The 72,089-nt window shown below is 35.4% G+C and overlaps 6 protein-coding genes across 6 annotated transcripts in view; 3 read left to right on the forward strand and 3 right to left on the reverse strand.

The window, feature by feature from the left end:
• Nucleotides 1-2,675: 2,675 nt before the first annotated feature.
• Nucleotides 2,676-3,611, reverse strand: LOC132553042 (forkhead box protein B1-like). The gene has a single exon (XM_060217247.1). The coding sequence runs from the start codon at nt 3,609-3,611 to the stop codon at nt 2,676-2,678; it is 936 nt and encodes a 311-aa protein (XP_060073230.1).
• A 16,700-nt stretch (nt 3,612-20,311) lies between these two features.
• LOC132552994 (cytochrome c oxidase subunit 5A, mitochondrial-like) lies at nt 20,312-26,306 on the reverse strand. Its single transcript, XM_060217199.1, has 5 exons — nt 26,166-26,306; nt 24,229-24,410; nt 22,660-22,764; nt 20,918-21,066; nt 20,312-20,479 (listed from the first exon to the last, which is right to left on the reverse strand). The coding sequence occupies exons 1-5, from the start codon at nt 26,251-26,253 to the stop codon at nt 20,464-20,466; spliced, it is 540 nt and encodes a 179-aa protein (XP_060073182.1). The 5' UTR covers nt 26,254-26,306; the 3' UTR covers nt 20,312-20,463.
• Nucleotides 26,307-28,380: 2,074 nt separating this feature from the next.
• On the reverse strand, nt 28,381-37,536 carry LOC132552989 (arrestin domain-containing protein 17-like). The gene is made up of 7 exons (XM_060217195.1): nt 37,428-37,536; nt 36,694-36,807; nt 36,174-36,385; nt 35,674-35,856; nt 34,408-34,590; nt 33,395-33,590; nt 28,381-31,953 (listed from the first exon to the last, which is right to left on the reverse strand). Exons 1-7 carry the CDS (start codon nt 37,534-37,536, stop codon nt 31,832-31,834), a joined length of 1,119 nt encoding a protein of 372 aa, XP_060073178.1. The 3' UTR covers nt 28,381-31,831.
• A 1,215-nt stretch (nt 37,537-38,751) lies between these two features.
• Nucleotides 38,752-42,424, forward strand: LOC132553000 (protein C1orf43 homolog). The gene is made up of 7 exons (XM_060217204.1): nt 38,752-38,823; nt 39,662-39,763; nt 40,453-40,552; nt 40,805-40,858; nt 41,122-41,285; nt 41,504-41,562; nt 41,854-42,424. The coding sequence occupies exons 1-7, from the start codon at nt 38,758-38,760 to the stop codon at nt 42,188-42,190; spliced, it is 882 nt and encodes a 293-aa protein (XP_060073187.1). The 5' UTR covers nt 38,752-38,757; the 3' UTR covers nt 42,191-42,424.
• Nucleotides 42,425-49,051: 6,627 nt separating this feature from the next.
• LOC132552997 (ankyrin repeat, PH and SEC7 domain containing protein secG-like) lies at nt 49,052-51,934 on the forward strand. Its single transcript, XM_060217203.1, has one exon. The coding sequence runs from the start codon at nt 49,052-49,054 to the stop codon at nt 51,932-51,934; it is 2,883 nt and encodes a 960-aa protein (XP_060073186.1).
• Nucleotides 51,935-65,334: 13,400 nt separating this feature from the next.
• Nucleotides 65,335-72,089, forward strand: part of LOC132553028 (uncharacterized) — an 8,933-nt gene continuing 2,178 nt past the window's right edge. The window contains exons 1-8 of the mRNA XM_060217231.1: nt 65,335-65,465; nt 67,214-67,265; nt 68,235-68,293; nt 68,617-68,699; nt 68,885-68,955; nt 69,119-69,189; nt 69,743-69,849; nt 70,604-70,668. Coding sequence (XP_060073214.1) covers nt 65,375-65,465; nt 67,214-67,265; nt 68,235-68,293; nt 68,617-68,699; nt 68,885-68,955; nt 69,119-69,189; nt 69,743-69,849; nt 70,604-70,668 — 599 coding nt within the window. The 5' untranslated portion in view covers nt 65,335-65,374. The remainder of the gene's footprint in view (nt 65,466-67,213; nt 67,266-68,234; nt 68,294-68,616; nt 68,700-68,884; nt 68,956-69,118; nt 69,190-69,742; nt 69,850-70,603; nt 70,669-72,089) is intronic.

The raw sequence follows: 72,089 nt of genomic DNA on the forward strand, positions 1-72,089 counted from the left end.
TAATGTATGTATGATTCTTATTCAATATTGATATGTTAAACAGTAACAATTATGAATCAACGAGTAACAGGATCCATCAATACTCTTTACTGAACGTGCATGCATTCATATCAACACCGGCCGCAAGTAATATCGCTTGGAATGTCACTTTAAAGTAGCGAAAGGATATCATAAAAAATCTTGGAGAACCTTCAACACGAAAGGTTACAATGCCGTATTATATTAAAGGCTGCCATCAATGGTATAATATTTAAGTTTTCTCCATTTTGTTATTTAGAGTGTATAATTCATGTAAAGAAGACTTAGTACAAAAAAGTTTGCATAAATTACACTGATGTAGATATAATGATGATAAAAAAATCTGCAGGGCTAGAATGTAGACTGAAAATATATCGTTTTATTACGGAAAACAATAATAGGTTATGTTTTCTTAAGTTCTTTTAGTCAAATATGCGTATATATCCCGCAAATTCTGAAGTAATCATCAAACTGAAAGCGTGTGTAAGCACTTGTAAAACATTAAACAGGCACAAACATTTTTACAGACGGAAGAGCAGAGGTTGTTCACGTTGTAGTATATTAGAATAGACAAATGTCCACGAGGAATCCTTTTTTTTTGTAATATTTCTAAAATGATTTTACTACAGAATCTTCTTAACATACAACAGTCTCTTGAAAAGATTTTTTTCTTTTCTGCATGCAAATGTATTTAATAGAAGAATTAAATCTATAACGTTTCATAGCATATGCTTCATAAATTTGTTTGAATGGCGCTTAATTACAATGAAAAATAAATGATGTTGAGAACAATAAAACGGAATTTACTTAATATTCAGTAGAAGTTAGGTACATTCGCATTTCGATAGCTGTACGTTTGAACTTCACGTAAGGAATTCCTATCATGTTCTCAACACAGACGTATTAATCTGTATCTACGAAAGTTTACTAAGTAAATTGACGCTTATATTTGTATTTCCATTGTCGAGGAACGATGTGTTCGTAACGTGAGTAGTTTATTTAATAAGAATGTTTATCCATTCTGGTCTTTATTTAAATATCTGTCCCAGATTATCACTGAAACTTCATCTGTGCATGTAAAATATTGACACTTTCAATTAACGCAACATTGGATCAAATTATTTGAATGAGAATAGGGTCTATAGCGACACTATGACACGATGTATTCAGAGAGGCAGATACTTTTATGTGACAAGCAATTTAATTCAACTGGGACAAAACACTTAAGAAAAAGTAGAAATAATTCAACAAAACTGGACGACAATCCTAGGCTTTAAAACTCAAATCTGTATGCCGTTCGCCTACTGAGTTGATGCGCTACAGGATTAACCTGATTGAGTTTCGCATTTTTAAATGCAGTTATTCTATTTAAGCTGCACCATGCTATTTCCGAATACCATTAAACAGAACTAATCGTTCATAGAGTAACTGTACACATCAATGTACCGGGAAGAAAATCCTTTAACATCACAAGAAATATAACTCAATAAATATTAAAAACGAGACATATTTTCTGTGATGTTAAAGGATTATCCTTTTACAATATTATACACTTTGTCACGTAAACTATCTTTATTTTGCTATTTTTGCTATCTTTTTTATCTGATCTAACTTATTCTTAATTGATATCAATAACGTATTTCATATCGATTAATTATTATAAATCATTATATTTTCGATTTGCTTAGCCAATATTATTAAAAGCACATTTCATAATTTCAATTTCTGTAAAATTATTCGGATATTGGAATCACCTTGTAGTAATTTTGATTATTCATTTTATTTATATTTTTATTTTATTTTAACTTTATTTAACAAGGTCTTTGCCTTACAATGTTTGATTCGTTACATTTATTACACAATTATAGTTTTGTTTTCGATCGCTAATTGATCTGTAAAATGTTTTTTACGTCAATTTAAATTAACAAATACATTCAGGATTTGTCAAAGCAAAGACAACAATTATATATGTGTCCGTGTTTTCATTAAAAGAACAAGATTTATTAAATGCAATATAATGATTAATTTCTGTTTAGTTCAATTGCTTTGTGTGCGTCTCATTTTTTCTGTATCTTTAAGAAACGATGTCTGTAATATTTCAATTTTCTTCTACCTGTATCAATTTTATAGTTATATTAAATGATATATATGACTTTTTGGAAAAATCAAATTAATAACGGAACGTATATTCAATAGAAATACCAAATTCTGACATTTTATGTTATTATGTTTCATTTAACACGTTAACCATTGTCGGCATCATACACATTGTACATCCTAATATATAGTATATATCCTATTGACAACGTTACATGAGTGTAGGCCAAATTACATATCATGGTACAAACTTCCATGTTCCATACAATTTGCTGACATTTTTAACAACACAAATTACTAACACAATATTGTATAAAGTAAAGTTACTGTTAAAAAGTAATAAAAATCACAAAGCAGAAATACATTGTCTTGGATTTATTCACGTGAAATTATTAAGTGAATGGACATGTGTGTCTTACCTGTATTTAAACACTTTCCAAAGAAGTATATCAACTGAAAAAATTGAATATCACTTATTTATTAACATGTGCAGCGTTCAGGATGTAAAAAATGTCAGACTTCCCACAGTTCGAATACCTTAAAAGAGATAACAATAATCATCAAGACGTCTGTTCCACTGACAGGACAAGTCCTTGTTCTCTTTTCGATTGTGCCATTTTGATGGAGCGCTCAATGTCTAGTCCTGTTGTTGAAAGATTAAGAGCTGAACGAGAATTAGCTATGACACTATGTTCGCTTTGGTATGAAAGAGCAGAGAATGGCGACGGTTTGATGGGTAGAGGTACAGCGGGTATTCGGTGGTGAGATAATGCGTGGTTTGATTTCAGAATATTTTGATACTCCGTTGCCAGTCCGTACGACGAGGCAAGCGATGATAACATTTCTCCAGTTGAGTAAGGAGTCACAAAGTTTGAACATGACAATGCACCAGCAAACTGAGTAGCAAATGCCGGCAGTGGTGTGGGAAGAATAGGTTGAGGAAGGATACTATTCGTCTTGTTTTCGGGGGCAATAATGTTTTCTATCGTGAAAGGTTGCTTGAAAGAGCTGGAATTACCGTGACCTGTCAGATGGCCATACGCTTGGAATCTCGGAGACTGCTGAGGTGTATGATTCACAGGTGACATTCGTGTTCTGTCTGCGAAATATGGTGACTCCAAACACTGTCTCAGAGGGTCTAGAAACGCTCTCTGTATGCTGTTTAATTTGAATCGCTTCCTCCTTCTAAGAAAACTTCCGTTTTCAAACATTTCACCGCACATCGGATGCAAAGCCCAATAACTACCCTTTCCTGGACGATCCGGTCGCCGTGGAATTTTGATAAAACAGTCGTTAAAGGATAGATTGTGTCGGAGAGAATTTTGCCATCGTTGAGTATTTTGTCTATAAAACGGAAATCTATCCATGATAAATTTATATATGTCATTCAGGGGCAACATTTTCTCCTGTGAAGACTGGATAGCCATAGCGGTTAGTGCTATGTAGGAATATGGTGGCTTCTGTTCATTGTAAGTGTTTCGTCCTGGTCTAGGCATGATGGAGAAAATTAATAGTCCAAAAACATTCACAAACACAACAAAAAGTCACAAAAGTACACCAAACTGAGGCAAACGTCAGTAGTATTTTAGTGCCAAAGTTACTGAAATCATTCGATGTTTACACTCCGCGGTCACGTTCACAACAAAACATTCTTGGTAAGATCATTGTCAACAGACGACGTGGAAAACCTTGCTTCTTGTCGTGTAACATCACCTGTACCTTCCAGTCATTTGTCAAACGCAAAACAAATTTCATTCCATTTACAAACAGTTGATATAGGGCTGAAAAACATCCATTCGCGTGTGTCCTATTATATATCGGTTTTAGCATTAGACGTGTCAATCTTTGCCAGGGGCGGGCTGCATCCCATTTGTATACAAATGATGCTAAACATTCCGCGAATGACATTTGGTAAGGGGCTGTCCTTCAACGAGGGTCATGACATGGTGGATTCATCCGAGCAAGCCAAGAACATCCCATACTCAGCTACAATGGCGAATGAATTTGAAATTACGGCGACATTAATCTCGGTTTCTCGTGAGGTATTAAAGTATTAGACAGTCGTCCTGCTTGAAAAGACACACGTATGTCTGTCAAAGAAATCGCTTGAAAATGAGAGAGGTCCAAATTTGTCAATACAAGCAATAAAGTTAGTGCCTTGATCGATTGAGCGATGTCCTGACAAAGAAAGCGTGAAGTGCCACTGCTCTAATTAAGAAGTTGTAATTTAATGGACTGTCTGCAAGCCTTAGGTACCAGTGTTGGCGCTAATATGCTGTAACCCCGATATCCGTTAGAAAATCGCTTCCGTGATTAGACAATAATTTCTATAATAAGCTAACGATTAATTAGCAACTGACAATTAAAAATAGAATAGTCATGTCAGACTTTTTCCCTTTCATTTCTCTCCAATTTATCCATAACTTGCTTTCATCTGAAATTTATGGACACTTCAAACATTATACCTTTCCGATAATAAACTGAAAGAAAAAAAATAGGATAGGATATGTAATAAAAAATGTTTGCTACGGTTTATATATTAAATAAGCACACACACATATATGTCTATCATATTTGTATGTTCCATATAAACTGCGTGCACAAAAGCTAGGTTAGTTTGAATTTAAATAGAAAAAAATCGTCATTCTTAAACGATTCTATAAAATTCAGTTCCGACTTTAAATACATTAATCTGGATTACTGCGGCATGAAATTTTGAAATAGATATTATGAGTAAGACTTATAAACTGCCAGACTATTTAAAAAATGGATGGTTCTAAGGTTTCAAAGTTATAAGGAGTATTTCTTCAAAAACATACTGAACCAGTTTGTATCATTAAATAATTCAAATGATTTTGTAGTTTGAAGATCAAGGGATAAACACGTTGTTTATGGGATATAAAACTGCAGGTATATTGCCAATTGAGATATTAAAATGATTTAGTAATAGTTACGCGCTGCGGGATCCGTAAAGGAAGAGTATTATGTCATAAAATAATCGAGCTAAGAACTCTTTTCCGATAACGTAATATCGTGTTGACGAAAAGGAGCGTAGTACTTGCATACGCGACTATAGAAATATTTATATTTTTAAATACATTTCAATGGGCATTACCATATCACAAAGGATAATGCTACACGAATCTAACATTAAAGTGTACCATTTGTTACCATAGATTGTGTGCGCGAACATTTAAATGTGAAAATGTATATAAGATTGTATAATAAAAAGGGCATTTCAATTTTTAATTCTAAACAATAGAATTTCTGGTATTAAGTTTAATCTTACAAATTTTGAGAAGCATTGCCCTAAACCTATTTCCTATAGCGTAGTAGCTGATAATACTGCCTTTCGCGATAAAAGACTGAACAAAAATGGCAAATATATTATGATTTTTTTTTACATGAAATCTACCTGACATCCAAATTCAGTAATAAAAATGCATTCGTTTTCTGTTTTGTTTATTTCCTTTTTCATTCAATCTTTTTATCTTGTCACTTGTTCAGTGTTTCTGTGCGAGCAACCATATAATTGGTTTTAAAGAAACAATCTGACAGGTAAATGAATTTAAAAATCCTTATCTATCAGTCGATATAACAAGGGAAGACAATTGGTAGAAAACAAATTTTGTTTTTCGTTAGTCTATTGAATTCCAATTCAGCCTTCAACAGCAACAATTTAATTTAGAACATTTACTACCTGTTATCTAATTAGCTAACAAAATATTTATTTTTTAAAATAACGACCATTATATCAACTCATGTGTATACTTGCTTATTTACAATTGTATGCAATGCCATAGTATCGATAATAAAAAATGTATTAAGGTATGGTAATGAATTGGTAAAGCTCAATATAGATTCCTGTTGTTATCTAAGTCAAGATAAGCTCACTAATTGGTAAAGCTTAATATAGATTCCTGTTGTTTGCTAAGTCACTACATGATATAGTTTTATATTAAGTCTTGACTTTATAAATGCTGGTGTATCTATTTATTCTATCTTTCAAACCTTTAAATATATACAATAAAGTGACATGAACACACGCGATGTACCCACCGTAACGTAAATATATTGACCAATCTGTGTGTTAATACAATGACTCTAAGGCCATGATAAACTTTACCTATTCTGGATATTCTATGATATAACCCAGACACAATAAAGATCTGTTTTATCATTCATTTACATTTCAGTTCTATGTATATCAAACAATGACATAGCAAGTAGGTCAAATATATATCTTTATAACTTACCACTTAGCTATCTTTACTATTAATTGATGCTTCCATAGATTTTATTAAAAACAAAGTCAAATGATTTTGAATTAATGACTGGATAGTAATATAATTTTTTTTTTAAAAAAATCCAGTCTCGTTTTTGTTTTTTTCTTACGCAAACAGACAATGACGGATAAGGCTGATATCAAAATGTTATGTTATGTTCACTGTACGTTTATGGGAATCTTTGTTTTGCTGTTATTGTTTGCGGAATTTACAGCTCTTTAATAGAACACTTTCAGGTTAGTACTTGATTTCTCACCAATTAGACGTAAAGCTAAACTGAATAGGATCAGAACATTGTCGTCTTGTGTGCAGTGTATATAGGCGAGCTACTGAATTATTTATATGGAATCATTATTGGGTCTGAATAAACGGGCATGCACCACCATCGTTAAAACTCTATTTTCTTGACATTATGAATTCCTGGTTGCCGATCATTTAAATTTCCTTTTTGCTTGTATGGATATCAACTATAGGTATAATCGTATCCCCGCCAAGTTTTTATCCATGGCCTTAGCGCTGACTGGGCACCGTATTTAAAAGTCATTAGTCACCAACTAAATGGTGTGTTAAACTCTGGTAAGCGATTTGGTAGCGCCGTTTGGATTTGGCCAATGATGCTACAAGAAAACGTCTGGATTGCAAAACATTCATTTCTGATAAATTGCATGGTAAATTTCCTAGTAGAAAAAAGAAACACTGTATTTGAAAGAGATTTGTGCAGTGAGCCTTAAATATATTTCAAACAGACAGGAAAATGAAAGATTACCATCCAGCGTTTTGTCAATAACGCGATCATGGAGATTGATTTGTCCGAAGCAGTCGAATTTTTATCATTTACATTGCTATTCACACCTTACTGAAGTTACAATATTGTATATAATATTTCCATAGTTGAAAATAAATAGTATCAAGGAAAGAAAACAGGAATCTTTTTTCGTTTATAATGAGCGATACATGTTAAATATATCCTCAATATCATTTGATAAGAGCAAATTCATGATAATATTATACGTGTGTTAATATGTATGTACACTTTTTGTTGTTTTCGTTTTTTTGTTTTTTATTTATTTTTTTTTCTACTTTTTGAATTTTTTGTTTGTTTGTTTTGATTTTCTTAATAATGATTTTACAAGCGGTAAAACAATACAATATTATTATATTATTACATGATATTACTAAATTGGTTATTTCCAAATATGTTGTATATTTCCATAATCGTGACAAACATATTTTTAAAAATGAAATTATTTCTGAATTGTGACACAATATTCTGCAGGTAATCAAACAGTGTTTTGTTTTTATAAGTACATTTTATAAATCACTTCTTGTTACATTATTCAAATCCTGTTATACGCCGAAATAGGGACATGTTACATTGGTGATAACGACACGTTATTACAAGAAACTGTTCCTTACAAAACAAGGTATAGATATATAGTGTATTGATAAGTATATATCAGATAGTTGAGTAAACACTGATAGAAATATCTTAAAACCCGACACTTCATAATACACAATTATATGAAAAGTGGGGTATGTTTGGACTGATGTGGCGTTGTGTGTCATCTGAGGAGCGAAAATGCCACAACACACCATGTAACAGTAGAAGATGAGAACATTTACCTATAGATTAATCATTTACTTATACCTGGGTCGTCTATAACAAGAACCCAACATATATTTATCGCATAATCAGGCTGTTATCTAGTGAATTCTACCAGATAACATTTTTGCGTAGGTCACAAATCTAATATTCTGTAGGGGGCGTTTTGCATTGGTGTAGACAATGACATTTTCATTAATTAACAAATGACATAACCAAATTGCTACGTTAACTGAATTGTGCCTTTCACGGTTTTTTAATGTAAACCCTGTCAAAATGTGACTATTTTCCAATTCTGTGCTATATTTTGTAACATTGTTTAATACTGGAAATTGCGAAGAAGAAGTACATAAACTTATTTATTTCTTAATTTTTGTGTGGGTGATTAGGATAGGCCCTTAGAATTACTAACGAAACAGCGTCTAATTCCAAAAATTATTGAAATGTGTTATTTCTTGTGTGTTTTGATTGCAGAAGAGAAAATGTCTGCTAGTCTGCGTAAGTCCGCGAGGTTTGCTGTAACCCTGCAGACTACGTTTCAGAAAAAAACACTGTATTTAACCTTTTTGTTTTAAATAATTGAATATTGAAAATTATCATTTTTTTTCTTACCATAGAGTTGATTTCTATCCCCATCGAAATTTTAGCATTTGTACATTGAAGCAGAAGACACTTATACTTCCGGAACACCTGGTCTTATTCTTATGCTTTTCCATGATACTCTGTAAATATCTTTCTTTTGTTCACGTTTTGCCCTAGTTTATGGAATTTGAGTTTTGATGATGATTATGTTGACATGTACTTTCTTGGATTTTTAAACCAATTTTTATTCCCATTGCCTGCTAGATTTCAATTCTGTAGACCTAAGAATCATTATGAGTTCAATAAGGACTAAACAACTGTACTATTTATGTTGAAAGATGCTATTCACTTCCACTACGTTTTTGCGCAATACATTACTTTTGAAAGTAATATCTATGAAATAATATTTTGAAAGCCATACAGGTGTCGTATATTAAATAGGTACTCTGTTACTACACAACTAGATACCAGTGAAACTAGTATTAAATAAGGCTGATCCTTAAAGTGTTAAATAGTGGTAGTGGCTTTAATGTTTAACGTCTTAGGTGCAATACTAAAAAGCATATGAATGTGGACAAAATGATTGGATATTCTAGGTTGTAGCTCGTGTAGTCAAACCTCAGTCGATGTGTACGTCGTAAATAGGTAGTGCAGGATATCACAATATGTCGTCCATTAGAAATGCGTTTGTGCTGTTTTATGTGTTTATTTCAAAATAAATTAAAGTAAAAAGAAATGAGAATTAATCAGAATCATTTTAGGAGATTTATTTTTTCGACTACAGTTGCTGTAAGAATTTTTTTTTTCTTTTTTTTTTTTAAATTTTAAATTGATGTTCCATCCTCATGGTTAGATAATCTGGACTATGTCATGATTCTCTCTCCTATTCGTCCAAAGAAATCCCCGGAAGTTAGAGCTTTAGGATCGGAATATTACATGCATTTGGGTGTAGGCTAGCCATGTGGTAGAGGGTTATCCTGTTGAAATATCTGTTGAGTTTATTGTAAAAAGGAATATAACGCAGTGTTATATAGCACGTCAGCATGAAATTACCCTAAGAAAAGACTTCAAAATATTTGCAATCCTTCACCATAATGTGATCATTCCACCGGAAAAATATCGAAACTTATTGGTGAAGCAAAATCATCAAGAAAATATTAACATGGTATAAAAATCACAATTCAAACTCAAATATTATAAAACTAAGTCAAAATATGAACAAAAGAAAGATTTACCCGCAGACTCCTGAAAATGTACAAGTAGAATAAGATCAGGTGTTCCAGAATAGTAAGCGTCTTCTGCTTCACCGACAACACCCGTAATGTAAACCTTCATCAAACCAAGTAAGTAATGTCACGTTCTCTCAAATGAGAACAAGGTAAACAACAACGGAACCAACACGCAAACTCACGAGCATCAAATACGTCCAGCTTCATGTCGCTCACAGAAATAGAATATTTCTCAATGAGATCACTATGGCGACCATAAAACTTAATTTTCATCAACCTGTATCTTTTGAACCCTTGTGTTACGAAGTTAGATACCTAAGTTCATCCAAGAGCAATAATGTTGCGCTCAAAGTCGCCTAATGGAATGAGTGTGTAGCCTTTGAGTCTACCGTCGTCCTGTTAGCCATTAGCTTACATACTGCAGTCGTAGACTGCATACACGCTGTCAATTACGCCCTCGAATACTTTTACTTTATGATTTTCCTTACCGTTTTCGTGACAGATTTCATATAAGTTTGAAAGTTCCATTGCCCGATTCTGTCGACGCGTTGTCATATATTGACGTCGCTTCACTGACGGCTTGAAACCTTCCAAGTAGCATGGAGCATTCCATGACTAACACCTGGTCTTTTTGTCTTGTGTATGTTTTCGGGAGTCTCCGTTAAAATCTGTCTTCTGTCCATATTTTGCCCTACCCTAATTAAATTTGAGTTTGTATTATGACTATGTTGCGAAGTAGGTATTTTCTTGGGTTTTTTTAAAACATTTTTTTTAAGGAATTAAAATTCAACGTTCTGAATATTCATTACACTCATCTTTCGATATTATGGTTTAAACTATTTACAATTAAAAGGGTATAATTATGCTTCCTTAGATTTGGAACTTTATTAAAAGTGAAGTGGCTAGGTCGGTATTAATGGTAGTTTTCAGTCTAATTCAAATTAATAATGATCAACCTTGTTACGGATATATCGAGCAAGAGACAAAACATCCACTATTTAAAGAAGAATTTTCTTATTTTGCCTGTCGCTGATTAAAAAGCTAACTCATGCATCGTCGTTATACATTCGAGATCACTTGTGTAATCAAGACATTGTAATTTACATCAATACAACTGAAGCGCTCATTGGCAAAGTTAATATTTGTTTGCATCCGAATTCCATTGTAATCTTACAGGATCTAATTCAAATAAGCATGTGACACCTCTATCATGTATTAATCCCCGAGACGAGCGTCAACAAAAATCGCTTTCCTCGTGTAAACACCATCACAACATTAAGACGGAATGCCATGTACAGAAGAAGCTGACGTGATCCCTGGCTAAATCTAGAGTAATCCGAATAATGGTGCACTCCATCACAAACAAAGGACTCATTCATTGTCAGATTCATCACTAGTTTTCATTCTAACGCCTGTGGAGCTGTAAACACCATATTGAAGCAACGTTAAAACAGCATTTTGGACAATTCTTGTAATAAAGTTATCGATTTTCAAGATATTTCCTTTCAGTTCTGTTCGATTTAAAACTTATTGTTTTCTTATATATCATACTGTATCACTATACTGAAACTCTCTTGTCTGTTAAAAAATTCCTTTCTGGTGATGACTTTCTGACACTTGACACATGCAATCACAGGCTCATTACCAACCGTTTTCATTGATAATGAAACTTGTTTCACGATAACTCCAAACTTGGTTGTTTAGTTGTAGAAATATGGGAAAGTAATTTTTTATAAACTCGTTAAACGTTTGATATTGTCTCTCGATTGATTCAGACATTTAGCTTTGTGCCGTCGATTTCATCTAAATATTAAAAAAAACATTTTATCATTACAGGGCTTCGTCACTTTACTTAATGATCCAATGTCACACTGCTAGTAAATAAGGAAGTTTTACCTAGACATGAATCAATGGCACAAAAACATCAACAAGGAGAATAAGCGTATGTGGTGTGAAAGGGTAGGCTCCCTCTGCTTATTTGACACCCTTCCCTTCCAAGAAAAAGACTAGAAGCATGAATACCGCAACGACGACGTTATATAGTATTATAATTACATATCTAATTGGACATGAAATAAGTACTGAAACCAAGAAAATTGAAGAAAAGGTACCAAAACAAGGAACCTCTAGTCCCAACCTGTATCGATTCCTCGACCGCATGTGGACTCTTTTCCATCGGAAAGTCCCAGGTGAATTATTGGACAAAAGACACACAAGTAATTCAGGTATAGAGTCAGATACAGTAGAGCCAAACAATGACTAAAACTGCATCATACATCTGTTTTGTCTTTTAAGGTCTCGTAACTGACGCTAAGGGCTTAAATTTTGAAGCCTAAAAGGCGACCGAGGAAAATGATCGAAAGAAAAGTCAACATTTATATTGGAAGGTGTACGTTGTATATTTTAGTTATACTATAAATAATTCTATATTTTTATATTCAAGGGTATTATTCACCTGTGTTACTCATAAATCATTGATTCCCTGCAGTCGTAGATTGGCTGATTGATATGTTGGGAGCCGTGAATCGAAGAAATTAATCAGAGATATTCTTTTCAGCTCTGCTATTTCCTGACAATTAAAGGTTGTGTACACGAAGACTGGTGTCATTTGATCAGTTTATATCGAAGAGGTAACACTCTAAACGTAAACAAGGCAAGTGTAAAATGGACAAAATCGCTGAAAGAGCAGTGATTCAATATTTGCATAAGAAAGGTATAGTACCTAAGGATATCCATACTAATATAGCAGCAACACTAGGGAATGATGCCCCTTCATATGTTACCGTGAAGAAGCGGAATTTAAGCGTGGCGTGGCCTTCGGGATGACGCTTGTCCTGGAAGGCCTGTCACTGGTGAAACCCCAAAAATGGTCAATAAAGTCCAGGATATTGTTTTTGCTGGCAGTGAGTTACAGATAAACATATAGACGGTACAGAATGGATTTCACAGGAAAGAGTACATTCAATTCTTACGAACGATCTCGCAATCAGAAGATGATGGTACTCAGGATGGTAGATTATCTGCAAAGGGGACAACCAATCAATGGTACATATCATACATCAATTCTTAGGCAGTTAAGAGAAAGTAAACTCGGTAAAGGTATGTTCTTCCACCAGGACAATTTCCCTGTATTTCATGTTCGTCATTGCCATGGCTGCATTAGCAATTTTGATTTTGAATTGATTGAACATCCGCCTTATTCACCACATTTTCGTCTATTTCCATAATTGAAAAAAGGCCATTTCCTGTACCAATTTTCGGTCAGATGATGACCTCATACATGCGGTGAGGGACTTTCTGAACGTTCGAGAAAATGACTTCTTTAAAAGTGGCATTCAGGACCTCAAACATGGCTGGTAAATGTGTATCGATACTGAAGGGGATTATGTTGAAAAATAATGCGATATGTCCGCCAAAAGTCAAGCCTTTAAACAAGAGGTTCACAACTTATCAATTTTTTTAACATTGTAAATATATGGAGGTTAATATATCAATACCCACAGAGAAAAGGAAAGTGGACTGTTTAACAAATAACGTTACCTCTATCTCAGAGTCTGGTTATAATGCATTTAGTGTTGTTTTGTAATTTTATATAGTATGTAGATAAGGTAAACTTAGATTTCAATGATATTCAATAGTATTCTCTTCTTATCAACAGCTGAAATACAAGTATGTATGATATGATAATCACCACGACCAAAATGACAGATGTTCTTTACAAACATTGGTAATTGAGAGGTCATATAGCCTTGTGTGGGAGTGATAGGGAGCTTAAAATAGTGTATCTTTTATATAATTTTTAATGTGTGGGTCTGGGGGCGATGTAAATATCTAAAATTGATTGTCTGTGAGTGGGTGGTTTGTTTTTCTCAAGTCTTAAATTGAGTCATAAGCTGTCCTTATTTAGTTTCCACTCGTCTATAGTATATATTTTATTGTTATGTAAATGATAGCCGTAGTTACATTGTAACAATCCGGATTTGCCAATTAAGGAATAAAGCTTACGTGTAAAAGAATTCTTCAAATCAACATTCATAAAATCAAATGGGAAATTTTCTAAATTGATAATACATAAGTGATGTTCTATATGTATATGCAGATTAATATAAAGGAACTTAAAAAACAGAACATCAAAATCACTGCTAGTGTTACGATAAAAAAGAAATATCCTATTATTACGCCAGTAATAAAAACAGGTTGTAGCGCAGAAATATTTACACGTACACCCAAATCAATGCTTTCACCATATAACACAGCGTACCCGCTCTCCGTCCTGGTAGTGAAAGTTACAGTTAATAGGAGCGACGGAATTAAGATCAATTGTAATAATATTGGGATTATAGTAACTGTTAATGGAAGTTGGATGTTGCTTCAGGGTATGGTTTCCGTCCTCTATAAAAGCAATCAAAATTTGTCTCAAAAGACATACGATCAATTTGTTATATATAAATACATGGCGGGCTCGGCAAGCTATCGTTTCTCAATTTCTGTCAATATTTGGCTTGTTCGGAAATATTTTATTATGCATTTTTACCCCGCTGGATCCATCGATTTGCTATAAGATCGGATACATTTATTGCAATTTTATTCAGATTATCCAATCCGGTGTATTCGAAGTCCATCAGAAAATAGATTGTAATTAATGGATTGGAAGTGAACTCTAAACCAATACGTTGATATGGAAGGACAGAACACGTCGGATTAAGCGGAGGAATTATCACCCAACAATTGTCCGGGAGAGTATCACCCTGGTTGTGTTGTATGTTATTGCATGGAGTCCGGAACACAGCCTATGTGAGTTCCGCGTGTTGTTTACCTAGCGTTGTGGGCCAGTCTGAAAACATCGATGTCAGGTCATGCTGAGGATGTAGCGACAACGTTGTGGGTAGCTTTGTGTCGACAAGGTCTTCATCGCATCTTGTTAAAGGAAAAATCACAGGAAGGAAACAGCGAGGGAAGTTATTGACAAAATTCAGATTAATTTAGATCCCCATTCAAATAGATTATAACGAGTAGAAGTTTACGTCATCATTTCAATTACCGCTTTTCATTACTGTGCCATAAAGAATACTTTTATGTCAAATGTGCAAATATCTATCGTGGTATTAAAATAGTTTTATTGATATTGCTTAAAAAGCGGAGACATTCAGCCTGTGAACAGTTATTGATGTTTACAGTACACTGCGTTCAATAAGATAGAATTTTAATTCCTGCAATGCTTGATCATACGATAAATAACAGGTAGATAAAATGCATGGAACCCCGTCATCAACTCCCATTTGATGATGATACTTAGATAAAAAAAATAGTCTTAAAAGAGAATTTATTGATATGATGATAAGGTATGCAAAGGAAAACCAAAAATCAACGAAAGAAAGTTTTATTAAAATATATTCTCATATTTTAACCGGTAAATGTCATTGCAACAAAGGTGAAAGGTATTTTCGTATTAAAACCAGTACTGGGGGAGTGATCGAGAGGCAAGTATTAAATAGGGTTGAACTAAACTTCCGATTGACATCGTGAGCACATTGAGATAAAAGTCGGCATTATGTTCATACGTTTATCTGAATTCCTATCTGGGTTCTTACTTTGACAACACGACATCATTTTTTATTTGACTTAACTTATTTACCATGCTGACGTCGTCGATGAAACAAAAAATTCTAACCTTTCTAGACCATCTGGACTTATAACTGCTTTACATAACAGAGGGTTAAAAGGTATATCTTTCTTTTGTTTCACCGTCTTTCTAATTAATTGTTTCAATTTTTAAACGTAACAGTGCAAAAGCGAATACAATTTGACAATGCATTTATATATTTTATTATTATCATTTTTATTAATATTTATCTTGTATATTCATTTACTCATTTATTTTGAATAACATATACTTTATATTCATTCACTCCGCTTATGGTAAAGGTATACTGTGTATTATAGTGAAAATTATGTTGTTCTACATACATGTACGTTTTTGTTCTTTCTATCCTCCCATACCTCCTATTTAGTCAAACTATTTGATTAAATGTACATTTTTACTAGACAATTTATTTCAGAAATTAAAGAAATATTAAGCGTAGATGTATGCCAATTGTACAAATTAAAAACAATTACAATTATTGTAGGCGTGGTGGTATATCTACCAGCTGTGCCACATTTTTCATTCATTTTTCATATACTCAACTAATGTTCAGTTTCATGATAATTTATAATCACAAGTGTTTTCTGCATTTGTTAGTAAACCGGTGTGTGTTATGGAGATACTGTGATACAGAGTGTATGTGATGGTATGTAAGGATGAGCGTGTGTGTCCTTACACTGATTTGTAAGTAGCTTCTAGTTATATGACTAGCTATGGCTCTTTCAAATTGTATTTTTCTTCATTTTCTGTTGTAATTTTTCTACTGCTATAGCCACTCACGGAAAGAATCATATTGGCTCTGTCTGCTGTTCAATACATCTCTGCCAATAAGATTTGATGACATGAAACAAGAAATTAACTGACAATGACAACCACAAATGGAAATCAAGGACACGACGATTTTTCATATATGTATTATGAAACAAACGGGCATTTCTCCGCCAAGCTGTGTTGATTTCAACTTGCATTTAGTGAATTTTCCATTTCTGGATAGCAATAACTCTTCTTAATCAACCTATGCTACTTACATGTCGCAGTTGATTCGATATTCAATGGCTTGTTCTTAATCACGGTTTTCGTGGAGGATATCGATAACCGAGAGATAAATTCGCAACACAGTGTTTTGGGAGATGCAAGTTAATGAATATTATAGTGAAATCTTATAGCAGACATAACAGTCGATCTCATTTATTCTATTTCCTTGTGCGCAGTGAAGTTTGACTTGTCTTATACTCATTAGTATGCCTGATGGTTCCGTTGATGCTAACCTTATTCTCATATTGACCAAGATCTTCGCTGAAGTGGAAGACACTTACCCGTTTGGAACGTCTAGTCTTTTTTCTTCAGTGCTTCTTCAGCTGTATCCATGCAAATCTTGCTGTTGTTAATGTGTGCCCTACTTTCATCGAATTTCAGTTTGAATTGACCGTTGAGATATATGTTTTGTTTTGTCATACCATTGTCTGTAACCTTTAACCATTACTTTTATCCTGGTACTGCTGTGTAAACGATATTTGTGTGATCAGTTTGAGCATTGGTAACGCACCCTCCTTCTAGACGATCAGGGTTAGATCACCTGATCAGAAATGAAAAGTATTGTGGTTCACGTGCTCAATCGCGTGAGTTTTCTCCGGATACTCGTGTATCTTTCCACAGTAAGACATGCAATATAGTTATAGCTATAAGCTTGTTTCGAAATCGTTGTAACATAAAACAGCGGATATTGCACTAGTTTCAATGTAAGATTGTAAAATGGAATTTATTAAACAATTTACGAGTTTAACAAATTCAATATTACATCGGCAAGAACGTAAGATTATATTTATCAAACATATTTCGTAATTGTGAAAACTTTAAATCAATTTAATTATCAGAAAGACGCTGTTTTTTCACTAGAGACAATCATGTGACGTCATTTCATTTCAGATTCACCTAAAAATATGTTACTAGTCTTATAAGTACGTGGAGCACATTACCAGGTCAATGAAGGCATGAATTGTTTTCGTCGGAAATAGTTTAAAAAATCAAGAATTGATGTTTAAACCTGTGATTAAGAATAACAATTTATCATAATTATATCAACAGGTTTGAAGCATTTCAAAAAAATATTCCAAAAATTGTAAAGTGAGCTTTGATGTAAATAAAGCAAGACCACGTACATGCCGAATAGGAAGGTTGTGTGATGCGCACTTGTTATAATTAGTAGACTCCCAGCATCTCTGGTTGTAAGACGCAGGGGAACGGTACTAGCTTACGGCTATTCATAACCAATGATCAAGAAAATGTCTTGATAATTTCTTTTTGAACCAAGTATATCGACTTTTACTACTTCATTCATGTAATAATTAAACATTATACTAGAACAAACATTGTAAGTCTATCAAGTATGTACACGGGACATGAAACTTTCTGGACCGCGTGATAATACAAGAGAGGCAACTCGTGGTATAACACGCAGAATCAACACAACCAACAGGTTTCAGTGATATTTTTTATGACTACAATGTCATCTTAATCAGACAAATGACCTATACGAAGCATACTTGCACTGACAGTTGACCGGCTTTTTCAGCTGAACTATAATCATGTGTATCTCAAGGTAGAAAATAGTGCTTCATAGTGCTACTTGGTGCATGGTAGGACCATTATAAAAGAGTACACAAAATGGTACATGTCACCATGTATTGTCGTCGAATCGGCTGTGCTTTGTTTGAAAGTCTGTAAAAGTAAACAGGGATTTGAGCCAATGTCGTGGTGGTGCTAGGTGTAGATCAGGGTGTTCCAGATATCCCTTGCTTGGATACCACCCGGTATGCAGGGCGATTGAGGAATAGGGACTAGCAACGCAAGTATCAATGGCAACAAGCTCAGGATAAGTAGGTAGTAGGTTTACCAATCTTGTCGACCAGTTTCACCCGAACTGTGTGGGCTTCATCAGGACAACAAATGTATGCAATTTCCCGCTAAAGTACTAAAATGTGGGCACGTTACATTATGACATACACAATAAGGTAACGTATGTAACCTTCCATTACATTCAATAGTTTTCATAACGGTTGATACACTGTAAAAGATATGCGACAGTGGCTCCCCCCGTCCCTGTTTAGTAACGGCCCGCTGCAATGTACTAAAATGGCCTCCTTGACCAGCTGCCTGAAAATGCTGTTTACACTGTCGACTATTTTCTTCCTCAGTGTACCAACAGGTACGTGCAAAAATGTGTTCGTCTTGGCCGCGAATGGTAGTCAGAATTGCTCTCTTTAAATATATATATATATATAAAACCACGAGTTGTTGAGGAAATTAAATGGAAATACTTCATTTACAACATTTAATTGCTTCGACAGATATATACAAGTTAGAAAAATTATTTGTTCTTTCCGTCGATGTATGATTTATAACTATCGCCTCGTTGTAAACTATATAAAACATTGCCTGAATACCAACCCTTGCAGGAGTCGCGAGAATTTGGGCATTTTTACATAGGGGTGAATTCTGACTATCGTCTGATTGGTATATAATCACAACCTTTAGCTTCGGACTAGTGCAATAAAGTATTCAATCAAAAAGGTGTCATGTTTCAGTTGGAAATGGAAGTACAAAGAATTCAACAACATCAAATTTCCATTCAAATTTCTTTCAAAATAAAGATACTATCGTCAGTACTTCTGGTTTGTTCACATGTCAAATGTGTTTGTGGATAGAGCTCTTGATGTAAGCAGGCAAGGTCCTTGTACCAATACTCTGAATTTCCATTCTTAAATCATCTCCTAAATTTATAGTTTTACTGAGTGACTAAAATTTTCTTTTAATGAGTAACCATGATTTTTTTTTAATATTTAGCCTGGGAACTAAGCAGGCCACCTTTAACTGTTAGTATGGTTTCTGGTCTCATATTCTGGAGTTGACCCAACTCCATCAATGGCCGTATTAAAATCCTGAAAGAAATGTATATGTCTTGTAAGAACGGGCCACAAGTTATCCTCTGTAATGTCTTGGTACTAAACAGCATTGATGTTTCCTTCTTACTGGCATCATACTTCCTACACCCTCCCAGCAGATGCAACTCCATATCATGGCTACATCTAGGCTTGAGAAGTCCTCTGCTTGACGAGTTGGAGTATCCAGCCTAACTCCCCTTTCTTCAAATTTGAACTCTTTTATCGTATCCATTTATGATTTTACTCCCTTATGAGTAAATTACAGGCTTGCAGTCCTACTGCCCACATCTCCCTTTCTTTTCTCATTAATATTTGCCATAATACCAGAAAGTGAACATGTTTCATATTCCTTTCCAATTCATCAACCAAGCTTTTATTTAAACAATATGATGATGATGTTTTTCCTTTTCCACATTAATTCATATTTATATATTTACATTTAAGTGTGCTTTTGACTGGCTTCTACAGTGTAGGATTTATTCCAGTAAAATATTTACTGCACATATCACTAAGTTTGACAAACAGTTACCACAGAAAAAAAAGCAGATTGATTCAAAAAGTATATTATTCATAGTCTAATTTGATCCTAAACCATGAATCCTCGGAATTTCAGTACATTTTTCTGGAATAAGCCTGAATATTAACAATAACCTGCAAACATCATTTCTGAAGTATAATTGAAAGGTCCAGTTTTCATTTTGTTCAATTTATTTCCAAACAGTCAAACTCCAAACAACTGTAATTAATACATCACAAGACATCTATATAATGGAATACAACTATTGAAAATTGTTGGATGTTGTATTTATATTTGTGCTGGTAATTTAATTTAAGTTCTTGCAACTGTTTCATTTCCTTCTAAGTGTTATGGTTCATTCAATAATTTTTAATCAGAAAGAAAAACAAAACACTTTGAAATCTTAACTTATAATCATATCTTGTTAACACAGTCACAAACTTTTACAAACTTCTGATTCTGTACTTGGTAAGTCCTATTCTGTGCAGTGACTTTCTCTATACATCAAATGTCACATTAACAGATAAACTCCTATCTTCTTTTGCATCACCACTGGAATTTCCTAAAACAAAAGAGGAAACAAGCTCAAACATCTGTGTTAGAAGAAACCTATAAAGTGCCTTTTGTAAGAATGAACCAATGAGAAGCATTTAGATATTTAGAGGAGTGAATGATATTTTCCTAAGGTTCCATGTAGTTTTTGCTTTCATGAAATACTACAAAGTTATTGTGTGAAACTTTCTTCTGTCTCATATTTTTGTCAATGAGTGAAAACACTTGCGCTAAAGAAAGATACTAAAATTGATACACATTTTAATGCATCTAATGGGTGAAAATGAACTCTTTTTTTATCAGAGGTCGAAAAGACCTTGGATGATTATTTTTCTGTATCCAGTAATAGCTCATCAGTAGAGATATATTTAGTGATATCTATAACAAGCAAGATGATATGTGAAAAGTTGGGTATAATTTTCTAACTAAATATCCTGAACACACTTACCTAGCCCACATGTAGTCAGGATTCTCTGACACAAGCTCGGGCTCAGTGTATCCCATCTCCTCCAAGGTACTGATACTCAGCTTTGTCAATGTTGGCTGAATCTCTTGAGAAATGTAATCCCACAGTATAGGGTTTGCTTTAGACTTGTACTGAAATCAGACAGAAAAATGCTAAATTTCCTGTTACTGCGCTGAGAAAACAGTTGATGAAGCAACATAAGCTCTTAGTTTGTATACATAAGATACTGATTCTTCTATTATTTTCTGGTGACTAAACCATAATGGCAGGCAGCAATCTTGTTAAGGAACAACAATACTAATGGACAGAACAATATACACCTGTTCTATGGCGGAAGAGAAATGTATTATTACATCAAAATCAATACAAATATTGAAATAAAATATCAAAATTATCTGATCAAATTGCCACTGAGAAAACACAATTTCATGTTATAGTGATTTCAAAACAATGTCTAACAAGTTAAAAAAAATTAAAGAGCAATGGGCAATAACTATTCCAAAACTTGTCGGAGAGTCAAAAGGGAAAGGTAGAAAAGAGTGTTATGTGTTTTGATAAAACATATAAAGTCTTAAAGACATTGGTTGAAAACAAGAAGAAATTCATAGATAATACTGAAATGCTAAATGTTAAAAATGGTTTTAAAAAAAACACAAAAAAAACACACCCAAATACAGAAAAGAAACAAAAATACAAAGGGCAAAAATATTGAATACATGGTAGATAAAATATAGGGCAATAACTCGTCCTTAAAATCTTGAAATTTCAACCTGCAGTAAAACAATTAGTCATAATGATTAAGATTAAGGATACCAAATCTGAAATATCACTTGAAAAATGAAAGTTTACCATGTGGACAGACCATACTACACTATTAATAAGTTTGTTTTGGGTATAAAAAAAATCCCTTGTAAATTCTGATATAAGTGATAATTTCCACTGTCAAAAATAGTAATTACAGTACCAATTATAAAACAGGATAATATCACACTTGTGTCACAATGTTTTGATGAAGATCTTGTGTATTGCAATACAGATAACAGCACTTTCTTTTTTCTCTGTATCACTTTTTGGCAACTTTGACAGAAATGACTTTTTCATCAACTGCTAATATTCAAAGTTAAGATAGGAATTATTTGGGATTTACATTCTTTAAAACCAAGAAAACTGGAACAGTTTACATAAAAAAGACCCAAGAAAATATGACAAGTTCAAATCTTATGATAATTTGACATTGCAATGAAAATTTGCAGTGCATTTCACCAGTTTAGCAGAATAATATATTGTATGTTACATTGTGATCAATGTATCACAACATCTATCAGTATCAAGTGATTAAACAGTTTTAGATTACATACCAGATATTACCAGAATACAGGATTATAATAAACTAGGTGTTTCTCATTTTTAGGTATACAAGATTATAATAAACTAGGTGTTTCTCATTTTTAGGTATACAAGATTATAATAAACTAGGTGTTTCTCATTTTTAGGTATACAAGATTATAATAAACTAGGTGTTTCTCATTTTTAGGTATACAAGATTATAATAAACTAGGTGTTTCCCATTTTTAGGTATACAAGATTATAATAAGCTAGATATTTCCTGATACAGGAATGAGATTATAATAAATATGTTGTTCTATTACTTCACTTCAGAAACGGTATGTAGATGTAATATTTGACATTAAGAATGATCACAAATTCAAAATTTTTGTACAAACCCTGACTGATTCCATAAACCTAATAGCTAAACTGTGGTCATTGACTCGTCGACAAGCTTCCAGTCCGGCAATAACTGTTGAGGGCAATGGAACCCTGTCTTGTGTCTACAAACATAAAAAAAATGCAAGTTATATAATGTTTAATCCTTTATATGCATGTAGGGGGTAAGGGAGGTAAATAAACAAGAGGTCGGTGGGCCTAGACAATCATCGGACTAAAACCACCCATAAAAGATACACACACGTTCCAACAAAAATTCAACTCAACGGCAGAAGTAGAACTGGAGAAGAAGCTTAAATTTGGTTTTCCCAAGATGGCAGACATGACAGTCATATTGGATTTCAAACTAGCTTAAAAAATATTAAAACACTTGGACAGGATCATCGAAGAATCATTTCAGCCAAGTTTTGAGCTGTAGCTGGGAAGAAGTTTAAAATTAGACCTGTTGTAAACTCCATGATAATGCAATCATATTACAAAATGCATGCCATGTCATGTTGTAAGTTTTGACAAAGTCGAAAAATAACAACACTCTGTTTGCTTTCTTTCATAAATATATCTCCACCAATTTTCAGTTCAAGTTTAAAATGGGTTTTTTAATGCCATTAGCCATATTAGATTTCAGACAGACAAAGATAACGAGTGGCCCAAGAGGCCTGCATCAGTCAACCAGTATTTCATATTCATGAAAAAAGATTCTGTGTTAATATCAAATGTACTGACATATACAACTTTGGCATTCAAAATTGGCATATCCAATTGATTTAAACTGATTTCCGCTACAAATAACTTTAACTAAACAGTGTAGTAATGACATCGATTAAAGTAAATGCCATTTGTTTGACCTTAATTCACTTGTCCACCAAATGTCAAGCTTCTAGGACTTTTGATATTCCAGAAGAAATCTTTTATTGTATGTTTTGTTGACTTTCAATATGGGTCAACATCAACTCTTTTTGAAGCCTTTGTCTGGTTCCATCCCAGGAACCCATTAGCCAAATCCCACGCTTCTGCATCATTTGGTAAGTCAGAAGGAGTTGTTGAAAGTTTTTGATACATTTTTAATATATGTGACCCAAGTGACCTTGAATAAGCGTCAAGGTCATTTTTTTTTGAGACATTATTGGGCTTTCTTCTAGGAATCTGTGCTTTTTGGTTAGCCAAAAGAAATTGTTTTAAGGTTTTAACATATTTTACTCCTGCGACCTTGAACATGGGTCAAGGTAATTTCTTTTGAAATCTTAGTCTGGCTTCATCCTAGCAACCCATCAATCAAGACATTTGGTCTGCTGGTTATTAAAGAGAAGTTGTTTAAATGGTAAAGTTGATGCTTGCTGGTCGGATGGACAGACAATTGATGCCGCCAGGGCATAAACTCACTTAAGTTTGTCCTTTTGGGCCTTGTGAGCTAACAACTGATGGTTAAGACTATCTCTGGACAATTTCAAACAAGTTTGAGCTCATTCCCACCAGTGGACAAAAAAATCACAAGTCACCCTGACCCTTCTGATCAAAGACAAAAATTCTCCATCTACTCCGATTGTGATATATATGTACAAGTAACTTACATGCATGTCATTGATGACATCTTCAACCTCCCAGATATCAGAGGCAATTGCAAATCGCTTCAGATAACGTAATTCTATAGCATCATCAGGATCTATGTCGGCAGCCTTCTGGGATGCTGATGCGATCTTTTCAGCTTCAGCTTTCCTGTCAGTCTCACTTACAACATTTGTGCAGTATGAAGCTATGAAACGATAAGAAGAACAATAACATGAAAAAATAAAAACCATTCTCACAAATGTCGTCACTTTGGTCTTTCATCACTGTCACCAGCCTATATTTTAAGACACTGACCATGTCTTATCTTAATATGTTATATATGTGATAGCTTTTCATGGTTTCACTGCATAAAATTTTTTTTTTTGGGGGGGGGGGGAGGGGAGGGGAAAAGGGGGCTAAGGACATTTATTAGTGTCAACTGATATTGTGCATAATTGAATGAAAAAACATACCCTGCAACAATGAATGAATCAATTAAAACAGAAAATATAAATGACTGCTTTTATAGGGTCTCAATATTTTGCCATTCGAATAAAAAAATAATGTATTACTGATATTATTTCCACAGTTCGTAATAAACTGTCAGCAAATTTTCCCCATTCCCAAAACACCTGTCAAAAGTCCCTAAGGACATGATCATTTGTAGTCCAAAAGAGACCCAAGCATCTGTGATTTCTGTTTTGTCTTAGTTGCTGTTGATAGTTAAGATTCCTCGCTACATAAAAATGGCAAATTCAAGCAACCTTGGCATGGGTTGGTATTCAGACACTCTTTTATATTAAGTTTACAGCAGCATTTTTTGTTGTAAATATGTTTTAAAGTAAAGTTGTTTGGAAAAAGTTTGAAACACTTGATTTACAACATTTAATAGATTTAAAACATTTAACTATATATCATATTACTTGCATGAATGCAAACTCTTGCAGGAGTCGCTAGTATTTGGCATTTTTATACTGGGAGGAATTCTGATTATTGACCATTACCAAGATTGAAGACAAAAATAAAATTGCTAACAGATTGCCAGAACCCTACAGACTAGGTTATACACTGCATACTAGATATTCTTAATGAGATATGATGATGCTCATTTGTTAACATTTGCCATACATATAGCCAGATTTTACTCTATAGCAAACAAGACTCCTTTACCAGTTTGGAGAATAAGACAAAGTTACATATAACATGTAAACTGGCCTATTCTACACCACTCGGTTATTGATTAGTTACTAAAAATAGCTGAAATCACTTTAAACTTAGCTTTTTAAATGTTTTGTCTAAGTCACATTTATTTAGCCATGAAACATCATACAAATGCTAAAATTAAATTTATCTGCATGTAGAAAAGTACTGAAAACAGATGCAGTGCTTCCGACTTGTATGATCTATGTTATGACAGTACATTTACTGTGGCGACGACTGTTACATCAAGTTGCTAAGTAGCCAGCACTTTCAGTAAACATCTTCTAGTAAAAAATATTTACTTAATCATAAATTAATGCGGCTATTAATAATATATTGCAAAAGTTTCAGTTAAAACGACTTTGGCTATTTAGAGTATCAAATCCATAGTCTAATTGGCGTATGTTTAATAGGCATGTATGTATAATAGGCCAGTTTGCATATTATAAGCAAATGTAATGTTTTCCCCGACCTGTTAACCCGATCATGGTCACGTATACCAAATTTTAAAAGTCACAATGTCTACGTATTGCATTGACGCGACCATTTCATCCAATCGATTATAGCTGATCTGATAACATAGTACGTCTGACAAAATGAATACTGGTCCCAAAGTGACCTACAGCTATGTCCAGTCATTTGACCAACTGACATGAGAGCCCACATTTTCTGAAAGTGGGGGGATGGGGGTTGACAGTCAATTTCTATAATGTTGAGGAAAATTAAAATAAATATTAAACCGCGTCCACGAATATATTACCAGCAGGGTTTATCTTCCTTGGTTGTACTGTTGTTCGAAGTGCCGGGACCACAGCTCTGGTCAATCTATGTGTAAACTGCCGTAACATCTTAGATCCTGACCGGTGCGACCTTGCAGTTTGCTGCTTACCCACAATTCATTAGGAATCGAGGTCAACCAATATGTTTAATCGTACGGGAATTGCGGCGACATTTTCCAAGCGCCTTTCTGATAGGGGTATATAGGAAACTAAAATTGAAGCCGGTCCGAGCCCATGCTCAACAGAAACCGACAATTTTTTTCGTACGGTGGAATTTTAAAGAAAAATAACTAACTATGAGTAAACTGAGCACATAAATTCTTTTAAATGCAAGAAAATTTCTTCGAGTAGAGATAAGAAGGTTTATAGCTTCTTGATCAAACTCTAAAAGTATATATAAACTTTATTTTAAGTGGCTATTACTGTGCCAGGTATACATGAAATACAGAATTCTTGTTTTCAAAAATGGTGCCACATCACGTCATACGTTATGCAAGGATCGGGTTCTTTACTACCAGCAGAAAAAAAATTATTTTCAAATATCTACAAGAATATAATGAATACATGTCTGCCTTGCATGTGGTCGGCCCATAGTGGAAATCAAGAACATAGTCGGCAGACTCGACCCAATCAACTTCTGTCTTTTGTGACATTTTATTTTGATATAAAAACCAAACCTGTTTTTCCGATTTATATAGTTTCATAGAGGTTAACAGATTTCCGAAAAATGCAACACTTGGTTTCGAGAGAAGCAGGTTGATGTAGAAAATATGAAGGTATTGTCCTTATTTTGATTTCTGTTTAAAATATATTTGATGTTTGATGCCCATCATCATGCCCGTTGGTTTCTTGTTATTCCTGGTTCTCACTTGAGAACTTGATACTACTTGGATTCCTACCTCAATTCCAAATAATAATGTCAAAGGACACCATTGTCCAAAACAATGACAGTAAACAGGAAATGATCTTTATGGTATTGCAGTGGTTCTTCAGTCTAAAAGTTTTCAAAGTTCAAAGCCGAGAGCACACTGGAGCTTCAAGACATCGTAAGAAATATGTGTGCTGGTAGTAGACGAAGACCGGGAGTCGATCACTTTCAGCAATGGAGTCAAGCGACTAGCAGGAAAGATGGGACAGAATTGCAGAAGTGGTGAGATCTGAGGAGGAACAACGACCCATCAGTAGTTGAGCTAGGTTATCAAGGCTCATTGACTCGTTAGAATCTTCCTGGGAGCAAGAGCACATGTACTGATCTGTGAATGATGGAATCAGTTAGGATATCTTTCATCCTGAGATTGATGTCTGAAACGCTAACGTCGCCAAGTAACGTGTATAGATGGGGCCTCTTGGAAAACCCATTTTTTATTGTACCCAGCGCGGTACACTGTGCCAACATTAGCACACATCAAATTGGACTTAAGAAAAGCGATCCACCAGGGCAGATATAGATGGCGTCACGAGCAAGTTCTGGTTGACTGAGCTGACAATCTGAAGAAAAAGCGGCGACAGAGGAGGCCAGAGACGGAATACCATATGCTCATTCACATGCAGTTCATGAGAGCTGATAAGAAAGGACATCCAACTGTTACTCCACATCAGGAGAGCTTGTTCAGTCAAGCACCTTCCTAGGAAATGAGAGCAGACCTAAATAAACATCTAGTCTTTTATGATGTTGTACACACCACACTGAGACCAAACACCGTGATGTGGTCATAACAGCGCAAGAATTTTATCCTGGTGGAGCTGACAGTTCCGTGGAAGGAACGGTGCATTGAAGTACAAGAAAGGAAAGCTACCAAATGCCAAGGTTGAAACATCTGGCTATTCCTAGTAGAGATTGGCGTCAGATGGTTCCCTGCTGTCAGTATAGAAGATGATCGAGGAAGTTGAACTGACAGGGACATGACGAAAGTCAGCTATCATAACCATAGCTGAGAGGCTAAGAAAGAGAGAGAGCACCATGCTGGTTATAGTGCAGATAAAAGGAGCTGAATCTGAGATCAGACAATGGCAGATGTGATTGGACACCACTAGTGACCCAACAACCAGAGGATATCATGGAATAGGGTTCTGTGATTTTATTGTACCATACAGCTGATCACACATCAATATCACATACCAGAATCTGTTTAATGTCCGTCTGTGGTTTAATGTTCTAAGTTTTCTCTAATAAAAAAGAAAGACAAACAGCAGTGATAAAATAATGACAACATTTGGTTTAATAAACTGGTCCAACATTCCATATAGAGGATGATAACCACATCAGCAGTAATACAATGTATATAGATACAATAACTGTTAAACCCGAGATTCATAGAGGGTCCATACCAATGGCGAATACTTTCAATTCAATTACAACAAAAAAGTTTAGACAATGGAAAATTAATCCCATTTTAAGAAGTATGAATCAATACATATTGCAATACATTATAAACATATAGGGAAAAGATTACAAACAAAACTAATAACTACATCATGACCATTAGTAAAGGCCAGTTATGATACTCTCCTTCAGAACTATACCTATAGGGCAAGTAGATAATAAGTACTAATCTAATATTCATATTCTTACTGATCATTATTATATATTTAATTACTTATTATGCTGTTATCATAATCAGTAAAATGTTAAAATGTGAATATTGACATTAAATGATAATTTTAGAAACAGAAAGTCTTCAGTCTAGTAGTACAGTACCCGACTGTACACTACCAGGAAAAATAATTGGACGTGACTGCATATTGTACTGTCGACAACAATGATCAAGGTTATTATATTCAACAAGAGCCTTCATCAAACCAATACACAAACGTAGATAACATGAAACAGCTGTCTATGTACAATATATAATAGGTAGCAGCAACTACACAAGGCAAATATACTGCAACAAAATACATACAATGTACCTCAACAGGTTAGAATACAGAAATAATATTGGATTGTAAAACTGGGTGAAGTGTCAACAAAGGCCTTGCTTATTAACAACAATTACAATCACCAAAAAACTTCTTTTCTTTATATAGAGAAAAATATCAAATTATGATTGATAAGGTGCAAAGGTCTTGAAAATTTGGAAGTAAATTTTGATATATATAAAAAATTGAAAATCATACTAATATCCTTAACAAATATCTTATAGGTAATAAATACAACTGGGAGTAAAATCTGTGGTCAGTGGTAGTGTTGATGATATAATGGTAACTTAAAGTAAGACTGCCTGGGAAAGAAATATCTTAATCATGCAGCTACCTTTATAATACTGTCAGAACGCCGACGTTCATTGACAAGACATCTAAAAATAGGACAAATCAAGGAGACAGAAAACCTGTGAGCAACAACCAACCAACAAACTACATTTATCAAAGTAACCAATGAGAAAACTTCAAGTGTATATAGTAGTAACATAAGTATATGTACAACCAAATAAGCTGCGATATAACATACAACAAAGCAGGTTTCTTTTTCTAGACATAATGGTGATGATAAAACTGCAGTGCAAATCCAATTATCAATTTACCACCTGTTAATCTGACTGTACACTGTCAGTATAAGCCAAAGAGTTAATCAGGCCAACTTAAGATGGAAAAATAAGACGGTTATCAACCAAACAACTGTAAGGTAAGGGGGACAACCCATATTAATGGCGACAGGTTTACTAAAGTAATGTGTATGAAGAACAATTTTATACGAAAAATAAAAAAAGTTGTAAACATAAAAACTACATAAAATTAAAGAAGGTAACACAGATTTTTGGTCACCATAGATATTATAACTTTTGTATGTAACGGTACAGTCTGCATGGTTCATCCATACCTCCAACCTTTAAATAATTACAGCAATCTGGTCCGATCACGATTTTCCAATATCAAAACATAGATAATTTCATGGAAATTATGGATAAACTATCTTTTTATAGTGACAGTCTTTAATTTTACATTTGTAAACAATAATTTATAACCATAAGGTGATGAACACAGACTTTCTTTTTCTGTGAGAGAACTTATGGAAGCTATTTATCAAGAATTGTCTAAATATGAGAGTAATCTGTAATCTACATAACGAATAAAGAATATCATTAAGGAATACTGGAGAATGAAACAAAAACTGAATCGTTAGGAACGTATTTCATGTCTTAAGTTTCAGACTTAAATTACAATCCATTATACACAACAGGAAAACTGCAAAGTTGAAATAACTCACTTCAGATACATCAGAACAGTAAATGAATGTTGGCATTTGTGACTCATAATAATAAGTAAAATGCTACTAATATAATAATAATGTGTTTGTCATCAATACATACCTTTACCAATACAATGTTAATGCCAACAACTGGAATCCACTGCTCAAACAATTGTCTAAACTTTAAAATATCAAAAAAACACAGAAAATCCATAAAAGTAACTCTAACTGTAAATGTTGTGAAAGTTTCACAATGAATATCAGATGTATGACAGAGATTCTATGTCTTAAAATGGTGTATACAGCCATTCACTTAAAGATGAAGAGTATTCAATAGAAAAAAGCATGATTCGTTTTTGAAATTAAAATCTAGAATATGGCATTTTCAGCACAAAAAAATTATTGCATCATAAAAATGTGGGGAAGAACTATAAGCATCTTCAGCATCATATTACAAAATGCTTGAGTTATACAACACAAGATTTTCTGGCAATCTTTTCATTGCGTAGAATGTTAACAAGTTTTATCTTAATATGTAGCAAACAAATCACTAATCCATATGACTCAATTAACATGTACCACAAAAACCCAGTTAATTACACTATTACCAGGGTACATGTAGCCTTATTTGCCATTAAAATGTAACACTAGTATACAATAATGTATTGTACATCAATAAATTATGTAACACCACCTATTGCCAACACTACAACCTAGAATGTCATTTCAGATTCAATTGTCCTTATTGGGAAATGCCTTTGAAGTTTTTGATTTATTTTATGAGTTAAGTTATAAAGAAAAGCTTGCATCTGTACCACGATTACACTGAATTTACTAGTAAGACCAAAAATTTGACATGACACTTATCTGGAAGCTTGTGTCATTTCACTTCTGTAAACTCTTTAAATCCTGTAAAAATAAGCTGCAGATTAATTTGACATTGTGGTTTATTCTGAGGTATAACTTTTAATCAGAGTTACATAATTTTATCAGCAAACATCCATCAAATGTAAAAAATGTTCATATACACTGTATGTACAAATAAGTATGTAACAAACACCATACACCAAATCTGTTAACCATTTACAGAACACTAAGGCATATGAAATACAATTGATATTCCATTTAGATTTGGTTCTCTTCATGAAAAATAAATGCACACTGAAATATACTTGCTACACTTTCGTCTTATCAAACACTAGAACATGTACTGGTACATAAAAGTATTACCAGGATGGCACATTAACAATTTTACAATCAATGTAGTTTCTGTAGCTGTAGTAGGTAAATAATCATAGAGGTTCTGTTTCTGTAGATTTAGTGGGGATAGTGGAGTGTACATAAATCTGGAGATTTAGTTTTTGTAAGATTTACTGGAGTGTGCATGTGGAGACTTTGTTTCTGTAAGGATTCTAGTCCACAGCTAAATATAATGCATGCATACTCAAATTTACATCTGATATCTCAATTTCCATAGTTGTAGTATGCATACTGGGGAGCATATTGCATCATCTGTCGTTCATCCCCGAGTCTCTCGCTAGTGATATCAACTTTACCAAACACACTTTCACCATAAGATGGAGGAGCTGAAAAGAAATGATAACATCAAAATTTAAGTTTACTTCTCTAAATTTCACAAAATTCTTAAATTGTCGTACATACAAATTATCTATACAAACTAATCTAGATAGTCGTAGATATCAATATCTTCACTAAACAAAGGTATATTGCTATGTATGAAGTTTGGCACCAGTTTGGTTTGTCCGTCATCACAAGAGAACCTTACAGGTGACTGACAAGTGAACGTTGAGGTTATTGTGAGAAAGGAAGTGTGACCTATATAACTATAGACATTTTTGAGGTGTGATCTGTGAGGAATAACAGAAGTATATTTAGGCAAGGACAATTGACACACAGGCGGTGTAACCTGGGAGTACTGATAGACAGGAGGCGTGGCCTAAGATTATCGAAACATACTGGAGGAGTGATCTGAGAGTATTAACAGATCTAAAGCATATTGACACACAGGCAGTGTGACTAGAAGTATTGACCTAATGAAGGTATGGTTTGTATTACCGGGTACTGATAGATAAAATTACTGGTCTAGGTCTACTGACAAACAAAAGAAGAAACCTTGGAGTGTTATAGGAAGGGGACATGGCCTTTCTTATTGACTGACAGGAGGCATGGCTTTGGAATACTAATCTAAATATTTTGTAATTTGTCTGGAGGTGTTATCTGGAAGTATTGATGGAGGTTTTACCTGGGAGGATTGATAGACAGGTGTGACCTTGACAAATTGACAACATGAGGTATGACATGAAAGTATCAAAAGATATGAGTTATCAGGTTGAAGAATTGACAGGCAGCAAATGCGTCTTTGAAGTATTGAGAGACTGGTATAGTGATCTAGGAATATTTGTAGACAGGAAGTATGGGCAGACAAGACACCTGACCTTTCACTGACAACAAGGGGTGGAAATATTGACATTTAGGAGGTGTAGTCTGACAGTACTGACAGGCAGGTGTGACCTCAGGACATGAACAGGGAGAAAGTATTATTTAAGGAGTATTGACACGAGTTGCTACTTGCAAGTATTGCAAGACAGGAAGTGAGACCATGAGAGTATTGCCAGACAGGAAGTGAGACCCTGAGAGTATTAACAGACAGGAAGTGTGACCCTGAGAGTATTGCCAGACAGGAAGTGAGACCCTGAGAGTATTAACAGACAGGAAGTGTGACCCTGAGAGTATTGCAAGACAGGAGTGTGACTCTGAGAGTATTGCAAGACAGGAAGTGTGACCCTGAGAGTATTGCTAGACAGGAAGTGTGACCCTGAAAGTATTGCTAGACAGAAAGTGTGACCCTGAGAGTATTGCCAGACAGGAAGTGAGACCCTGAGAGTATTAACAGACAGGAGGTGTGAACCTGGGAGTATTAACAGACAGGAGATGTGACCTGGAAATACTGACAGCCAAGAGATTAACCATAAGGAGGTGTTACAAGGGGTTGTAGGGTATACTTACGGACATTAGGAATGGCTCCTGGTTGTACAGTGATGGGCTGTCCTCCAGTTTCATTCAGCATAATGCCAGAGGGATCCACGGGCAGTTCTGGCATAGGTACAGGAGGGGGCAAATATGTTTGGAGTGGTACTGTCCCAATCACAACATTCAGCGGCACCTCAAGATCAAATGGGGTGTTGTCTACATCAGCCTTCAACTGAAAACAAAAGATATGTTGGAGATACTTAATATCACTTCATATCAGTTGTAATCATCAAACTTACAGTAACCAAGGCCAACATGTCATATGTTTTCTTTTCGCTATCATGAATAAGAGTCTATGTATTTGATACTTGTGTTTGAAATATGTCATGACTATATACATGATTTCAAGGTAGTTTTTGATTGGATTCAGACACCAAGAATCACTACACATTGGTGTGTATCCTTGTAGACTAAAAAGCAGCTCCTTTCCACCTACAAATCCACTTCTGGATTGACAGTTTTTCAGATAAGAAGAAAACATTCTTCATCATACAAGTGGTATTGAGTCTTTGATTTTAAGTTTGCTTCATTATGTCATAAACAAATTTTTACCAGTTAAAATATACCAAGCTTGACCTTGACCTTTACCCTATCGGGCCAATTGACTTCCAATATGGTTGCAAAAAATCTTATCTGATAACAAAACATTTATCTCTAAGATATCTACAAATCATTGTCTAATATAGAGTCAAGCAAACATAAAATATGTATCTTATCCAGCCATTGAAACATACTATCTTCAAAGTTTGGTTAAGAGTGAAATTGTAATTACTTAAACATTGAAATTAACTATTCTTCTTAACCCAATGCCAATGTCCAGGTGCGCATTTAAAGCCTTGCTGAGCTACAACAGCTCATGAAAATGTGGAAAGGAACCAAGCAAAGCTTCATGCTTCATGCATCACACCTGAATGTGATTTGTAGACATTGCCATGGATTATTTTTGGTGAACTGAATAAAACCCCACTAAAACATATTGAAGAACGTACCTCAACAATATACTCCATATGTATGATGTTACAATTAGCCAGCGGTGATGGAGGGATGGGTGGAATGATGAGTTTGTCACCACTCCAAATATCCGACCCCTGTGGTTCAATAGGACCATGTTGCACTTTTGCTACATCTCGTTTTTCAAACCGTGTATTTCCATCAGCAAAATATCTAATGTTCTGAAAGTATAAACATTCATAGTTTTTACAATATTAGTTACTATTATTTGCCCTTAATGTATCATTCTATCTGTATGTACCATTAAATGTATAGGTCTATCTGTATGTACCATTAAATGTATAGGTCTATCTGTATATACCATTAAATGTATAGGTCTGACTGTATCATTCTGTCTGTATATACCATTAAATGTATCATTCTGTCTGTATATACCATTAAATGTATCATTCTATCTGTATATACCATTAAATGTATAGGTCTGTCTGTATATACCATTAAATGTATAGGTCTGACTGTATATATCATTAAATGTATAGGTCTAACTGTATATACCATTAAATGTATAGGTCTGACTGTATATATCATTAAATGTACAGGTCTGACTGTATATATCATTAAATGTATAGGTCTAACTGTATATACCATTAAATGTATAGGTCTGACTGTATATATCATTAAATGTACAGGTCTGACTGTATATATCATTAAATGTATTGTTCTAATTGTATATACCATTAAATGTATAGGTCTGACTGTATCAATTTTGTCTGTTTCTACCATTAAATGTATTGGTATAACTGGATTTTAACATAAAAAATTTTTAACAAATTTTACTATCTTAAATCTGTAAAACTTAAACTAGTGTTGCATTCTAAATGAAGATAACTAAACAACATGTGTGTATCAGTGAATATTTGTACCTTGACAATAACATCAAGACATCTGCACCAATGACGATAGCTTGCATTGTGAGTGACTGACCTTAACTGAAGATGACCTAACTAATGTGAATTTATGACTGATCAGGAACAATTTTACATTATGAGTTTGACCCTGGAAGATGAATGTTCATTTCATTTATCATTATGAGTTTGACCCTGGAAGATGAATGTTCATTTCATTTATCATTATGAGTTTGACCCTGGAAGATGAATGTTCATTTCATTTATCATTATGAGTTTGACCCTGGTAGATAAATGTTCATTTCATTTATCATTATGAGTTTGACCCGGGAAGATGAATGTTCATTTCATTTATCGTTAAAAGTTTGACCCTAGAAGATGAATGTTCATTCTATTTACCATTATGAGTTTGACCCGGGAAGATAAAATTGATCTGTCAGAGTTGTTCACAATCTCAGCATTGATAGTTATTGCCTCTCCTGGAACATAGCCCCGGCGATCGATCCTGAAAACTGCGGTGACAGGACCTGTCGCACAACACAGACAGCATATCATCTTTGAGTCCTGTAGCTGAGCTGGCATCTGGAAACATTAGAAAAACACTCTACATGTACTTTGATAACCAATAGATTATATATATATATATATATATATATATATATATAATCTATATATATACTTACCTATATATGGGACATGAATGTAGCTCCATAATCAGTAACATTTATCTTGTATCATGACATTGATATCCTGCCCTCATGCATAAACACTGAAGCACATGTTTATTGGTCACAGGTGAAAATGAATTTAATATTAATAAGACTGTGTTGATAGTTTGGTCACATAAGTGAAGTTCATATACAATGTACTTGTGACAAACTTAACAATGGGTACCATACCGCAGCATTAGGATCTTGGTTCAAGTCCACATGACTCAGAACTGTAAATGGATACTGCACTTTGTAGTCCTTTCCTTCACGGTCTACTTTGGCCTTGACATTATACCTAATGTAACCATAGTAACTCTCAAACGAAGATGGCAGGTTTGGAGGCAAGATAAAATTGACAGGGTAGTTTGTAGTCCCAGGCTGCAGAACATGGCCTCCACTGACTACAATGTAGAAATGTATAATCATATATCCCATCAGGATTTCTATCTAACTCCTGGTTTATCTATTACACACATTATTAAACAACATTGAAATCATCAGTATCCATACTGTATACCTTGTCATAATCAATACACATACTGATCCATTACATATAGACATACCAATCTCTTACATACTATACATACTGATCCTTTATTTGTAAACAAAATGACCCATTGTTATACATGTACATACTGATCTATGACATATACTGATATACTATATATATATAATTATATATTCTGGACTATATTACTTATATACATACTGATCCACTGCTCATGTTCAAAATATTTTTCCTTAGCATCATATTCCCTTTCTTCTTCTCCACTACCCTCTTTCCACTGCACTTTTGCTTTTCCTTTATACTTGATTTTAATGCCTGTAAGTTGATAAAGAAAACAAAAGTCATTTATAAACAAATTATCAAATGCACATAAACAGGCAATCAAGGATATAGATTGGAAAGATTTGCAACTACTTCTTTGGAAAGCAAAAAGGTATAACCTGAAAGCCAGTTCTATCATGGACATTGCAAATCTCATTCTTCATTGTATATGAGACCTATATTCGAGTACATGTAACTATAGCAAGAGTAAGGCACAATTAGCAATTAAAGCATTTAAAAAAGAATATGTACAGTGTTAGTATCAACATAAAAGATGAATGCCTACATTTTAAATGAAATCATGGCGGTGTTGTCAAGCCCTCCAAATTATAGTGGTACACATGTGGTCCAATCTGTCTAAACAATGTACAAAATGTACATACGTACATGTATGATCATTGTCAATTATTTCTGGGTTGACAATTCAGCTATTATAGAAGTTATGTAGTAGCAAAAGTTCAATCTGTGTTAAATTAAAGAAGACATAAAATGCATGTAGATCAGAGGGATGATGACTGAAACAAAGAGGTAAACAATTCTATTTCCAACCACGCCCTTCAGTGTTTGAATGTATCGCATTTTTTCCAGAAAGAAAGATGCATGCACAGTCGAACCTCTGATTTCCTCTTCGTGTTGTGCGTGCACTTGTACCACAGCCTCTACCACTTGGCCAGCGTAGAACACGCCATTCGAACTATTGACGAGCTGCACATCGAGCTTCATCTTATTTTCAGTGACAACATCCACGAGAATGGTCCAGTCCCAATGAGTTCTTGATTTCTATTCCACTTCCGGTCACTTTTCGGAATACCTCGATAACGTACGTACTGTATACCGCGTTATCTCAACACTCAACAGCAGAAACGGTAAGGAATGTCCTTTGTCACTTTTTTTCATAACAACAAGAACTTTTTGCAAACAAGACATAAATGTAATGAAACGAACAATGCATTTTAAAACGGTTATCAGAATAATCTAGCCCATAGGGGATCTGTTTCTGGATTTCAAGTATATTGCTTATAACCACAACAAAACAAATCCAGTATTTAGTACTCCTGCACCATATATGCTGGTAAATCATTCAAAATCGAACATTTGAACATTACAGATCAGCTATACAACGTTTCTGTTCGAAGCGATGGTAGAGCGAAATACATCAATTTGATGAAATCGAAAGGGGTAGGGCCATCGCTCTGGTAATGCATGGGCGTTCGCAACGTCATGTAGTGTGAAAAACACGTCTTGTAGTTATTCATGACAATCTTACAGCAGTAACATATCGAGATCGGGTCTAGGGACCATGCATCCTTCCTCTTATCCATCAACGCAACCATACATTGCATTACAAATCGAGGCCCAAGGTTGCTTGGGTTGTCGTGACTTTCTGACTCAAAACAACATCCAAGTTCTTGATTGGCCACCATATAGTCCAGATTTGTCCCCAATCGAGCATTTGAGGGACGAGCTGGATAGGAGGGTTAGGAAGCTTGTCATGTCCAATATAATGTTAGTCAACTTATGCAGGCCCTTGTTTAGGAGTGGAATAATATCCCTCAAAGGACAATAAACACCTTGATGGGGTCAATGTTAAGGAGAGTAGGAATAGAGACTGAAGTCAGGGGTGGGCACATACACTACAGATTTGGATCAGGAAATAGGGTACCATTGTTTTCATGCTGTTCATAAAAATGCTGTCTGTGATAGGACAACAAAATTCATCAAAATACATTCAGTAATATTGAAATGATCAAGAAACACACGCAATTAACAAATCATCAATTAATCATGTAAAATAATAACTATCAAAAACAAAACTGAGTTTCTTTTCCACTATTATATTTAATCTGTTTTTGTATAAATGAAAAGTATATAATGTATATATCATACATGATACTTAACAATGTATTTCAGATCTGCTTCATTGGTTAGTGATTGACTACCAAGATGAGTGACTTAAAACCACCCATGTCAACTGTTGGACTGGTGCTTTTTATAGCAGCAGGATTTCTGGTAAGAATGTTATGATTAAAAGATTTAATTTGAAGAAGCTGGATAATGCTTTTAAGAAATGGGTAATTAGGAGCTGCTCAGATACTTGATGATATGTAAAATATAGCTGTTATACTGTAGAAACTTTAGCTCGTGAAAATTCCCCTTTAGTCAAGTGGTAATGTGTGTGGCTAAAGGCAAAAGAGTTACTAGTTTGAACCCCAGTGATGGTAGGGTGTTTTTCATTACTCCTTCCCAATACAAATTTGGTGCTGTGACCACTCCAACCTATATAGGACAGGAGATTGAGATGCTTCCTTGGAGCTAAAGGATCTGAGATTGTTATTTGACTTGGAGGTCAAAGACTTTATGAAGGAGGGAATACATATAATATAGAGTGTAGAAGTTCAGAGTCCATGTCACCTTACTAGCTTTGGTTGCTGACAATTTCCTCTTAATTGAGGGGTAGAGTGTCTGGCTGGAGACCAAAACCCAGCAAGAGGAGTTTGTTTTTCCTTGCTTCTTTTCAATTAGAAATTTGGTGCTGTTGACCACTTTCGAGGGTAGAGCTATAGGAGAACAAGATGAATCCACGGAGATATTGAACAGACGTTGTTGTTGTTGACTTCTAGAGAACAAGACTTTGAAATAGGGAAGGATGAACTGGACTGGGTTAATACTATCAGTGACCAGGTACAACTGTAGCTCAGTTGGTAGAGTGTCCATCAAGAATTTGGGGTGTACCAGGTTTGAACCCTGGTCTGACTAAGGCAGAGCAGTGTGTTCTGGTTAGTATTTACCATTTATACAATTATATTTGTTTTTAAAATTTTTAAGATTTCATTTACTCTAATTTCAGATATTTGTCTTGGGAGCACTTTTGGCAAAACGCCAAATTATGCGATTCAGCCTGAGGTCATCAAGGCGACCACACATTTCTATTGGGTCAGATGCACCAAAGGTATTCCTTGTATTTTATAAATCTAGTAAACCTTCTTTTGTTATATGTACACCCTGCTGTTTATATATGGATGTTTCTGTTGACTTCTAATCTATTTTATTTCACTTACTCTAATGATAAAATCCATTGCCACAATTTTGTCTGGTAGTGTGATCCTAATACATTTACATATATGTAAGATATATCTTATGTTATAAAAGAAATGATTACATTTACCAGATCAGAGGTCTGAATGACCTAGTGTTTACTTTTAAAAAATTCAGTTGCAAAATTTCTATACATGTATGATATATAGGAAGTGGTAATTGGTAAAGCTGTACAGTATGTATGGTATATAGAGGAGATGATAATTGGTAAAGCTGTACAGTATATCTGGTATGTAGGGGAGATAATAAAAATTAATTAGTAAAACTGTACAGTACGTATGATATATAAAGGAGATAATAAAAATTAATTAGTAAAACTGTACAGTACGTATGATATATAAAGGAGATAATACTTAGTAAAACTGTACAGTATGTATGGTATATAGAGGAGATGATAACTAGTAAAGCTGTACAGTATGTATGGTATATAGAGGAGATGATAACTAGTAAAGCTGTACAGTATGTATGGTATATAGAGGCGATGATAATTGGTAAAGCTGTACAGTATGTATTATATATATTTATTGTTTTGATATGTTTTAGAAAATGAGGAAGAGTATAATAGAATGTCTAGATCGTGTGTGTAAGATCAAGCATGAACCAGTACTATTGAATGCCAAAGTTCTTCAGACTGCAACGACAGGTAAGTATGTTAGATCACAGTGTGCTGTACACAAATCACTGTGAGGAGAGTTTTTGGATGACAGTATAATTCAGATATAAATTATCAGTGGATAGATATTCTGAATTTAAATCTGTTTTTTGATTAATCAGAAACATTTACAGGAGAAAAGAAAAATAGGAGCAATTACCTCAAGTTTTTCTTTCATTGAATACAAGTACTGCAGTCTGTATTGTAATGTCAGGTGTTTAAACTAACATTTATTTTTTCCAGTACCTAATTCCTATTACTACAGAATGAAGGCACTGGATTCATTTTCAAAATTTGGTATGTACATTTGTTTCTTCTTTTGACCTAAAATTTTGTGACATTAGAAGTAGGTTTCATTTTTACTTGACATTTTAAGTAGCTGTCAAAATGAGTGAATTTCTAGATCATGATTGGATTGTAGGCACTTCATTGGAAAATATCAATTAGTATTCTCAGCAAGAATAAAATCATGTTACTGTTGTTGAGAGTAGATGAAGTTTTTGTTATATTTTTTATTTTTTAATTATGTCAATGTATTATTCAATATTTTTGTCTGCAAGATGAGGTCCTGAAGTGTGAGGAGCCAGACTCAGAAGGTCGACACCCTAGTAAAACAGTGAGACATTATTTACTGGGTCTGTACCCAGATTATCTCGGATCTTCATCCACAGATCTGATCCATCAATTTGCTGATGCTTATGAACATGCACGACATGACCCAACTGTAAGTTTTATTGATTCTGTGTACTATATTATGTATAATTAGCACTCATTGTTCAGAAACATGTTTTCCAGGCAAGCAACATGCATTGCTTCATTATAATCAATAATAATAATTACATATTTGCATTATATAGTTTTTGTTTTAGATATTCCTAAAAAAGAATCTGTTTACCTTAATTGTCTCCCTTGGTTATAGTTATATACACTCTTACACTTCAGGAGTTTGGAGAGGTCCAGTATAAACACTACCAAGGACTGCTGGATGAATTAATAATCTGGTATGTATCATACATCCACTAGGGCCCATTAAAATTCCTTTCTGGTGTGCATTGATATAAAGTAATTCATAGCTAAACATGTGTATATGTGCAGAAACTCTATTATGATCGACTAACATTATTTTACATCAGTTGATTATAACAAAAGTTAGATAAGTTAGAGATGTTACAGTAACCTCACAAAATGTATATAGTTTATTTGTAATCACAACTGATAATTCAGGTAACATAGTAAAAATTTATCCTTAAATCTTAATAGAAGTTTACTGTAGTTAAAAACATGTGTTGCAGCTTGAGGAACACAGCGGCGAAGCGGCCAGGTGTGGTATTTGGTAAGACTTTGGGAATGGATACACAAGTGATATATAAGCCAGGTAAAGGTGATACTCAAACCAGGACGATGCCTCAAAGTCCAGACATAAAGGACACAAGTCCTGATAAAGACTTAAGTGGCAAGCTGGATATGCGACATCGAACACGGGCAGGCAGTAGTGCCCAGTCAAGCTTCATGGACAGTGGTCATTCCAGCCATCAAAGTACAGCTAGTGCGGAAAGCTTTATTCCTCATGCAGAGAGCCCAGAGCGCATTGTGCTGCTAGACTTTGATAAGAAGAGTCACTATGTGTGAAGCAGAACTAAAGAAATAATTTGATGGGACAAGTGCAATGGCATAGAGAATTGATAGTGTGTAGATGAGAAATTACGTCTCGGAGAGTATGATAGAGGCTGTGATATTGACTAGAATGTGATAGTAAATTATAAATGTGTATACATGTGTTATATTTGAACGTGTGAGAGATAGTAGGAATCTCATTGTTGTTTTTGTTGACATGTAATTTTTAACATAAAATGATAAATTAAATATTCCCATTATTTCTTCTTTTTTTGCTTTGAATTTTCAAAAAATATATTTTGGTGACTTGCTTTACTTTTTCATCACATGTTTATTACATTGCCAAACCTCACAAAGGGAAATTAAATAAATGTACTAATTATTTTCAAGCTGTGGTTCAACTGGATACAAAGATACTGGTGATTTATTATTCCAAAATGTTACAGGTTAACAGCAACTATATTTTGAAAGTACATAAATAACACCTTTGGTAGTACATAAAGCACAAATTGATTGTCACCTCTATGTGGTTGTAGCTGAGTTTGTTCAGCTACAGGTGAGTTTGATTACTTGTCCAAACTTCCACTTTTTCCAGTTGCATTCAAGGATTCCTGGCATTCAAAATCTCATTTCTGCTACAGCACATCAGCAAGCTGGATCTGGCTAGTGTCAATACATTGACAGTCACTTATAATATGGCAGTTTTATAATTGATGCTAGTTCAGCTTTGATGGTACATGTATAATGTATTGTCCAGGGGTATCAGAAAATCAGTGAAAACTCAAATGCAAACTTCTTAAATACAAAAGGAAACAGAACGTTTGTGATACTAAATTGATCTAGTAATGAACCTGTTAGCATATCAAGGGGGAGTTGAGTATCAAATTTGCAAAAATTCACCTAAATAATCAACAATGTCTTTTGTGCAAGCTTCATAAGAGGTAAATGATTCAGGCCCAATGGGCCTTTTCAAGTTTTTGTTATGTAAATGTTTGCCTACACCCAAAAACTTCAGATAAATCTTGGTTTATAAGGTAAATAAGTTATCTAGATATAATGCTACATGGTTTGTATACATCTTTATTTGAACTGTTAATTTTGTTATGGTGCTGTCATTGACATCCTGGTGCAGCCGCTAACAACAATCATTTGGTAAGATTAGATATAAAGATATGGATGGTTATGTATTTTTTTCCTGTATCGAAGTGTTTTTGCATTGTAGTAACTTATATTGCTACAAGTAGATGTGTTCTACCATAACCCATTTCAAACTAGTGAACGCCTTTATTCTCTGATTATGAAGGGTTTTCTTTTTCTGAGCTGATCTCAATTTGTAACGAAACCAACAGGGTCAGTGTTCTGCTTTGTTAGCATGATTTCAATTTCCCTGTTGTGAGATTTACATTTCTAGATAGTAACGTTTGCATGTCGCATTTAATTAGATATGCAAATGCCTGATCCCAGTAGCATGATTCTGTACACAGCATTGAAAACGGTTTTGCAGGCAAAGTTCATGTATTCAAAGAGCGATGTAGGTCCTGTGTTTAACTAACTTATATACAGATACCTTAAATTATTAATAGGGTACAATAAAAAAAATCACAGATTCTTATTGTATATATTATGTAAGATACCTTAGTGAATTTATGAGAAATCTTACATATCATAATTAGGATCTAACAGGATTTCTATTTGATATGTAAATTACAAAACAAGACTAAGAAGGTTAAATGAATACAAATTAAAAAACTATCTCGTCAAAGAGCAGGCAAAGTGCTAAAACTATCTCGTCAAAGAGCAGGCAAAGTGTCAAAGCTATTTCATCACAGAGCAGGCAAAGTGCTAAAGCTATCTCGTCACAGATCAAAGTGCTATAGCTATCTCATCAAAGGGCAGGCAAAGTGCTATAGCTATCTCGTCACAGAGCAGGCAAAGTGCTAAAGCTATCTCGTCACAGAGCAGGCAAAGTGCTAAAGCTATCTCGACACAGATCAAAGTGCTATAGCTATCTCGTCAAAGGGCAGGCAAAGTGCTATAGCTATCTCGTCACAGATCAAAGTGCTATAGCTATCTCGTCACAGAGCAGGCAAAGTGCTATAGCTATCTCGTCACAGAGCAGCAAAGTGCTAAAGATATCTCGTCACAGAGCTGGCAAAGTGCTAAAGCTTTCTCGTCACAGAGCAAAGTGCTAAAGCTATCTCGTCACAGAGCAGGCAAAGTGCTAAAGCTATCTCGTCACAGAGCAGGCAAAGTGCTAAAGCTATCTCGACAAAGAGCAGGCGAAGTGCTTAAGTTATATTTTTAAACTGAATTACTTGTAAAGGTTGTCAGATTGATGCAGAAAGCGATATCAATTGAGGAGAGATGGAGAAAATTGCAGGTTCTGAGAGCTGTGTCTTAGACAATACACACAAATGATGGGTGACTAAGGTCAGTAAGGAAGGAAGAGACAACAGAGCAGGTGTGACAGATCATTGAAGAGACGCCACATGCATGTGCGAAATGTGTTAAGTGATGTTACAAGCCAAGTGTACATGTTTTTTTTTTTATGATTTGATCTCCAATTACGATCATGTAGAATTTTCGCAGTTTCTTAGGCAAAGTGACATTGGCAGCAGGATTACAGGTTTGACTGACTACAACATTGTTAATGACATCTGGTTTTCTTACAAATCCCATTTTATCTTGATAGGGTTGTCGTTAATGGGGTTGTTAAGAAACTTTGTCTCTCAAAGAAAATCCTTGCACGGAGAAAAAGCGACAGTGTGGGCTGCGACGGTTTATTTTGTGATTATCCTCTTTTTCCGCCATAACGTGACGTTACCCAAATTAGAACGCTTTTTGAAGAAAATTGCTAAACTTTTCTACAGAATGTTTGAATTAAGCTTTTTTAAATATTTCACAAATAAATTATTTCAGATTTCAATTCATGCTATGGTTGCAAGTCAGCAGTGCACGTGTCGATAAAAAGAATGCAGAAAGGCATGTAAAGTTCAGCAATGCGTTACAACAGATTTTTCTTCATTTTACAAAAGTATCACCTTTCTCATCATTCTCAGTCGATCATCTATCAAAATTGATTTATTTCAGCAATACATTTCATTGTTTTAAAACATAAAAGAATATGTGTGGTATTGCATGACATCACTTCCTGGGTTTTGCTTTTTTTTGGAAATTCAATTTTTAAAATTTCAAATAGAGATGATAAACAACATAGAAGAAATGGGCTGATAAAGAATGCCATGTTAACGTACTGAAAACATACCAACCATGGGGAAATCACAATCATTTTGCAATTTCTACTATAGGCGCATGTATCTGGAATGTAAACAAACCAGGTTTAAATAAGGCCCACTGTTCATTATTCATGTCCATGTGTATGATGTATCGTGGCATGTGGATATGGTTTGTTTACTTTCCAGATCCACGTGGTTGTGCCTATTGCTCTACCAACTGAGTTTTCTCCTTCAGCTGAGTGACGGAGACCGTATCTCTTTTAACACTGTCTTAAACAGTAAAAGCTAAGGTGTTTCACAAGTCCATTAAGTGAAGCTAATATTTTGATTTTTGGAGACATCTACATGAATGTACTTGTAAGAAGAATGCCATTTTCGTGAAATTAATTAGAAGCGTATTTTCCTTTCAATTGTTAATGCTTTGCTCTGTCGAGTAAGTTTGTATGTGCAGAACACTCGGCCAGCTTAAACACTCTTTAGAGTGTACCGTTGTACTGTCGTTCCACATGACCAACCATCGATCATATTTCCTCCTTCCATACGGAGTTGCTGCCATGATACAACAATACTCAATATACACCATATTTGATTTTAGCCGTGGTACAGTATATTCGGAGAAGATCTAAGATGATTCAGTGAGGCACGTGTGTGTTAATATCGAAAGTATTCACACAGAATGATGAACTAGAGAGTCAAACGTACAACCTGAGATACAGGTAAGACAATTCTCGTATGAATAGACAATGATATACGAACCACAATCAAAACGACTTTACGTTGTCTTTGGTGGTGAAAGGGGGGAGGGTGGGGTGGGGGTGGCGGGAGGTGATCGGGTACTATGGTTTTGAACTAGCTGATGGGGGAGTTGCGTTAAGTATACAACCGGTATAACTGCCTTTGTTTAGTTATATTGCACGTATATTACTTCCTGGTTAAGGTGTATTGCGGGGTAATGTTTACGCCAGGAGCCAACTGGGTGTCAGCACTGCAGTACTGAACTTAGCTCAGAACTATTTGTGAATGCTATGTATTGGAACCAGTGTATAGTATTGTGTAACAGCTGGTGAAATGTACAGTATATACAGGAACATGTGTATAGTATCGTGTAACACCTGTCGAGATGTACAGTATATATAGGAACATGTGTATAGTATCGTGTAATACCTGGCGAGTTGTACAGTATATACAGGAACCTGTGTGTAGTATCGTATATGCATGTGTATAGTATTGTGTAACACCTGGCGAGATGTATATACAGGAACATGTGTATAGATAACACCTGGTGAGATGTAGGAACCTGTGTGTAGTATCGTGCAACACCTGGCGAGTTGTACAGTAGATACAGGAACATGTGTATAGTATCGTGTAACATCCGGCGAGATGTACAGTATATACAGGAACATGTGTATGGTATCGTGTAACACCTGGTGAGATGTACCGTATATACAGGAACATGTGTATAGTATTGTGTAACACCTGGCGAGATGTACAGTGTATACAGGAACATGTGTATAGTATTGAGTAACACCTGGCGAGATGTACAGTATATACAGGAACATGTGTATACTATCGTGTAACACCTGGTGAGATGTACCGTATATACAGGAACATGTGTATAGTATTGTGTAACACCTGGCGAGATGTACAGTATATACAGGAAAATGTGTATAGTATCGTGTAACACCTGACGAGATGTACAGTATATACAGGAACATGTGTATAGTATCGTGTAACACCTGGCGAGTTGTACAGTATATACAGGAACATGTGTATAGTATCGTGTAACTCCTGGTGAGATGTACAGTATATACAGAACATGTGTATAGTATTGTGTAACACCTGGCGAGATGTACAGTATATACAGGAACATGTGTATAGTATCGTGTAACACCTGACGAGATGTACAGTATATACAGGAACATGTTTATAGTATCGTGTAACACCTGGCGAGATGTACAGTATATACAGGAACATGAAGTATAATCATGGACATTCAGTTCAGTTATTTGAAATTTAAGGTGAATTGTTCGACGTGTTGGTATTTGCCCATCATTAACCGAAACATAATACACGTGGACAATATTGAAAGAGGAAGAAGACAACCTATTTATGTTAATCTGAATGCCGCATGAGTTTTAAACAACCAATAGCTGAAATCTGACGCTCTGGTATAATTAGTGTCAAACTATTCAGATTTGCTTATTGTAACAGAAGGAGCGATAGTGTATGCATACTTTAAAATCTTCGTTTTCGTTAATACATATTAATGAGTTATTTCATGGATAAGAAAGTCACTAGGGCCAATTACTTGATTGGTTCCTTACAGACGTAACCGAGCTCTGATATGGAGGAGAAAAACATATCAATAGGCTTGTAAGCAACGTGTAAATTTTGAAGTATTAAGCCAATATTACATATGTATTTTATTTAACATAATGTAGATTCCTTCACTTTCATTTATCATAATGTAGATTCCTTCACTTTCATTTATCATAATGTAGATTCCTTCACTTTCGTTTATCATAATATAGATTCCTTCACTTTCATTTATCATAATGTAGATCCCTTCACTTTCATTTATCATAATGTAGATTCCTTCACTTTCATTTATCATAATGTAGATCCCTTCACTTTCATTTATCATAATGTAGATCCCTTCACTTTCATTTATCATAATGTAGATCCCTTCACTTTCATTTAACGTAATGTGGATCCCTTCACTTTCATTTAACGTAATGTAGATCCCTTCACTTTCATTTAACATAATGTAGATTCCTTCACTTTCATTTATCATAATGTAGATCCCTTCACTTTCATTTAATATAATGTAGATTCCTTCACTTTCATTTAATATAATGTAGATTCCTTCACTTTCATTTTTTCATAATGTAGATCCCTTCATTTTCATTTAACATAATGTAGATCCCGTTCACTTTCATTTAACACATGCACTCACCTTTCATACACCTTGTTAATTAATTGGATGTTAAACAATGCGAACTAGACTATGAATTCCAAGTAAATGCTTCCTTTGTTTATGGTTATATGTATTCTTAATTTCAGGAGTTTGGAGAGAAGTTTTTTATCAAAATTACCAGGAGCTGTTTGATAAATGAATGATTTGGTATGTATCATGCATCCACTAGGGCCCAATGAAATTATTTTCTGATGTGAAATAAAAATGTGTTGTCTGTTGGGGGCTGCGTGCGAACAGCTAATTATACTGACATATTTTAACACTTCAAACAAACTTATTAAAAAACTACGGAGCTAGGTATTCATTTGAAGATTAAGCGTCGAACACTTTAACAACCGACTGAAAATAGCTATTTGTCCTTGAACTGATATTTAAACAAATGTACCTAAATGTAGTTAAGGAAATATTTTCGCACGCAGAACGTCGAATTCAGAAAAACAGCTGACAATTTTTTTTCATGTAGATGTTGTTAAGAAAAATATGAAGGACATTGATGGAATAGCTGTTGATACAGAGTAGGGCTAAAGGAGCCCCTTAGAGAATGTACTGTCGCGATGATAATCACAACCTTATATTTTTGTAGTGGTCGTTTTACTAGCAAGACTACCACTTATAGCGTATGATATATCAAATTTTATTTGTTTCACAGATTTTCAGGACGATATGGCTGGCAGCAATCCATTTGAAAACATATTGAGTATTCTTAACGTGAAGAATCCTGAGACAATAGCGTGCAGTACCAGTGATCTCCACAAGGCTGCCACCCGTGGTGACGTCGGTTTATTACGAAAGTGTTTAGAGCAAGGCGAAGTAGACATCAACCTTGAAGATGAACTTGGGAATACTCCTTTATATATGGCAACAACAAAAGGTCACAGAACAGCCGTGGACATTTTATTACAGAACGGCGCTGCCGTGAATGATACTAGCTGCAGTCCTTTATTTGAAGTAAAGGATGCTCATATTGCTAATGCACTAGTACAGGCCGGTGGCAGACTCGGGGACAGAGACGCCCAGGGGAACACCCCACTGCACAGGGCAGTCACAAGAGAAGACACTGAACTTGTATACTGCTTTATTGAGTTAGGAGCAGATACAAATGCACGGAATGCAACAGGAAATACGCCTCTGCACAATGCTTGCCAGCACAAAAAAGACGGCCCTGTCTGTGAGATGATAACTAGGTTAATCCAGACTGGGGTAACTGTTAACACGAAAGACAAGGTCGGGAAAACACCTCTTCATCACGCATGTGAGAGTTTCTCCATGTTTGAATCCATCTCTATCCTAATAAAACACGGGGCTGCATTGGACATACATGATGGGAAAGGATATTGCCCTATACACTATCTGATTGAGGGCTTTCTTCCTACAAGTACAGAAGAGGAGACTGAATTCGTGAGCAAGCTTGATGTTTTATTAAGCAGTTCAGATGCCATCAATCTTACAACTAAAACAGGGCTTTCGTCCGTTCATATTGCTGCATCAGCTGGACTTTGCATTGTGATCAAGCACTTGGTTCAGAGGGGATGTGATATTCGATGCCAGGACGGCCGAGGGAAAAATGCCCTCCATGTTGTAGCTTCAGCTAAAGAAGAAAGGAACAACGTTCATACGACACAGACTTTGATATCATGCGGCTGTGATGTCGAATGTTCTGATTTCTGGGGTTCTACACCACTTCACGAAGCTATTGCAAACGATAAGTTTGATGTTGTAGAACTTCTTGTTAATAATGGTGCTGATGTAGAAGCCCGCGATAACATTGGAACATCTACATTACATATAGCTGCAGCGAAATGCTCCAGTGCGATTCCTCTTTTGCTTAGCAAAGGAGCAACTGTTAATGCTACAAACAAATATTTGTCAGCGCCGTTACATTTCGCTGCCTGGACAGATTCCTGGTCTGCCGTAGAAACACTGATAAGACATGGTGCCGATCAGGAAATGAAAGACGTATCAGGATGTACTCCCCTTAATACAGCACTTTTCACACATTCAGAATCTGTTGCTGAAATCCTTAAAAGGGACGATTGCTCAACTTCAGTGAAAGCTTTTTCAAATGTTGCTAATAAATTGATGAGTAAAACTGATTTCGATAATCTGTTTCTGGAAGATGGCAAGATTACAAGAACTGATAAAGACATCACATCCTTTTGTAAAAGAGTTTTCAATACCCACGGAGTTGGACAAGTGCTGTTCGAAGATGAAGCCCGAGATATACAAAGTGCGGTCGAAAATATTGCAGAGAATATTGTTCAAAAGCTAGCTGAGCTGGACCCAAAATTCAAAGCAACACTGCTACGCGCAGGAAGTTCATCTGAAGGTACAAAAACAAAATTCCCTAATGAGTTCGATTTCATGTTTTGTCTAAAGCAATTCAGCGAAAACACATATCCAACATTTCAGGCGACAGATGAAATGAGATCAATGGACTCTGTATCATTAGTAAATAGGACCTCTACCAGTGCAACACTTGGGGACTTGTTACAAGATACAGAATTTACAGAAAAATGTGCCACAGTTTCTGATTACATAGAGATTCATGTACACGATACTGTCGGTACAGAACAGTTGTTAGACCTAAGTGTCGAAGATTCGAGACAAATTCCATGCTATATGATGTATCATCAGTTCGGCCAATTGTTGACAAACATCCTTCTCGGCAACAACTTTCCAAAGCATCCAAACCTTCTGATAAAAGAGGTAACTATTGAACCGGCACTGTCACTACAATGGCGGGGCAGCCGTTACAAGATGATGGACATCATTGTTGATCTGGTTCCCGCAATCCAACTTCCTTGCTGGCCTGAGAAAATTCGGAGGGATTGTAATCTTCTGACTCCTGATATCCTTCAGATCCCGGGCATGGCTGTGTCCAAGATGGTAGGTGATGTAGCAGAAGATTTATGGCGATGTTCAATGTCATTACAGGAAACTGCAATATTCCGGAAGCTGCAGCCATGTGTCAGAAACAGCTATACAGTCGCTAAGGCATTGTTAAATTCTACAGTGGTGTGTCCGCTAGGGAAAGAAGAAGAAACTGAGGAAACTGCGTTCATCAGAGAATTCCAAGTTCAGTCGATGACTGATTCCGAAGACGGTGTGTTTGTTACTGTAGCAGAAAAAGCTATCCCGTCATATTTTTTGAAAATGATGTTCTTGCTTTCTCTAGAAGACAAGGCTAAAAGAGAAGGACTAGGCAGTGTTTATGAAAGCGATCCGCAAACGGATGTATGTGGTGCCCTAACAACAATCAACGAACAAAATACCGACCCTGATAAATCTAGTCCACCTGTCAAACGCAAAAAAAACACATTATCGTATGGGCCAGCCGAAGTACGAAACATACAACGAACTGCAGGAGAGATTGATATCGACCTGGTCCGTGACATTTATCACAGATGTGAAGCATGTTTGTGTGAAGGAAAAGTCCCATCTTTCTTCAATCCGAGGCAAGACGTCCTTGGGTCAAGAGGAGAAGAACACAGAATGCAATTGGCATTGAACTATGTTAAATTTATCAATAAACTGCTAGATGATTAACGAAAATCTAACGTTCATAAAAGACTTAATGCTTCAAACTCGATATACGTTGATCGATATAACAACCATAATATGGGTTATTGTTGTTTTATTCCTAATAACATCCTACCATCCATAAATCTTGTCATCCACCTCGGAAGGGTTACTATGGAGGCGTGTCTGAACGATCAGTTCTTTAGGAAGTTCTTGTGTTACAAACGGAGCAATAGTTTATTGTTAATTGTTGCTTTACGTCCTATGAACAGCGAGAGTTATTCAAGGGTCCACCTGGATTGGATGGCGGAGGAAATCCGGAGTTCCCGTTAAAAACAAAAACCTGTGATACAAAATAAACTCTGATGGGTTGATAAAGACACAATGGAATTATAAGACATAACTCCAATGGTCCGTGGTCGTAATGTCACACACATTTAAACCAGTCTTTATAAGATGAAATGACCCTTGTATGTACGCCAATGTTCTCATTTGATAAACGAAATTAATATTGCGGTATGTGTCATTAGTATTGACCTAACTTGAAACAGTGTTTAACATTGTTTATAAAACATCACTGTGGCTTAATTGATATTAGGGAATTCGATTTCATACGTGTTACGATGTATATAAAACTAGTCTGGTAGTTCATATCACAGATTAATTAGCATATAGTTATTCATCCTCCGAACTTCTGTCTGCGTTTCAGGACATGTATATCCAAACTGCGTTGTTGAAACATAAATGGTAACATTACTTTGATATGTAGTGGTGTATTTTCTGTTTGTTTCTGTGATATAGTTATCTAATTACTACATAATTGCCATAAGGGTTTCATAAGCCTGAATTATCTGTGAATGTTTTTTTCAGTGTTTACATGTAGTAGTCGTGCTTCTTCGCATACCAAAACCACAACTCCGAGGGTTCGTTTAAGCTTTTATTGTCACAGATAGTAATAAAAAAAACCTGCAACAGATACAACATATATTACTACGAATCACACCTATTACACACTAAGAATATCACACAATCAATTAATGTCATCCTGACCGCAGTCAGTTACTAATTTAACAATTACACTGTTAACTATATTCCTATAACTTATACAGAAATTACAGCTGAATAATTATATATTAACGAATACATAATATTAGGCATTAATACACACGTATAAAATACCCACCTCTTCAATGCGAAGAGGGTTTTTTTCCGGAAGAAGTCCGCCGAGCACCAGCTCGAAGCTTATACAAAAGGAAAGTATGATACACATCAACGTCTTCTTCTTTAAAACTATAGACCTATACGCTTATTACTAAATGTAAATTGACCACACCCAATATTTGAATTTACTCGATTCCGAAAACATTTAATTTTACTTGAAACAAAACTATTACGTAAATTAAATATATTATTAAATAGATACTATATTAAATTATACTTATAGTTACATACTAAGTATCGGGTACTTACATTACTCCTACAGCTAGTGTCCCACAAATAGCAATTATGACTAGGTAACTTGTTGATGTTGCCGCATCGGCCGCTCTGCCCAAAATGACCAGTGCGCTCCTAGATCACCCAATATCCCCCGTGAATATACTAATAATAGATAAGACAAACTGGACAAACTGGTTTACAAATATTAACGTCACATCCATCTCGCGCTCTACTCTCACTTTCACGTGCCATACTCGCGCGCGGGCTAAAATCCATGTCGCAATGCGCCACGTACCGAATAATACGAAAGGCTGACTTCCGGTTCTGACACGCGAACGCCTAACGATAATATTAAAACAATAACAAATGTATATAGCACATATACTAAACAAAAAAAGAAAGGTAACACTACTTTATTCTGTGATTAATCAATTAACCCCTTCATAAATCCTTACCAATCATGTACGAATAAAGTAATTGATGAATTCTGATAAAACTGCAGTCATGGTTCATTATAAAACTTTGCGTTCAGTTGATTTTATTCGACTGTAAAGGACGTTGGGGTCAATTTCAAAGGTAACACCATTAGTAACGTGTATGGCCACCGTTTGCGAAGTAAACAGCATTGCAGCGTCGTCGCATGGAACTCGTAAACCGGCGGATAATTCGAGGAGAGATATTGTTCCATTCAGCGATCAAGGCTTGGGCCAGCTCCTGCAAGTTTGACGGCTGATTTTGACGTTCTCTCACGCGGCGCCCAAGAACGTCCCAGACATGCTCAATCTTTGACAAATCAAGTGATATAGATGGTCAATCTAACACCTGTACGTTATTCTGCTGCAAGAAAGTTCTGCTGACGCGACTGGTGTGCGCTGGTGCGTTATCCTGTTGAAAAATGGCGCCAACGCCATGGCGTCTTAAGAATGGCAGAACCACTAGTCTTAAAATTTCGTCCCGATATCGAATGCCGGTTAAATTGCCATTTAACACAACAAGCCTGGTACGAGTCCCCCCACAAATACCACCCCAAACCATTACACTTCCGCCGCCAAAGCGGTCCCGTTCCGCGACGCAGCAGTTCGCAAAACGCTCCCCTCGTCGCCTCCACACTCTGCGCCTTCCGTCACCGTGTTGCAGACAAAACCTGGACTCATCTGAAAACAGAACATTGTTCCATTGTCGTAAGGCCCAACGACGGTGAACACGGGTCCAGTTACGCCGATTATTACGGTGACGTCGTAGCAAATTGGGTCCAGTGTAGGGACGCCGCGCTTTCAATTGGTAGGCCCTCAACCTGTTTCGGACTGTTTGGGGAGACACACGACGCCCAAACAATGTCCTTGTAGTCTCTACTGCGGTTTCGAATCGATTGCGCAAGTGTATCAATCGTATACGACGGTCATCCCTGGCGGTCGTTTTACGGGGACGGCCGCTTCGGAGACGATCGGATGTTGACCCAGTTTGGTTTAAACGACTTACCAACTGGCAAATTGTCTTAACATTGCAACCAAAACGCCGTGCAACTCGACGGCGAGACTCCCCAGCCTGGATCATGCCTACAGCCCTTTCTCTCTGTACTTGTGATAGCCGGGGCATAATGATAAAGTTAATAGATAGCAAGATTCTAAGATTTCTAAGTCCTAAGGATCTAAGGAACAGTTGTCAGTTTGAATGTTTATGAAATTCAAGCGAAGATACAAGTTAGTCGCAGAAAACCTCGTGCAGCTCTTTCGCTAATACAGACTTTCACGCTTGAATGATTTTGGTAACTCCCTTGGATTTTGTAGTGTAACACATTGCCATTTTCTAATATTGCACAAACGTCATTTTGTTTTCACTCATTTACAGGTATTCGCCAAGAAAACATGTTAACCTTTCTTTTTTTTGTTGAGTATATATTAAAATGATATGTCAAAATAACATTACTACATATATACAAATAAATGTTTCATGTGCAAACCATTTCGGAACTAGACTTATCGACGGAAGTAATAAGAATGCTATCAAATCAGAAGAAATCGTGTCAAGTATCAGAGTTTATAGATACAACCAAGATGAGGTCGTAATAAATGTCAGCGGATATAACCTGTATCGTCATCATCCATCAGGTGATCGTGTTTTAAAGGTCTGGCTCTAGTTGCTCAAAGGTCAGTTAGAATCAGCCAGTGGTTCGTGGAAAATCCTAATTATTTCCACTGTAGAAATAAAATAAGTTGTTAAAAGCAAAATGAAACTATAAATCTTACCTGTCCCAAAACTCTACAGCTGTGAAATGAGTAAAAAAAATCCCAGTCTTGTTTTATTCTTATTTATAATTTTTCACTAACCTCTGATTATGTCTAACCAGTCTTTCAACGATCGCGGCCAGATGTTTTAAAGTAGTCATTGTTATCGCAAAGTTCCACAACACTCCCTTACATACATATGTATAATGGAAAATGAGCTTTGTCAAATTCAACAGTATCTCAACCTGCATTCACAGAACACCAAAGCAGGATCCTGACAAGACCTGAAAGGTCTTCAAGTGTTGTACTTCTCGTCAGTAATCGACTAGACAGCCACATTTGTATACCCAAAACAAACCCTAGTTTTCTTTCAACATAAGAGGACATATTAAGGAAAGCGACCAAGTACATTCGGGAGATCGAACCAGTTGTAATTGACATGCCAAATGCCCACTTAAGCAATGTAATAAATTGCTAACTGTCATTATTCTAACTGTAATAATTATTACAGGAAGGTTAACCTTACTGTACAACGAAGCACATGAAAGACTGGGATTATAACCGAACATATGTGTTAGATTACCTAACTTTGTAATTTTAATCACAGAGAACCATATTCGCCAAATCAATATCGCTCAATAGTCTTCAGTTGTCAGAATAAGGAAGTCGGACAGCCACGTTACCATATCGAAGGAATATAGTTTAATACAATTGTGAAGACCGACGTACTGCTTTAGTAAACACCGGTCTGTCAGTGACAGTATATGAAACATTTATAATCACATTTAGTTTTAAGCTCAGTACCTTTCCAACATTTCCATATAGATCAAGCTTGTGCAGTATCAACAGTCGAGGACTCATTACGCTTGTAAAATCAATATTAATGACATCTATATGTTTATGTTTGCCAAGGGTGAAACAGAAGTGAGGTTGACAGAACGTGTTGTCAAAGGAGGAGTGCCATTTTGGGCCTTCTGGTGGCCATGACGAATACTTTTTATTTTTTGTCTATTAAAACCTTGAGGTCAGGCGGTAATGATATGACATTAATCTAAGGTCAGCTCAAGGCTGTTCAGTTGTTATAGGGGGGACGAGTGGGGGATCAAATTCATAATTATTGCAATAATTATCAAACTAAAATATTTTTTTTTAGTTTTTTTCTCTTAAATGTCATTTGATGATATATTTCAAAACCTTATAGAAAAAATGACCAAAAAATATGCCATTGTTGAAAAGTAGGTCACAGTAGTTAAGTGCCCTAATTACTAATTAAGTCACACTTGAGCACCGTTTTTTGTCTTTATGCATCTATAAACAATACGTTTATCACGTGCAGTGTATTTATTTGAAATATTTTTGCAAATATGGTTGATATCAAAATGGAAAAAATCAATTTAGCACCGGGTTTCACAGGATAATGAATGACCTTTGTGTATTACTTACGGGATTGTATTTTTGTTTACTGTTTTAGTAAGGGGAATGGTGGTGTTGGGATATTCATTTAGGAAGTCACAATCTGACCAGTTCTCCACCGTCATTGCGTCATCAACACAACTAAGGAAACTTGAGGAGGCAGTTGTTTGTGCAGTATCAGACGGGTGTCGGTCATAAGAAAGATACCATAGGACAGATGCAATGTGGGCACAGCAGCCGACTACTCCTGATATTGGGGTCAGTCCATTGGAATATTCAATCCAAAGATTGTACACCTTTTTCATCTCTGGACTTTCCACAAACGAAACATCGCGATTCAGTAAGCGTAGCTCGTGGAATATCAAGTTTGATTTTTTTAGAGTGAGGTGTCTCATTCTGATGGTCTAAACCACTGTTAGAATGCTCTACTGGTTCATGGTGTTTGTTGAATCTCCCTCTGCATTTCTTACATACAGGGTCACCTAAACATAAATCTCTATTGATGTTATCTTTCACGAAAGACAGAACATCTGCCTGATTCAGACAGTATATTCTGACTTTATAATCTGCTTTGCAGCAAGCACACTGCTTGCGTACTGGCATTTTACAAAAATTACAAAAAGTTAATAAAAACTAAACAAAATACTATAATACTATTATATATATATCACACTTGTATGAATGAAATTATATTTAACATTTTAGTGATACACAAGATATGTGCACAAGTCAATGCATGTACGAACTGCACAGAACAAAGTATACTTATATATCTAGATATACCATGTATTACATACACTGCATTGTAGATTACTGAAGTTTGCTAGTGTTTGAAACAAGACCATTAACAAGGTATACATCAGGGAGATGTCATGATGTCATACTATTTTATGTTAAAGCTCTAGTGTCAAACCATCTGATGTTAAAGCTCAAGAATACAACTAATGCACGGAAGAATGATTATACTGTGAAATTTATTTGAAATAATTTTTCATACAGTATAATTCAATATTTATTTTCATTAACCGGAATAAGATAGTGACTAGTGCTCTTGCACTTTAAATTGTAACCAGTCTATTTAAATGGCATGCCTCTCTTACCCTGACTATAACTTCATCATTGCTCTAATTCATGCAAAATTATTTCACATAAATACATTGCACGTGATAAACGTATTGTTTATAGATGCATAAAGACAAAAACCGGTGCTCAAGTGTGACTTAATTAGTAATTAGGGCACTTAACTACTGTGACCTACTTTTCAACAATGACATATTTTTTGGTCATTTTTTCTATAAGGTTTTGAAATATATCATCAAATGACATTTAAGAGAAAAAAACTAAAAAAAATATTTTAGTTTGATAATTATTGCAATAATTATGAATTTGATCCCCCACTCGTCCCCCCTATAACAACTGAACAGCCTTGAGCTGACCTTAGATTAATGTCATATCATTACCGCCTGACCTCAAGGTTTTATTAGACAAAAAATAAAAAGTATTCGTCATGGCCACCAGAAGGCCCAAAATGGCACTCCTCCTTTGACAACACGTTCTGTCAACCTCACTTCTGTTTCACCCTTGGCAAACATAAACATATAGATGTCATTGATATTGATTTTACAAGCGTAATGAGTCCTCGACTGTTGATACTGCACAAGCTTGATCTATATGGAAATGTTGGAAAGGTACTGAGCTTAAAACTAAATGTGATTATAAATGCTTCATATACTGTCACTGACAGACCGGTGTTCACTAAAGCAGTACTGAAGGACAATCATGGCTCTAACATACAAGTATTTGTAGAGGACACCAAGCTGTCATCCGGTAATGGTAATGTCACAAAATACACAACAGCTCCAATAGTACATCGCTGTCTGATATACAGCAGAAGACAAAGAAATTAAAAGATCTTAAAAATAACCCAAAAGAAAATAAACACTGGATATTCGCTAATCCTGGATTACTGTTCAAAAGTTTCACGTACGTTAATTCATCCATGATTCGAACTCTGTGCAAAACTCGCATACGCCATCATGTTTAACATTATTATTATTCTCTTTATTGCCTCCAGAGATGAAGATTACAGAAGAATGTTGAACATATATACAAAGCGTACGATACATATATAAATGATTACAGAATATGAATAACATAGATACACACTTTATGCTTTAGGAGTAGGCATATCAAGTGCAAATTAAGCGAAAGGGGGTATTTTAAGGTATACCCATAGAGTTTCAAAATACAATTTTCTGACACAAATCAGGTAAATTATAATGAATTGTTAAGTCACATGACTCCTACAAAATGTACATGGACTATTTGTTATCCTTACCATTATATATATTAATTATAATATAGTTTACACATCTTGAACACACAAATACAGGATTTTATCCTGAATTCAATCAGCTCTTCTGCACTAATTTGATAGTTTACATTTCCTCCAATCAATATATGTAATAACTGAAGGTCTGGGAGAGAGTGTAAATAAACACTAAACAGTATATCTGTGGTATTAATTATACAGCACCACAGTTGGTCCCTCAACTCGGAAGTATAAATACACTGTAGCACTAGATGTGTCATAGGGTCTTGATATAGAAACCCACATTTGTGACATAATTCCATGGTAGTCAAGCTACGAATGGTTACCACTATTTTCATCATGTAATGTATATATTTTCTGTATTGAGGAAATCGAAGTGCTAACTTCCATAAAATACTAGGTTTGGGTTGGTTATGTATTTCTCTAAACCTTGTAAAATCATCATCAAACTTCATACGTTCCTTTAGATTGTACTCTTCATATTTCATTACAGCATTATATACTGTTGTTTTCCAATGGCTTTTCTTTCGAAAAATTCCAGTTTCTACAAAAGTATCTAGATTTTGAAGCAGTGAATACTTTTTTAATATTTTGACTATGTCTGGGATGAAACCGATCTGGTATGGTCTACCTAGTCGAAACAAAAATAGTCTGGTAATGAAAACTTTATAAACAAAAGACATTGTTTTCAATCTACACAATCTTCCAAAAAATAACAACTTTCTAATGTCTATATATGCTTCGATAGAGGTCCAACCAAGTAAAGATGTACACATATCTGTTCTGGTTCTCTTTTCAAACCCTTGAACAGATTTAACAATAAAATGTTGCGCCCTTTCTAGCATTATTATTTCGGTTTTTGTCAATTGCCAAAGCTCACATCCGTATAAGGCTGATGGATAAACTTTAATTTTGATAAGCTTCGCCACTGTTAAAGGGTTTAGAGCACAAGGATGTGCACCAGAACGAACAAGGGACATCGTACCCGATCTTAACTTATTACATGCACGTGCTGTTCTCTCAAATGAGTTCTGTTTACAGTTTAATAAGATACCAACATGTGTAATGCCATCAGTCTGTGGTATAATACAATTGTACAGATAAAGCTCATTATACACAGTGCAAGTTCTACTATTTGGGTTTGTGAAGGTAACAATTTTGCTTTTTACAGCAGAGAATGAAAAACGCCATCTTTTACTATAATTTTCACTTATTGATATCATTTTCTGAAGACTTCTAAGACTCGTACTGACCAAACAGATGTCGTCTGCTTGAGTAGGAACATTAACATTTAAATCAACAATTACTGCTCCTAGGCCAGAATTCTCTATTTCATTTAGTAAATCGTTAATAAATACTAGGTACATTTTGGCAGACAATGCCCCTCCCTGTAATATTCCACGTTCCATTTTGAGCATGGAGGATTTTAACCCATTGAATAAAACACAACTTTCAACATTTGTATACATACATTTTAGTAAAATCCACGTCTTCGCATTTAATCCTAATTCATAAATTTTGTACAATAGTCCAGCGTGCCACACAGTGTCGAACGCTTTGTTACTATCTAAGAAAGCAACATGGACGTTGGAACCATATTCAATATTGTGACTTATACATTCTTGAAGACTGAATGATGTGCATAGACTACACAAATCTTTTTGATAGGCAGACTGTTGTCTATTTGGAAATACACGGGAATTTAAAACTCGTTGGATTCTTTGTGCTAAAACCATTTCAAATATTTTAAAAAATACAGGTAATAATGTGATCCCCCTGTAGCTGTTGGGGTCTTCTTTCTTTTTACCTTGACCTTTATACAATGTTATAATAATGCCTTTTTTCCAGTCTTTTGGAATGTATTCGTTTTTTATGACATTATTAAATAAGGTGGCGATATATTCAAAAAGTACTGTTCCACCATGTTTAATGTGTTCGTATACTATACCGTCCCACCCTCCTGCTTTTTTAGATTTGAGACCTCTAGACACCAAGGCAATTTCTGAAGTGGTAATGCATTCGTTCAGGTATATGTCTACCTCATTATGAACTTTCTTTTCAATTTCGTTCACGCGGTTTATGATTTCTCTTTGGAACGTGTTGTCCAATTCTTCATTCGGTTTATCATGGAACAAATTTTCGAAATGTGTCGCCCACGCTTCGACGATATTTTTGGGGTCTCGTAAAATTACATTGTTGTATTTCATTTCAGTCTGAAGTGTTTTGCTTTTACAAGATTTACCTTTGTATAATTGCCAGAATAAATTCTGGTCAAGTTCACTGGATTTTTCTATTTCATTAAATTGTTCAGACATATACCTATTAAATGCATCACGAAGTTTTCTTCTGAAAGAAGTTTTGCTCTCTTTATACTGCAGAAAACTATGATAGAAATTTCTAGGTTTTCCTTCATTTAGCCATTTTTGCCTTTTAATTTGCACCGAAGTGTGCATTTCTGACAATTCTTTAGACCAATATGGTTTTAAATAGCTCTTGTACTTTTTTATAGGCAAGGTAGAGTTGGAGGATTGCAATATAGCTGAAACAATATCTTTGGAGAACTGGTCTATGCATTCGTTAGACATTTGTCCGGCAGGCAATTCTATTAACTTTAAATTATTTCCCAACTCCAGCATATAATTATTAATATTACCGTTATGCAGGACTTTTTTCCAGTTATATTTCACAAAATTTGATGTATTTGATGCATTACACCGATATAGCAACGGTGAGACCTTTATAGAACATACAATAGGGCTGTGCTCAGACACATTCATAGCTTCATCATCTAGTACTTCACATGAATCAACTAAGTCAATCTTATTTGACTGGACAAGAACATGGTCAATACAAGTACAGTTACCCGTCTGAGGCCAAAATGTATAAACAGGTCCCTTGCAGTCTGATTGTACGTTGGCAGACAGTAGGTTCATTCTATCTAAAAATAATCGGAAAATTGTGGATCTCTCGTCATCTTTAAATTGGTACCGGGGACCCTTAATTTTAACATTTAAGTCACCTATAACTATCACTAGTCCTTGTTCCGAATAAACAGAGACAAGCGATTCTAATAGGTCTATGTGGTCAGTGAACATTTCAATAGGTCTCGAGGAGGCTGGCATATAAGCCAGAAAACAATATATATGCTCCCCATTCTGAGTTTGAATCTCACTTCCAATAACTCTCGGACTATCCACAGGGATTTCTTGAACAATTAGCGATTTGTCTTTGTACAGAATACCAACACCACCTCTAATACTACATCTGTAACGTAGTGGGTCAATTTCATAGACTGGTTTTGCTATATAAGAGTAACCGCTACTTTTAAAAGTATCAAAAAAGGACATGCTATATTCTCTCAGCCAGTGTTCGGAGACACCGCATATATCAATGCTGTGTGTATTGAGACAATTAAGAAGATACGGCGTGCCAGCCATTATCCCCTCGATGTTCCAACACATAATGTTAAGTTTTTCAGCCACGCCCATTCTCAGTTAGAAATACTTCGCGAGGAAGCCACGGGCGTACATATATGCCTTCTGGCCAGAAAGACCGGTTTCCAACAAAACATTTGCCGTCATCTACCACGTTTAGTTGTGCCGAGGCTGTTCGTTTGTAGTCCCTTTCGAAATATCGAAGAAAAGTAACTTTGACATTTTTTCGCTCGAGGTATTGTCGCATCAGCTCCTCTGACGAAGTGGCCTTATTGATACCATGCACATAGAATCTTTGGACTCTACTACGATTCACAGGTTTAAATCCACCAAACTGTTCGCGCTGTATGTTACATACTGATGAAGGGCAGTGGACTTGTATTGGTTTTGGTTTATCATTTGTCTGTTCAATCCTGGTATTATCGGTTGTAGATTTTTCTAGTGGAGAAATTTTCGGCACTGATGAAGAGCAGTGAACTGGTATAGGTTTTGGCTCCTCGTTTATCCGTTTGTCTGTCGTACCATCACTTGCAAATTTGCTGATAGTATCACTTTTCCTTTGCTTGTTGCTGCTGGTGTCGTCTAACACATGAAATCTGTTTGACAGATTAAGTGTCGGCTGTGTTGCTTTGTTGTCCCTCGACTTGCCTTGTGTCATAACTGTTCGTTGGGCGTCTTTGTGGTCCTTTGAAACCCTCTTTTTGAGATCGTTTAGTTGTTTTTGTAGAGTTGATGTCGACAATTTTAAATGTTCTATCGCTTCTTCTAAGTTTTTGTACTCCGTATCTTGTTGCTTCATTTTCTGATTTGTAAGCCTTATTTGGTATTTAAGACTCGCCACACCGTTTTGTTGTTCATTATCATATCTTTGTGCGATATTCAGACAGTCTGTCATTTTCTCCTTAGTTCCAGAAATATCAGATTTCAATATGTTAATTTTCTTTTCGATATTTACACCAAGTTTTTGAATTAAATTGTCTTGCTCATTAATGTCTTCCTTATTGTTGTTAACATTTATCTCCAACTTGTTGTTTTCTTGTCTTATGGTTTCGATTTTCTGTTGTGTCTCCTTTTCTATTTGTTCTAATTTACTTTTAATTGTTCCGTTCTCTTTCTCACAATTTTCTAACTGATTTTTCAATGTCTTTATCTCCACCTGAAACTTTTTAGCTCTATTTTGGGCACCTTTTTCTTTCAAAAGTTTCTTCATTGTGCTTTTCAGTTCATCTATCTGTTCATTATAGTTTGTTTTCAATTCGAGGATCTCTCGTTGTATCGCGACCACAGTTTCGGTCAACACATGTACACCAGCTACATCGTCAGATTGTGTCTGTGATTTTTGAAAAGGTGCGTTTACGCTACCGATTCGCTTTTTCTTTGTGGGTACAACTTCTGCGATATCATCAGAAAATTCACCGTCACATGCAAGCAACAAAGTAAAGCAGTCTTTCGATAATTTTTTCTGCAAGGACGCAGGTACAGTTTGACCCCATTTTCGCGTTTCAATTCGTCGTCTCAGATAACCATCTTTCACGGGGAAATCATCACGCGCTACGGCTTTCTGATAAAGTTCATTCCTGATCATCTCTAAGTCCGTGACATTGTCTCTGGTTAATTTTCGGATGTAGTCAATTACTATTGTTCGTGGTTGATTTTTAATGTTTTCAATTTCAGTGATATAATACTTCATTGTACTAGTATTATGGGTATTAGCACTGTTCTCAGTCGAGGTGCTGGTTTGGGTATCATCCCAGTCACTATCATCAGCATCACAGATGACGTTTTCGCGTTGTCCATTTTGCCATGGGCTAATTAGCATGTCGGGTAGCACCACGTTAGTGAGGGTTGTGTAACGAGGGGTGTGATTGCCGTCACTTACACTTACTGATATATCGTCGCAACTTTCGGCTACATTTACATCCGCCATAGTCAATAAATAGCAACAAAATCAAAATTCGATGCTTCAACTTATTTACGTGAAAACAGTACATAGTGAGTACCATCAGTGACAAATAGATTATATCTGAAACATACAGATACACGTGTCTGATAGTTGATGGGACAAAGGATACTACATGATGTGCCAGCTAGAGAAGAAGACAAATTACTTCATCTAAGCATCTACAGCACAATAAAGAGAACATTAAAAAACAAAACAAAACAAACAAAAACATAACCATTAATCAAAGTACACAAGGTATAGTTCACCTGAATTTTTTTCATCCTCCGAAATATAGAACTACGGTTTTATGAATTTTCATCAATCAACTAGTTCATTACATTATGTAAAATAGCTTATTTCAACAACTATTTATATTTTTAAATGTTGTATTTAAGTAAATTCTGGGATCAATTCTGTCGAATTACCTCGCGTGCCAACAGTCAGCTGTTTTCCGTCACTGCCGAATACAGTAAAATTATATGTGGCAAGTACATTCCGACAACGGCGGTCCAGTTGCAGTGTAAATTGGGTTCTTCGGTAGGAGTTTCGTCTCGTTTGAAGTTGGAGTTACCTCCCTTGTATCACAAACCCGGAAATGCGAATACACGTACACGTTGTGGGTTTGTAAACAAAACGGTACGGCACTTTTGTAAGCGACAATCGTAACGTTCTGAAGAATACAACATGGATACAGACCTTGCGGCTCGTGTACAGGAGAGTGACGTTGTACTGTTGGACGGAGGGGAGGGGACGTCGGTGGTCGTTCACTTGCACGGTGAGGATAACAGAGACAGCTGCATTGTAATTGAAAGTTCAGTCCGAAAGCTATGGTCGGTAGTTCGAACCACAGAACATTTCAGCATGCTTTTCACTAATGTTTGGGACTGATACATGTGACCTGTGTTATTTACATATGTCCTAGGTGTTCGGCACACTTATATGTCACGTCAGGCCCCTCTCCTATCGTAAAATTATAGGTTGTAATTTGCGATATGTTCGACCTCCACTATAGATCTAATTGATAAATATTTCATGTAAACTAGCAAAGTGGATTTCTTGTTTGCAGATTATCTGTATCGAAACATGTATACATAGTATGTCCCCGTATGAATATGGTTTGCTGTGAATTGGTGAGGAATATTGAGAAGTTACAACATTGTCGTAAAAATAAATAAATGAAAATAAATAAATAAACAAATACCAATGAAGCATAGTACCGTAAAATGGTTTGTCATGGTTCAGAAAATAAAAAACTGACGCTTTTTGTATCAAACGGTAGAGTATACATAACGTATATATATTTTTTTATTTATTTGTTTGTTTCCGGGTAATTTATTAAATAGGTTTAGTTACATGTACCAAGTTAATACATGGTGTACAAAACACAGGTCCTATCAGGTTTTTAGCCGGGGTTTGCTTGAGCTGACAGGATGATGATAATTATGTGGCAGGTGTTATACATTTCAGGATGAGGACTTATCAGATTTGATGTGTTTGTGTTGATATCGATGTGTCACTTATTCGGTTGGTTTAGCAAATTTTCAATTTAAATGGGGTCTTTAATATAAATTTTATGGTCTAATCTGAAGGACATTTTAAGATTTAAATCTATCGTATATATGTATATGTAAGTTGTTTCCGCGCGTTACATTTTGCATGATTTATCAGATAGGACTGGGGAGTTAAGTGGAATTCCAGTCCAATATATATTTGTATATCAAAACTTATAAAAATATTTGGAAAATGTTTTTAAGTTTCACATTAGCTAGTATGTACTTAATCTGTGAGGTTGTTAAATCAAGTCTATATAGACATCACAGACACAGTTCAGTTTGATGTACGACTTACACCGACAGCTGACATGTCCATTTGGTGTAACTTGTAATGTGCTATCAAAATTTAATTTGAAGGTATATCAAAGACTTTCTAGCCTCATACAAATTTCCTGTAGGATGGTAGATTACACCACATCTACATTTAGTATACATCCATTTCATATAAGAGCATATTGTTGATTTTCTTTGTTTACTCATCACGTCTTGGAGTGAGTGGTAAATTGGATGTTTCTAGTCCTAGTAGAGAGTCACTCTGGTAAACAGGTGATTGAATGGTGTTGTACGCGTGCACGTGACTTTGAGCTCCCCTTTATACTGACAATACTTTTCTCGAGACCTAATCCTACACCCAACATCTTCCCTCTCTTTGCCAGACTAAGAACAAATTAGGGGGCGCATATTGGAGGGATAACCATATATAGGGGACTGGTATGTTTAGTTCCATGACTTCCAAACTACACATAACAAGTTTGCTGATTTGAAGGAGGACTGTACTGAAAAAGTAAGCAATACAACTATCTACCTGTACGATGGAGTCTGTAGCAAAGCCCTCTTCACCTCGACAACTAAAATGTCGACCATTTGAGAAATGAGGGAAATGCTTTATTTATTTATCTATTCGTTTTTATATTTATGCGCGTGAGTTTTAAATGTGGATATATATTGAATTATGTCCCTTGTGTCACAGGTGCCACGGCGTTGTCATGGAAATGCGGTGGAAGAGAAATATTATTCCTTAGGTATGTATAGGGTTGTAAATAAGTCACTAGATATGGTATATCATGATGTAATACAACTTACCTAGCATGTATGCCTTTAATCTCTGGAAAGTAAGCACACAAACTGCTTTTCATTTGAAATTATTATGATCCAGATGAAGGTTCTCGTTCGTGGACGTTATACTCAGTCTATTGTACGGGACGAGTATTATATTTTAGTTGCAACCATATTGGGCTTTGTTTAAGATATGATACAAATGGTCACTAAAAACTACAGAGTTTGGTAAACATATTGCTTATTCTCTTCATCAAAGTATGGGCATAATAGCAGCATTGTGTGCCTTTCCTTGATAGGTGAATCATGTCGACCAACAAACGACGTAGTAAAGGTTTTCTACCACAGAAGTAGCGAGTTACGCTACATAAATTGTGTGGTCGTCATGATTGTTATCGTCCATGGCTACAGAAACTTTATGGTCGTTGTCATGGTCACGATCGTCATGATGGCATCGAATGATCATCATGTTCAAATTCTTAATAATCTTCCCACTGTCATATTGAGGTCGTCTGTGCTTTAATCAAACTTCACCACTAAGACTGGTGGCATTGAGATGAGATGTGAAGGGGAGGTTAAGGAAAGGAAGCTGACAAAGTGTTACACTTCGTCTAGTGGAAACTTGGCATGTTGGCCACGACGACCGTTTTTAACATAATTGAGCAATACCGATTTTCAAGAGGAAAAAACAACACACATTTAAAACACAAGTTCCACGAAAGAGTTCTAAAAATTGGTTGGAATGTTGAGGAACAGAGACGAAGAAAATGTTGTTCTTCCTGCTAAATAATTGTTTTATTCATTTAATAATTGTCCACACTATTGCTATACGAGACTCTTGTATAAGGCCCACACGCCTCTTCTTGGATTTCTGTGTGATCCACATATACTCAATGGAATTGTTAAGCACTGTCAGCTTTAAAACTTCTTTCCAGTAAACAAGCCGTACTAGATAGCTCGAAAGCGATACGTGGAGGGATACCATTAGTATTCCGTAAGTACTGCCACAAACACACTTTGTGATTATCTGTTGACAAATGTGAAATGTTTCAAATCAATATATAATACATTTAGATGTCGGAGAAAAAGGATCTCAATTCAAACGTATTTCTATTTTAAAATATGTACACAGTCAGTTTGGTGGAGGCTTTGCAATCACATACATTTTTTAATCTGCCAACAACAACACTGACACTACGTCAATGTCTTTATAGTCGTTCTAACTTTGTAGTTTATCATTGTCCACAAATGTCTCTTCTGTTGTACAGCAAAGATCTCTTTTTGTTGGTACATCTCCGTTCTCTTTTTGTTGTACAGCCCAGTTCGGACCCTGGACATGCGGTCCACAACACGGATTCGCCAGGAACAAACGATGGAGTGTAGACTCTCAGCCACAAATGGTAAGCCGAGTTGAGAGCTGTATACTGTTTGGTCAGATTCCTGCTTTCTATAAAATAACTTCTATATGTAATTATCCAATATACTCTGTGTGCATGAGAATAACAATGAATTTTGGTAATTTTTTGTATCGATTGTTTTGACAACATAGCGCAAATTGAATCATGTTGACGTATCATTTTTGTAGGAGAACGGAACAGTGAAGTGTTCACTAGCTCTGACGGACGACGAGGATACTAGGAAGGTCTGGAATTATCAGTAAGTTTTCTTCTAATACCCGGTGGTCCTACATGTATATTACGTATAAATCACAGTTACAGCAAACCATAAAACAATATTAAACTTTAAAGTTGATTAACAATTGTTTTTCTTTCTTTACAGGTTTAAAGTTGATTTATTTATAATATGTCTTCCTTTACAGGTTTAAGCTGGTTTACACATTGGAATTGACCACATCATCACTATCAACAAGGCTTACCGTACACAATACAGGTAATTCTCGTCATATCAGCAAGGTTTGGGCTAGTATTACAAGTTATCCTGTTGTTGCTATGGTTACCTAACGGGAGATAAGATATTTACCTTGATAATGTGTGTTGCTATGGTTACTTTATAGGATATGAGATTTACCTTGATAATGTGTGTTGCTATGATTACATTACAGGAGATGAGAGATTTACCTTGATAATGTGTGTTGCTATGGTTACTGTATAGGATATGAGATTTACCTTGATAATATGTGTTTCTATGATTACATTACAGGAGATGAGAGATTTATCTTGATAATGTGTGTTGCTATGGTTACTGTATAGGATATGAGATTTACCTTGATAATGTGTGTTTCTATGATTACATTACAGGAGATGAGAGATTTACCTTGATAATGTGTGTTGCTATGGTTACTTTATAGGATATGAGATTTACCTTGATAATGTGTGTTGCTATAGTTACATTACAGGAGTTGAGAGATTTACCTTGATAATGTGTGTTGCTATGGTTACATTATAGGATATGATATTTACCTTGATATTGTTTGTTGCTACAGGAGGTGAGAGCTTTACGTTTACCACATTAATGCATTCCTACTTCCTCACACCGGACATTAGTACGACCTCTGTCCGTGGACTGAAGGGTCTGACATACACAGACAAGGTTAGTATGACACGAGACTAACGTAACTGTTACATGTAAATGCCATGTTATGGGAACAAGACTGTGGAATACTTCTGTAACCGACCTTAACCACTAACATCATGTGGAGAAATAGGCTCGCCCGACTCATTATTTTTCTTGAGATAATGACGTCAGTATATTTGTGACGTCAGCAAAACGGCATGCATGAAGACAAGGTGTTGGAGGTGGATACTAATATGTTTTTCTTATTTTTTTGACTATGTATCCAGTTTTAGCGGTAGATGCGAGATGAATCTTAATTTTGTTTTATTTGTAAACTTATGTGCATTAGCGTGTCAGTTTATGCTGTTTAGTCGACAATTGAATTTGTTCAAGAGTATTCAAATGAATTCGTCAGTCACGTTTACATTCGATATGTATAAGACTTTATGGGAACTTTACAAGCGCTAACTGTGATAGTGTTTCTGATGGTCTGCTCGGTAGTGAACTTGTGGAGAGGGTTATTTTGCCCTCGGAAAAGAAACCCTTCACAGGGAAACAGTTCTGTATGTATCCCGACACAGAGGGCCATAATATGGTATATAAGTTTCAATGTTTACACGAAATCACATTACAGGATACAAAATATCAACTAGTCGAGAGATGAAATTGTGTTTTGATATAGTCTCGCCTCAGCCATACTTATTTCTGGTATTATAGACAGTGATGTGGATTTGACAGCATCGTTTCATGTTACCATCAGGTATACATATGATCTCTGTTGCAACGTTAGGTGCAGGATGGTAAGGACTTCCAGGAAGACCGAGACGACGTCACGATTCCCGAGAATTATGACAGGTATGTACACGTGTCTCACTGTCCTCACTAAGAACGTTTGTACACCTTGAGCTGTTATTGTTACTGTCAAAGTTATTTAAACGTTACGATAATCATTAATAGTTATTTACAAGGTATGAAGATAATAATATTTGAGTATTTTAACAATATCCTGTATTTTTGAAGGGTTATCATCCTGTAACCTTCTGTAATCATTATGTCACTTTTCTTCGCGTTATCATCCTGTAACGCTATTACCCTGTACAATCTTGTTATTTGTTCTATATCATTAACCTGTATCTGTCTACGCAATTATCCTGTAAATTTATATTCGTTATTATCCTGTAACTTTCTCTGTTATCCTGTACCCTTCTCTGTTATCCTGTAACTTTCTCTGTTATCCTGTAACTTTCTCTGTTATCCTGTACCCTTCTCTGTTATCCTGTAACTTTCTCTGTTATTCTGTAACTTTCTCTGTTCTGTAACTTTCTCTGTTATTCTGTAACTTTCACTGTTATCCTGTAACTTTCTCTGTTATCCTGCAACTTTCTCTGTTATTCTGTAACTTTCCCTGTTATCCTGTAACTTTCTCTGTAATTCTGTAACTTTCTCTGTTATCCTGTAACTTTCTCTGTTATTCTGTAACTTTCTCTGTTATTCTGTAACTTTCTCTGTTATTCTGTAACTTTCTCTGTTATCCTGTAACTTTCTCTGTTATTCTGTAACTTTCTCTGTTATCCTGTAACTTTCTCTGTTATCCTGTAACTTTCTCTGTTATCTTGTAACTTTCTCTGTTATCCTGTAACTTTCTCTGTTATTCTGTAACTTTCTCTGTTATCCTGTAACTTTCTGTGTTATCCTGTAACTTTCTCTGTTATTCTGTAACTTTCTCTGTTATCCTGTAACTTTCTCTGTTATTCTGTAACTTTCTCTGTTATCCTGTAACTTTCTCTGTTATTCTGTAACTTTCTCTGTTATCCTGTAACTTTCTGTGTTATCCTGTAACTTTCTCTGTTATTCTGTAACTTTCTCTGTTATCCTGTAACTTTCTCTGTTATTCTGTAACTTTCTCTGTTATCCTGTAACTTTCTCTGTTATTCTGTAACTTTCTCTGTTATCCTGTAACTTTCTCTGTTATTCTGTAACTTTCTCTGTTATCCTGTAACTTTCTCTGTTATTCTGTACCTTTCTGTTATCCTGTAACTTTCTCTGTTATCCTGTAACTTTCTCTGTTATTCTGTAACTTTTTCTATGTTATTGTCCTAGACTTTCTCTGCGTTATTATACATTAACTTTATCTGTTTTTTTTTATTCTGTTACTTTTTCATGAGTTATTGACCTTTTAATTCCTCTACGTCATTATCCTGTACTTAAGTATTCGCGGTTTGCCGTAACCTGCACGCCACACTTTAATTCGTCCACATGCACTTGACGTTGTTTTT

Source organism: Ylistrum balloti, unplaced genomic scaffold (assembly GCF_031769215.1).
Source record: "Ylistrum balloti isolate Yb309-2 unplaced genomic scaffold, AGI_CSIRO_Ybal_v1 Utg370292, whole genome shotgun sequence".
NCBI lineage: Eukaryota > Metazoa > Mollusca > Bivalvia > Pectinida > Pectinidae > Ylistrum > Ylistrum balloti.

Coding starts and splice junctions, on each gene's coding strand:
- LOC132552994 (XM_060217199.1), bottom strand. CDS start 26,253: ATGTTACGGCAGTTTACACATAGATTGACCAGAGCTGTGGTCCCGGCA. Junction 22,765..24,228: donor ATGTCATCAATGACATGCAT/GTAAGTTACTTG, acceptor TTATGTTTGTAG/ACACAAGACAGGGTTCCATT. Junction 21,067..22,659: donor GGTTTATGGAATCAGTCAGG/GTTTGTACAAAA, acceptor GTCTGATTTCAG/TACAAGTCTAAAGCAAACCC.
- LOC132552997 (XM_060217203.1), top strand. CDS start 49,052: ATGGCTGGCAGCAATCCATTTGAAAACATATTGAGTATTCTTAACGTG.
- LOC132552989 (XM_060217195.1), bottom strand. CDS start 37,536: ATGAAGCTCGATGTGCAGCTCGTCAATAGTTCGAATGGCGTGTTCTAC. Junction 36,808..37,427: donor ACACGAAGAGGAAATCAGAG/GTTCGACTGTGC, acceptor ATCAACTTACAG/GCATTAAAATCAAGTATAAA. Junction 36,386..36,693: donor TGAACATGAGCAGTGGATCA/GTATGTATATAA, acceptor TCTACATTGTAG/TCAGTGGAGGCCATGTTCTG.
- LOC132553042 (XM_060217247.1), bottom strand. CDS start 3,611: ATGCCTAGACCAGGACGAAACACTTACAATGAACAGAAGCCACCATAT.
- LOC132553000 (XM_060217204.1), top strand. CDS start 38,758: ATGAGTGACTTAAAACCACCCATGTCAACTGTTGGACTGGTGCTTTTT. Junction 40,859..41,121: donor GGATTCATTTTCAAAATTTG/GTATGTACATTT, acceptor TTTGTCTGCAAG/ATGAGGTCCTGAAGTGTGAG. Junction 41,286..41,503: donor ATGCACGACATGACCCAACT/GTAAGTTTTATT, acceptor CTTACACTTCAG/GAGTTTGGAGAGGTCCAGTA.